This window comes from Thermobia domestica, chromosome 1 (genome assembly GCF_964235325.1).
Source record: "Thermobia domestica chromosome 1, izTheDome1.hap1.1, whole genome shotgun sequence".
NCBI classification, from domain to species: domain Eukaryota; kingdom Metazoa; phylum Arthropoda; class Insecta; order Zygentoma; family Lepismatidae; genus Thermobia; species Thermobia domestica.
In genome coordinates, this window is record NC_137454.1 from 117,323,716 (window position 1) to 117,384,663 (window position 60,948).

A 60,948-nucleotide genomic window follows, 5' to 3' on the forward strand; every position below is an offset into this window, starting at 1 on the left:
GGTGCAATATTACATCCTTGTTTGTTCTGTCGAAGGCGCCCCTATACAATCAGGGGCGACAAAATAAAAAATATATGTCTGCATCGCCCTTAATGCAATATTACATTGTTGTTTGTTCTATCGAAGGCGCCCCTATACAATCATTGGAGACAAAAGGAATAATTAATATATCTACAGCGCCCTTGGTGCAATATTACATCCTTTTTGTTCTATCGAAGGAGCCCCTATACAATCAGGGGCACAAAAATAATTAATATATCTACAGCGCCCTTGGTGCAATATTACATCCTTTTCTGTTCTATCGAAGGCGCCCCTATACAATCAGGGGAGACAAAAGGAATTATTATATCTACATCGCCCTTGGTGCAATATTACAACCTTGTTTGTTCTGTCGAAGGCGCCCCTATACAATCAGGGGCGACAAAATTAATAATATATCTACATCGCCCTTAGTGCAATATTACATCGTTGTTTGTTCTATCGAAGGCGCCCCTATACAATCAGGGTCAACAGAATGAAAAATTAATATATATACAGCGCCCTTGGTGCAATATTACATCCTTGTTTGTTCTGTCGAAGGCGCCCCTATACAATCAGGGGCGACAAAATAAAAAATATATGTCTGCATCGCCCTTAGTGCAATATTACATTGTTGTTTGTTCTATCGAAGGCGCCCCTATACAATCATTGGAGACAAAAGGAATAATTAATATATCTACAGCGCCCTTGGTGCAATATTACATCCTTTTTGTTCTATCGAAGGAGCCCCTATACAATCAGGGCACAAAAATAATTAATATATCTACAGCGCCCTTGGTGCAATATTACATCCTTTTCTGTTCTATCGAAGGCGCCCCTATACAATCAGGGGAGACAAAAGGAATTATTATATCTACAGCGCCCTTGGTGCAATATTACAACCTTGTTTGTTCTGTCGAAGGCGCCCCTATACAATCAGGGGCGACAAAATTAATAATATATCTACATCGCCCTTAGTGCAATATTACATCGTTGTTTGTTCTATCGAAGGCGCCCCTATACAATCAGGGTCAACAGAATGAAAAATTAATATATATACAGCGCCCTTGGTCCAATATTACATCCTTGTTTGTTCTGTCGAAGGCGCCCCTATACAATCAGGGGCGACAAAATAAAAAATATGTCTGCATCGCCCTTAGTGCAATATTACATTGTTGTTTGTTCTATCGAAGGCGCCCCTATACAATCATTGGAGACAAAAGGAATAATTAATATATCTACAGCGCCCTTGGTGCAATATTACATCCTTTTTGTTCTATCGAAGGAGCCCCTATACAATCAGGGGCACAAAAATAATTAATATATCTACAGCGCCCTTGGTGCAATATTACATCCTTTTCTGTTCTATCGAAGGCGCCCCTATACAATCAGGGGAGACAAAAGGAATTATTATATCTACAGCGCCCTTGGTGCAATATTACAACCTTGTTTGTTCTGTCGAAGGCGCCCCTATACAATCAGGGGCGACAAAATTAATAATATATCTACATCGCCCTTAGTGCAATATTACATCGTTGTTTGTTCTATCGAAGGCGCCCCTATACAATCAGGGGAGACAAAAGGAATGATTAATATATCTACAGCGCCCTTGGAGCATACATCCTTTTTGTTCTATCGAAGGAGCCCCTATACAATCAGGGGCAACAAAATGAAAAATTAATATATCTACAGCGCCCTTGGTGCAATATTACATCCTTGTTTGTTCTGTCATCAGGGGCGACAAAATGAATAATATATCTACATCGCCCTTAGTGCAATATTACATCGTTGTTTGTTCTATCGAAGGCGCCCTTATACAATCAGGGGCGACAAAAATATTTAATATATCTACAGCGCCCCTTGGTGCAATATTATTTCTTTTTTATTCTATCGAAGGCGCCCCTATACAGTCAGGGGCGACGAAGGAATAATTAATATATTTACAATGCTCCATCATTGTAACATTATTTCCTTTTTTATTCTATCGAAGGATTGTGTCGCGCGTACATAGGCATAATGAGAGGCGATAAAGAATTAAGAAAATGTTTATATCGCTGCTTGATTGTCATATAGGTAATTTTTATTTCTTTATTTTATTGTAACAAAGGTGCCCTAGAAAATCAACACAAAAGGAACAGAAAAAGTTTCAATTAGTTATAATAATACAAAGCACTGCACTCTATATTTTGTCGAAGATTTGGCCGTGCATACAAAACACTGCTTTGTACATAAACTTTTCATTATTCAATCGGCTTAAAAAAAGGCAAAGTAATCATTAGGTACCTTCGGAGCCCCCAATAACTTCTACCAGAACTTTGGGGGGGGGCAATGCCCCCTTGCCCCCCCGTCTTGTTATGCCATTGGTGTCACGATTTATATATAAAGAGAGAGACATCGGGGAGGAGGATTTCAAGATTCAAGTTCGTAATAGAGACTTTACAAATTTGTAGAACGTTATACCTTCGACATAGAAAGATCCATTCGCACGGGAGAATACGTTTCAGTTTGGACATAAAGGGCTGAATTTGAAATTAAATGGCATCGGAAGTGTCACTGTTCGTCTCAGCGACACCGAAAACTATGGTTTCGACATTGATATCGGTCATTTTGGAAGAGTTATGAAGTCATAAACATTGTCACTTTCAAATAAATATATACATTATATATTCAGTGGCGGAAAGAACTGGGAATTCAACTTTAATATTGGTAATGAAAAGAAATGTTTTTGAACATAATGTCGTCTTCACCCATGAAAGTTTTACGATAATGAGTGTAGAGCAATCTTCCATTCTTTGTTTTTTCAAGTGTGTGTCCTGATTTTAGCTATTGAAATTATGGTCACCCTAGCAGGCACACATCCAATTTCTATAGTATCTGTGCCTACCATGAGCCACATTCCGTATCAGAATTCGCAAACTTGTGGCCGTATTGCAATTCAATAGTTGAAATAAGCAATCATATCACAATCAAATACGTATATTACATTACATTGATCCAAACCTATACGGAAGTTGTAAAACTTTTTAGAGGCTAACATATTCCAGTGCCACTTTCCATAACGATTGTCGTCAACCAATAGCGTTTATAATTGACTGCGATGCCTGTTATCGCAAACTGAAACGTAGATTTATATTGCCTTTTATTTTGCGTTAATTGGTACAGTTAGGCACTGCGTTGTGGTCCGACAATTTTGCGAAGACCTTTTTAAAGTGATCTCCCTTAAATTGATAAATAGATTCTTATTCTGTACCAGCGTTTAGAAAAAAATTGAATCGCATAACTATTATCACAAAGAAAAACGCAATTTTTGCGCTGCGTATAACAAACCATTATGGAATGTGCTTGTTAATTTGATTTTGCTCGTTTTATAGCAACACTGCGGTTGCCTTCGTTTCGATTCGACCGGAAAGGAGGCTGACAGCCTGGTGCTGGTACTCCTGGTCTGGGGCCCTTGTTAGGGAATAAGTGTTACGGGAAAGTATATTTGTTAATTTTATTTCACGTTTTTGTTACTAATTTTCATTATTTCCTGAAATGTCGAAACGAAGAATTGAAGTTTGTGATCCTTATGTTAAAAAGAAAAGGTAAGATAATATGCCTAAAGTATAATTAAAATATTCTTTTCCTTATACTACTGTAAGTATTAGTCCATCGAAATCCTAAAAAGAATTGGGCCAATGGCCTACCAACTCGAGTTTTCTGATTGCTAAATAAGTACATCCGATCAATATTCAAAACAAATTTCTGATACAATATTGAGTTCAAATGCAAAGTTTAAACTATGAATTTAAAAATGTAGATTTGGATTAAAGATAGGAACGAAATAAAATGTTATGTGACGAATTAATTATGCCAGGCAGTTGAATGATGGCTGACAAGCAGGCATTCGGTTCTGTAAATCTACATGTAAATGCACATACTGGGCTGCCAAGACTTTAGTGTCCGTCATGTTAAATATCTTTCTGCGGTAGTCGCGTTTTTATAAACTGGTTTAATACGAATTAAGGGATTTTGAACTTTAGGTTGGAACATTTTTGTCATGTAATATGTGTATACGGTTCCATTTTAATGATCGTAAATAAGATTATGCTTTACAATGGGAGGAAGAAGTATTTCTTTTTTTACCACGTTAGAATTGCCGGCATTACTCGAGCAAACGGTTCCACCAAGTTTTCACACATTTATTGCATTTTTAGGTTTCTTTTTGCAGATCATATGCTAAATGAGGAGCTAGTGCATAACCAACGAATCAACTTGTGCTAGGTGGACACTAAAAAGCACGAATGCTTTCTAACCGAGTCAGAGCAGGAGCGTAGCAGGGAGTCCGTAGGGAGCAGGCGCGTCAGCGCCGGGGGGCAGGCATGAACGAGGATAGCGGAAAAATACCTAAGATATCCACAATTTTCACCCTCAACAAACACTTGAATGATCGTAATAACACCTTCAAAATGGCTTCACTGGTTTCCCGGTTGCAAATGGCCCGCTGCGTGGAGAAAGTCTGTTTTGAATTTTTTACTTTTCCACACTTCGCACAGTTGATTTTACGTTACAACATACCATGACGCTGCAAAGACTATATTATGGCGCTCTTTATCACAGAATTATTTGTAATAAAGTCGTATGTTTGCATTATATCCATCGCAAATGTCCATTGATAACACGAACAGAACATTGCCGCCGTTTATTTTCTCCTCCTTTGCATTCTTGTTTTTTTCCGCTTCAGTAAATACGTTCACTACCATTCAAAATGTATTTTAATGTGATATCTAATGACAAATTATTTATATTCACACCCTACCTCTTTTACGAAAAGTTTCACATCGTATTTTACGTATAAATTTTGTTTTCGGTAGAACCGTCTGTTCGAGTGAACCCGAATTGCCTATATATAGGCTTATCTACGTCGAATGTGTAGCTTTTAAGCAAAGAGAAAGAAGTGTGTTGTGCTGGCTGTTGCAAGATACTTCAGATCGTGTGCGAGATTAAAGCTTTGATGTATTTCTTAAAAAAATAAAATTTCTTTATTACGAAACAAGTAGTAGAGTCACGTGTATACTATGTGAAGAAGTTCGGTTTGTATAGGGTGATATTTTCTCAAACTTGAAATCTGAACTGATGGTAATTTCTGCACTTCCGGTTTGGATTAATTGCCCCAGATATAAAATTTAACGGAGAGATGGGCAGAATTAATACGACCTTTGTTTCACGCACGTGAAATTTTTAGCTTTGTTTTTCTATCCGCTTGTTACATTGTCGAAACAACCCAGAAAAATTAGCGTTATGTCTGCACATGTAAATTCCGTTCGTCTCCTATGTAGCTTCTGTATTATGTAAAATTGTATATGCAATAAATTAAAAGAGATTATAATAACTTGTATTATGGAAAAAAAATCTCAAATAACATTTTTTCGTGATATTTGGACTAAAAACTTAATGGTTTAATTCATTCCGTCTCTAGTATAGTCACCCGTAACTAGCAACCCAGCACCTTAATCTTTCAAAGATAAACAGGTTAGTCCACAACGCTAACTCTAAACAATCTACCCTGTAAATAGTAACAATCAATTACTATATACCCTAATTCTAAATCCCATTGGATAACCAGTAAATCTAGTGAACTTTGCGTCAGGGTTGAGAAAGTCACGATTTAAAAAAAAAAAAAAAATAGTTGATTTTTTGGGGATTTAAATAGATTTTTTTGATTTAAATCACTAGTACTTGACTTTTTTAAGTTATACAGTAAAATTTAAGTGTTCATTTTTATTATTTTGTTTTTGATAAGTTACGAAGGTTTCCCAGTTTCTTTTAGTTAGACTAAAAAGCAAAATTGGGGGTTTCCCGATATTTATGAAGTGTTTTCTGAAAGGTGTTTCTCATACGCGACAATTAGGAGCAGTACATCACTGTTCTCTTAACTTGTACTAGTGAGTGGTCACCTTGATCTCGGGAGTTCAAATCTGAATGATTGAACGAAAAAAAGATAACGTATAGTTTTATTTATTTATTTATTTATTCCGAATTCCAACTGCAAGCGAGAAAGGATTTCATCAAAATGCAAGGTATGAGTATCAAGATAACCTCCGTATTTGAAGATGCCGTGGAACTTATCTTCATGAGGATTATCTGAACGAAAATTTTTATTTATCGCTTATCGAGACTTAAAAGAGTGAACTGTTGCTCTTGTGGGAACAACGATGCCTAGTTGAGCATTAAAAACAAATGCAGAACAGATCGCGCTTTTATTATGCTGCCGACTGATGATGTCAACTCACACAGAAAAGAAATACATAACAATTAATATATAATATATAATGAAATACAGCTTTCTACTCTGAATCAATCTCTATAAGCATGGCCTTATTTGTCTTTTCTCATAAATTCAAGCTCTTTTAAAAGTACGTGGATCTTTTAAAGTTCGACAAATCGGAATCTGAATTTACGTGTTTGAGAACGGAATTAAGTGTCGGTGGCAAACTTAGAAGAACTGACGGACTTTTTGTCTGATCGCACTCCTAACAGATTCATTACATTTTACATATTACTGTTCTTTGCAGTTTTCTTTCTTAATCGCTTCTTGTTATGTGTTACTAAAGATCCACGTGATAACTTGCTTCGAATTTTAAAAACAGTTGTCCTGGAAATTTTCGTGGCTTCAGCTCTTTCACTCGCGACCCAGCTTATACTTTTACCCGGGGTTTTTTGCTTCAAATTATTAAACACGTTCATGACAATAGCCCTTTCTTTGCTCTTCAAAACTTGATCACTCTTACGCTTAAAAGAGGTGCTGACTGTAACGTCGTCCATTTTGATATATTAACACACAATCACGGATCTACAGAAACACAGACACACGCAATTATGTTCCCAGAACAGCACAGTACGTAAATAAGTACAGCCAACAAAATGGCGAATGCCCAGAGACCACACTCCGCCACATTGTGCACAATAGCAAAGACACAACAGAGAATAATTTTGTCTGGAGTCTGACATGAGTCATCTAGCGCGACAATAGGTAATACAGTAGGTAAGCAATTGGTCCCACCCACCGCACTAAACCGTCTCCCTATTCCCTGGTGTAGTTTCTGAAACCCAACAACAATCATAGTCAGTTATGGACTCCCACAGAAATTTCAATACACGAAAGATAAATGAAGAAATATGAAATGTGTCCTACAGTAATTCTCGCTGAAATTTCATTCTCAACGAGGAATATATAATTGTTTCCAAAGCTAAACAACGTTTTCTTATCAGCAGTAAAACTGTCAAATGGTTGTTAGCTTCCACGTGCGGTTTGTCAACCAGTTGGATGTTGCCGGTATTACAAAAGCTTCGCCGCTCTCCCTGTTGCCAGGGTAAACAATGAAGATTGGAACTATTCTCCTTACTGAATATTGCAAATCAATAAGCATTTAAAATAGGAGTAAAATACGTACAAGTAATTCAACAAGCCTATTAATAATAATAGTAATATGTGCATTTTCGGTAATGAGCGGAAAATAGAATCGATCCTGGACCGATATTTTATTTTTACCTGTATAAATAGGGTTGGCCTGATAATTCCGTTTTTATGAAAACAAGCTTAGTCTGTCATGATTGGAAATAGTGTGTTGTTTCACTTTATTATCGTGACACAAATTGTTCTAATTATCATGTAATCGGGTCAAACAGGCCAAACACGGGTCAAACGGGTTTATCAGGTCTAAGGATCGAGTAAACAAAACGCAATGGGTATCAGGCGGGTACTGTTTACCCGAAAAGTTCAAACACTAATTATAGGCTAAAATCATATTTAAGAGCTCTAATTGTTTGCATTCACTTTTTTATTTGTTAGCCGACCAACGAACTTGCGGATACATAAATATGCATGCTTAAATCTAAATTATTGCAATGAGCATGAACGTGATTTACTAGAAGAGTTAGCGTAATGCGCTAATGTTAGTCTTCTATGAATAGCATTATTATTATTATTATTATTATTATTATTATTATTATTATTATTATTTGTTTATACCCTTCGTGCAACTTAGAATCAATCTCACATAAAGCACTATATCAGACCTGATTGAATATTGTTTTGAAAATTTTCATATAAATAGATAAAATAAACAATTCGAACTTGACACTTCAAGAGTTTAAAACATGTCCTCGTTTTCGTTTTCCTCACTTTCTGAGGACGATTGATCTATCTCGATAACAGCATGATCCTTGTCTCCATCAAAAACATTTTGCAAGACACGATAACTTTGTTCATGTCCTGGGAAAATCGACAGGCCATCTGTCTATAATGACAATTTAAATTTTTTTTTCCTTAAAAAAAGGTTAAAGGGTTAAAAAAACATTCTATTAAGTACCTAGATCCTCATATTTATTAATGTATGCAGGTTAATATCATTATTAATTTCCTGTGTGTAGTATCCTAATTTGTAGTTTGTCCAGTTTATGTACACGTGATGAATCACATTAGATCACCTGTCGAACTATATCCTAAAGTTAGAAGTAATGTACTTACTCCGTTTTCATAAGCAGAACAGAAAATGAAATGAAATGAAATCTTTGAGTTTTACGTCCCACGGTTATGCCGGTTAGGCTAAAGGAGACGGTGATGATGAGTAATGAATGAAATGGTGGAATGAAGAAAGTGAGAGGAAACGAGAGAACCCCGAGAAAACCCACGCACACGGTGTTTGACAAGCAGAACAAACAAACAGGCAGAATCTTTATTAAGGCTATTACTAATATTATTATTAGCAATAATAATAATAATGATGGTAACTAAATTCCTGGCGCAACAGCCCGTAGAAGGCCTAGACTTACGGCACTCATTCCCATGGAGTGATGTCTTGTCCGCAGATTGGCTACCCTCGCCGTTAATGCTGGCTTCCTGGACTGCAGTTCGCTACTTTTTTTCTTTCAAGTAGCTTCCAATTGTCCTCACGACGCTCGGTGGACGCCGCAGCGCCAACAGCGTCTTGTGAGTACGAATGGTCACACCTATTTTTCCTCTGACGAGACCCAGGACTGCTTGACTTCGCTAATCTCACAGGGAGTGATATTCCAGTGTTGCTAGGACGTTGGTAATAAAATAAAAAATGCATATTGAAATAGTGAGGAAATTAGCTAGTAAATATAGATAAGTACTAAACTGACTGCGTGGAGTTACAGTCCTTGAGGGGCTGTGCCTGCCCAGTGTCGCAATACAAGAAGCATCAGTTACGCACTGAAACTATTCGAGATAGAAAGATTTCGGTTTTAAACTGTGTTGCTATTCCTTTACGCAGTGCTCAAGTGGAAGATCTAAGGAAGACCCCGCATACCTCCCCCTCCTCTATTTAGAGCATTGCCTGTACATCATTTATGCAAAAAACATAATGCAAAGGCCTGAATCGGGAGTATAGAAGTTTTGCTCTATTCGATAACATTTACTTGCTTCCCGACATAATTTACATCAAAATAATTTGTGTTTTAAGTTGAACAAAGTAGAATAAAATAGCCTTCATATATTGTCACATGGTGTGGGCTGATTGCAAAGCCTAGCTACCGAAATGTATGTTCTTCAATCACGCTGTAAAAGCTACGGATGCCAGACGGAACAAACACTACTATGGAACGAACATGCTACTATGATAACCGTAATAGGATTAGCCATACTGAGAGCTTTATACAGTTCTACCCGAGTTGGAGCGGCAACGCTGGAATCTAGTTACAATGAAGGATTTATGGTAGGAACAAGTAAACCCTTAGATCTTAGACCTTCGAGTTAAAAATTGGTTATGTTCTGTCGCGTACTATATCTAATTAATGATTGAACTCAGATGTACCGAGAAAAATTGCATGAATCATATTAGGCCTAAGAAGTTTTACACTTAGCGTCTATTTTTAATACAAAGCAAGTTAATACAGTAGTTATGGAAAAATATGTAATCACTTTTCTGCTCTCTTTCCGTTCTTGATTAAAACATTTTTCTTTAGTTCAGATAGAAAAAAAAGAAAGAAAAAGAGATGAAAAGAAGTTTTACTTTTTCTAAAAACCAAAGATTTCATACGGTAAAATTTCTCGGCAGTTGGCAACGCTATCTTTGAGCAGACAGTTTTAGTCACGTGCAAATGCAGCGGCAGCGTTCTAGCAACCGGTACGCTAATCATGTCTTCCCCCTTCGAATTTCAAAAACAAAAAGTAGCCTGTAAATCTAATTAAATATTTATAAGGAAAAGAGAAGTTACGAAAATTATTTTTGTATCGTCGATAAATATGTAACATTTTTAAAAGATAAACTACAGTAGTGAAATCTGTTCTATTGAAGGGGGTAAATACACAGAAGTAGTAGCCCAAACTCTGGATAGCCTATTGATGTTCATAGAAATAAACCTGTAAATGTGGCTCGTAGAAAATAAGTCTGAGAGGAAAAGTTGACCCTCTATTTTAAAATATCTTACGAAAGACTCTATGAACAGTACAAAGATGAACGGAACAAAACGTGAGCAAAGGTATAGAGGGAAATACACATATTGTGTAATCGGGAAGCGTTGGGATTTTTTAGTAAACGTGGAGGTTCGAAGGATGGCGAATGTTTTTACCACTATCATGAATTCTGTTCTTCATATACAAGTTCATATCCACAAAAATAAGCTAAAAAAAATGAGATAGGGAAGTGTTTTAGGGTGTATTGAATGAAGAGTATAATTTTTCGCACTGGGGACACTTAAGATTTTTTAAATGGGAAGGTATGTCATTTGATGTATCAATAAAAATATGTAAAGACGACTTTTGTGGAATCTTTTTGATATGTGAGACACCATTTATGAAGTTTCCACCATTCAAATGTGATGTGCTTCACAGTATTTATTTGCATAGCATAGGGGTAAGATTTGCCATCGACATTAGGCTCTTGTCCTCAAGAAATAAAACAAGTACAAAATTCTTCTTCGTTGTTATCCAGTTCGATATTATGACTTGAAGTTAGCACCACAGATATGCAGTCTTTTTGATATTTTGTGACAACAAAAGTGAAAAATATTTCTCTCTCTGTACCTTGATAAAATATTACGAGAATAATCTTTTTGCGTTCTCTTACACAGTTTCGAGAATATAGCGCAATTTTTAACTTTGTCTTGTAAGGATCAAAACATTTTTGATTGTACAGATCACAGCAGTACGCGAATAACCAATCAATCATACAAACTTTCTTACTGTTGAGCAGATATATGACAGCTATTGACCGCGCTGCTCGTCAGGAAACACCGAAGAGTGAACCTCGCGTAAGAATATGGTCCGGTTGGATATTATAATTTCACTTCAACTTTTGGAATGCCACAAGGTGTGGTAAAGACAAATTGTAAATAAGAACACTCTATCTAAAATTATGTTGTAGTTGTTACCGAGGAATCGTATTAACATGTTTGATTCATAGTCGTTTCTGGAAGCAAATCCGAGGTGAAAGATTACAGTGACAAGACGTTGATAGGATAGCACTTGAATTAGCGCCTGCATATTGTATTGTTAAAAAAAAAATAAATAAATAAAAAAAATAAATAAAGAGTATATGTAGAACCACAAAATTAGGGAAGGTTAAAAGAAAGTAATTAATATATTAATATTGTTTTTTTCTTTCTAAAAATATAGAATACGGCCGTCAGATGTATTTGAGTTTTGTATTTTCTGTATGAGTGTTATTATTGCGTGAAGCCCATCTATAAATATTAGTATTAATAATCTAGAGAGAGTAAAAGAATTGTAGCTTTAACCAAGTTTTGAAAATATGATGTTTAAATTATACAAAATGTTATATACGTCATTTTGACCAGATTATAGTTTAGTTACAAACTTAATACTAGAAACTAGGTCGCAGTACGTATTTCGTAATGAGCTGTCACTCGTACTAAAAGAAAGAAAAAGAATACAAAGGAATTGTCATATTATTTATTGATAGCCCAGACGTGACCAAACGCGTTCTATCAATCATTAATCAAATTTTCTTTCAACTGAACAATGATTCAGAATGCATGTCATGTTCTTATGGTACGAGAGATAATTGGGAGCGTTACGTCAAGCTTCTGTCTTGCGTTGTAAGAGTAGCAAGCATTGTTCAAGGGTTCAACATTTTGGTAAAATGGCATAAGATTCTAAATTAAGACTCAACGATATCACTTTTCCTCTTGAACCAATGATCGCAGATTACAAAACCAAATAAAGTGCTCTCTATGACAGAATGCAAGGCAAACGCGTAGCCTATGCGAGTTAGTAAGGATCTAGACTCAGTTTCTGGACTTGAAACTCTAGAAAGCTGTCTAGATTTTTGTGACCAGCAGTGTATGAGATGTAAATAAAAGTTAGATAAGTAACTCGAATTTTTAGATGTACGACTCCTGCTTGTAAGAGAGAGACAATTTTATTGAGCTTCAAAGTCTTATAGCTTACATGTTGGAATGTTTTTGATTGTTTCACTTGGTGTAATTGCTAAATCATCTGGTGAGGTGAGATCAACGATCGATATTAAATTTACGAAAAACAAGGCTTGATATTAATCCTTACTATTACTTGGAATTTTGCAGGGAGAACGAGAAGGACTATGATCAAGATCGTGAAAATGACAGAGATAAATATAAAGATAGGTAGGTACTGTTGACAGAAGTCTGTATTAAATGTGAAGGTAAAAATATGCGGGGTGTGTGTGTGTGTCATAGTGATTTATGAAAAATATTTTTGTGAAAATACTGTCGGAAATTCCTTTCTTTTGTCATATACTACGGTTCATACTAAAGGATACATGAGGGCCGTTCAAGTCAATCGGGGTTTTCTTTTTACTGGTTAAAATTGATCCATGTATTTTATTTATTTATTTATTTTACTAGAACACTACTCATATGTCTCAAATCATTGAACAGTAACTAATTGAGTCGTCCAATTCCAAAACGTATCTTGTCAACTTTTCTGGAATATATATATTTGTGTGTAATTTTTGCTTTGTTAATACTTAATTTCAGCTGATTTATTCCATTTAATGGTTCAGGTATTTATTTTGGAGATTACAAAACTTATTTTACTCGTTCTCAGATATACTAATTAAGATGACAACCAAGAAAATAGATTTCCTGAAAGGTGTGAAAATGGACAAGAGACGTTTTGGAAACGGGCAACACAATTGAATCATCAGTTTTAAGAAGGTAGTGAAGACCAAATAGTAGCAGAATGACTTTCTGTACTCTAAGTTATCTCTCGTAGTATTTACAAGTTTCACTCTACACATGAGTGACATTGTGATAGTTCTCAAGTTCCAGTACAAACTTAATGGTTATTGAATGAAAACTTTACCACTTAAACGTTTTTTTCTTTCTTTTTATTTTCGATATCTTTGTTTTTGGACATAAATTCTTCATAAACCTGATGATTCAATTACATGGAACACTAAACATAAGATATACTCGAAAGCTTTATGTTTATTGTTCTGGTACCGCGAAATTGGAAGTCTCAATTATTGCCATAAAATCCTCCAAAACCACGTAACGAAATAGCCAAAGCAATACTAAAAGAAATTTTCCCAGAGTACTTCCAACCGCCGTATACATTGTGTATGGTATACACAAGATGAATGCTGGAAAGGGACTTCGCCAAGCAATAATCATACACCATAAGTCGACACATCCGGGTTTCAAAATGAATAATACTTAATGCTAAGGACAGGAAGATTTTATCGATAATATCTCTGTTCTCTGATAATGTAGTCATGGTTAGCTAAGTCCTTAAGAAAAACGAAGTTGTTCGTGTGCTATCAACACAAATCACTTGAAATTCTTTTTCCAATGATGATCGAAAGCCACTGTTGTTTCTTCATTACAATAAAGCTAAAAGAGGAGTCGACAACGCTGACAAACCTGCTGACAGAATGAGAACAGAAAGGCTATTACTCACCGCAAAAAATATGTAGCAGAGTTTTCTTCTACATGCAACAGATAGCGCTTTCGGAAGATGCAACTTCCTTCTTCAGCCTGTGGTAGACTTCAAAAAGGATAAAAATTATGAAGAAAGGTTAAAAAAAAATGTTTAAAAAGTTAAATGGGTACAACACAAAATTTCACTTTCTGTAAGATGAACCTGTTTTCCTGTAGAGTTGAAATCACTATACAATTTTCAATTTTATATAGTAATTGATTTAACATGTGTTACATAGTAACTGATTCTACAGACTATGTAGCAATCTATCGTTGTTTGTACAGTATGGAAGAATGAACCATACAATATATGAAAATGTAGCGCTGACATTATTCTTTATACAAGTAGCCCTTCTGTGTATAATAAAGTAAGTATGAAAAATGATCAGAACTTTTATAGTAGTTTTTAAGCTACGCTTATGTTTCGTGTGGTATGTTTTTGACCCACCCTGTACGTATCTTGGAAGTATTTTCTATTTCTGTATCTTGCAAGTAAAAAGGTGAACTATTCATGTGTAGAGGTACAAAAGTTTACAAACGATGGTCGATATTGATACACTACAAATCGTTTAATTCCCTGAGGGTACACTTTCTTGACATAATCTGTATATGTGCACATTTTCTCTAAAAATATCCAAAAAGTGCGAACATGTCCACGATGGATAAGTGTGAGGAGAAATAATCAAACTGTGATTGTCGAAGCTAACGTAAAGTAAACAAAATTATGGGGTCCCTCAGGGACCCTCTTTGGTAAGGAACGTAGATCAAGTTAACTTGGTATGACAAGGGTTAATTTGTTTGGCGTGGCACAACTTCAGTAAACGTTTTATAGGTAATGGTTATGAACTATTTTCTGCTCATATGCGCTTTATTATTATTATTTTCTGGTTTTTAGTGCTTCTTTTAGTCGGTTAATATATATTTTTTTAAGTTTTTATTTTATACATTAAGCGGTATATTCACTGAGATCGACTGCAAGTTCTAAGATCATTTTGTAGTGGTATCAATTTTTGGTGTTCAATTTAGCACTTATTTATCACTTTTAATTTGGTGTGAAATTAAAGATTTTAAAAAAAATATTTTAGGGATAGAGACGACAAGAAGGGAACTACTGCTACCTCTGCGGCTACTCCTGTAGTACCGAAGACAAATCTTCAGCTAAATCCTTTTACCGGTCTCCCATACACACCAAGGTAAGAAATATATAACTTTTTTTTTATGAAATGGTAAACAAGTATCATGCATGGGGTGTGTTTGCTAGCTTTATTTTTTTTTTTTTTCTTAATATTCTTGCAGTCGAATGTTTTAAAATCGGATTATGGGTTTCGACTTTATATCAGATTTTTGTTGTTTATACAACTTCTGAAGCATAGATTACTAGAAGTACATATATTTATGCGATACAATAAACAAGTTTGATCATAATAAGGATGTTGTAGAGAATTTTGTCGATACTTATATTTTTCGTATGAAGGAAGAAGTACTTCATTCAAAAATGTTATAGTTTTTAAACTGTATAATTCCCATTCTAAATATGTACAGTCGCCAGCAAAATTAACGTTGTTACCGTTCAACTTTTATATGGTGGAGGGGGCTAAGTGACTCAGTGTAGAGCGCTCACGTCTGGTGCGAGGGATCCGTTGTTCGATCCAGGCTATGTGAATATATGGTAAACGTCTTTTCCGTAGGTTTTCTTGTGGTTTTCACATTTCTTCCCCCATTCATATTCTGCTAACTCTTTGATAATTATTTTCTTTCATTAATCATCCGTCTCATAGAAATAACAGACGCGGATGGACGATCTTTATGTAATTCATTACTGAGAAATCTGCGACCACATTGGAATGTGGAAGAGTAATTGTGTACAGTCCTGTTGGATGGTATTTCATTCTCAAAAGCTAAATAGAATTGCACGATACATTATTTCGGTGTTGAAATAAAAAATCATTGCCCGAATTTGTTTACGAGAAATATTTATTTCTCACACAAAACTACTACTTCAAACTATTGTGAAAAATAAACGAACAATCATAATGAACGGCTTCAAACTTGAAGAGGTCTGTTCTTCCGAATTTTATAATAGCGGAACACTAGCGCCACTTTTAGTAGTGATTTGCAGAAATTTTCCAGTAGCTCTCATATAATAATGGGGTAACAATATATTTCTCCCTCGTAAAGGATTAACGAGCCACATTAATGAAACTTCTCTGTTTATTATTATTATTATTTGTATATAATCATCATATAGAGCTATTTTTTCCCAAATGATTAGGAACTTTCAGAGATCATTATCAGAGAATGCCCCGCTATGACGTACAATACAAATTGATCTTCTGCCGGTGAACTGTTTACTGTCAGTTGATAAACAACGATCTGTCAATGATCTCTTTATTTTTGGGAATTTGTAGTCCGAATGGGGAATATTCGGTACGGGATATGAAACAGCCGTTTTGAAACATGACTACATGAGAAATGCGATTATTTTGTAGACGCTGTGGTTGAAGGTTAGATAATCTGTCACATTCACACCTTCACAATCGTAAAATACTGATAACATCACCTTTATTGTGGAATTTTGAACACTGATCTGTGTAGCAGTGGATTGGTATTTTCTACTCCATTTCGTCCTTTGCTATCTGGATTATAGTGTTACATCCACCATTGAAATTAAGTCCACTTAATTAAAAGACAAAAAAGAAATACGCATATAATCATAATGCAATTCTCGTTCATTGTCACTTATTGCGCCAGACGAGGATTTACGGCTTAACGTGGAATCCGAACCACATGAGCTTCCGCCGGGAATCGAACCTATGTCTTCTCACTTCAAGCCACGAGAGAACTGAAAAGACATCAGTACCTGGTAATAATTTTTCGGTCTTATAGGAATATTTTCGAGTTTTTTTTCTTTCTTTCTTTACCTATTGCCATCCATAATAGAATAGATTCTTGTTTCGTTAGAATGGAAGGACGACCACATGAGAAATGTAGTTCGTGTTTTCACAATGCTAAAGGATCGACACTCCTCGTAGCCTCTTAATTTCATCACGATAGGTCTTTTTCTACCGCATGGAGGGATTTTATTGCCGTCTGATACCGTGTCTTGCAGAAACCTTGACTGACTACCAGTGTGAACGTCGTGGCTTAGGGATGCTTCAGTTTGGAAATACAAAATGTATGCAGCAATTTCGTCAGTATTTATTTGTACAGCTACCATTAGGACAGAAAACAGATTGATACTCCTCTCACATTAGTTGTTGTGTGTGCAATGTAAATTGTATATTGTTAACCGAAGTTATTAGATGTCTTGATACTATAGACAAGACATCTAAAGTATACTAAGAAATTTGATTGATAATATTGATAATACTTCAAAATCAATTTGACCTGCTTTCTTTGTCTTTTCAAGTTATTCAGTATTAAGGGTAATTAAACAACCTTAATCACGAAATATTGGTGTAAGCGGTTCAGGTTGGATTTCCGGTTTGTAGACTGTCAGAAAGTGTAAAAGCTTTTTCAGGACAACCATCCTGAGTAAGGTTTTTCTTGTTTTCCTCATTCACACTAGGCAAACACCGGGATGATATCTAACATAATGGTTCCAGGCTACTTCCTTTCTTCCTTCCCTTATTCCCCGGGTAGTGTGGACGCAGAGGAAAGTCATCCTTCACACATGACAGACTAAAATGGTCATAAATGCCTAAAGACCACAAATCTGATTCCTTGATCACGAAATAGGTTTTATAAGTTTTGGAGATTGAAGCGGGAAGCTTTAAAACTATCAGATGATGTAAAAATTCCAATGAATGTGTATGTAAAGCACTGTGAGAGGTGGTAATAAATATTCATTATGAGACTAGCAGCAACTTTACTGCAAGAACTTACCTGGAAAGGCTGCTGGTAAGAAGTACAATTATGCATGTTGCCTGGGGACAGTCTCGTGTAACAAAGGCTGTTTTATGTATTTATGTTGGTAAGCCTGTAAACTTTCCGTGAATCAGAATAATCTTTTAGCAGGAAATTATTGTTCGTATTATTTAGGCCTTGTACGTGGAAACAAACTAGAAGCAAGAAAGAAAAAAAAAAGTGGAAAACTGATTTATGACAAATATGGTTGTTGCTATGTTGATTTCCTTTGAAATTTGAATCCGTATTCAGCCTGCTTAAAAATAATTTAAAAAACTGTTTTCTGTAAATACAGTATTGAAATGACATTTCATTTCCTGCCTCTATCGAAGAATGTAGAAACATCCATGACGGGTTCTGAAAGCTGTTACACCGATTGGAAAGTAGCAGCGAACATAGTATTCTATCGGGTAATGGCTTATCAAAAAGTTCTTCTAGTTTGATATACTTTATTGTATTCCCAGTATTTCGAATGCCTTTCTGCTGTTTATCAAGTAGTCTTTCGAATTCATAGACTAGTCGATATTCCTAGACTGAACAGTAGGAGGCGTTTAAAATAGTGTTTTCTTTTTATTTGGAATGTATAAAGCACACTATGATCTGGAAGATTAGTGTATCGGAATGACAAAACGTGACACGAGCACTTAACTCTATGGACATTAGTGACACTTAAGAAAGCATTATTTGTCTATATATATCTGGTTTCCTAAACATTTGAGGACGGCAGATTATAACTTGTATCAGTCAAGATTTTATGTTGCTAAAATAATAATAAAATAGCTCGGCAAGAGAAGCTCTTGAATCAATTTTTAGTTCAACAAACTTCAATCAAAAAAATTTAAATAATAAGTTGTTTTGAACGACTATAATTTACACCAAAAGCAAACCCAATGGTAGTTAACAATCAACAACAGGACGAGACTTAGACATGTGAATTGAATAGCATTTATTTTTGTTTTTGACAGGTATTATGAGTTTTTCCGGAAAAGAATCACATTGCCCGTATGGGAATATAGAGAGAAATTTATGAATTTGTTGGACACAAACCAGTCTATCGTACTTGTTGGCGAAACAGGATCCGGGAAAACGACTCAGATACCACAGTGGTGAGTACAAAATTTTCGTTAATATATCTGATTCCCAAATATTAATATTTCTATTTGTTATCGTAATCATTAGCTAATGCAATTTTAAATCACTGTATTATACAGGGTGCCCCAAAAGTAGGTATACAGTACCGTACTGATCAGCTCATTACATTTTATATCATTTCTTATTGTTATCCATCAGGTAGACTTAGTTTCTTTATTGTTTGTTCTTAATGTGTTTTTACTTACATCTTACGCTCGAAAGAGCCGAAGCAAATAAACCCATAAAATAGAATGTTATACTTGATCAATGCAGGGGTATAGACCCAAAAGTTGATATATACCTACTTTTGGGCCACCTTGTATAAATAATCCTCTGATAAGTTGTAGTATAATTCGTTTTTAGATGTAGTTCATTGAGAAAGAACCAGTCGTCATAATCGTAGTGTATAGCTGTTTGGTTCAGTAGAGGTAAAAGTTCTGTTCTTTTATCTTCTGATACATTCATTTGTAATATTTGTTAACGTCAGTTATTCAAGTTTGGTATATGAGCTGTGTGAAAAACTGGAATATATATATATATATATATATATATTGCATAATGGATGAGTTACGCATGACTTACTTCCGCCAATATTTCCGAAATCTGCTTCCGTGGTTAAAAAAAGTGGAGTTCATATTGAATTTACAATGGTTATGTTTTGCTCAAACTATAAATATTATAAGGAGAGAGAGAACTAGTTTTTAGTCAAGATTATGAAAGACAAAACTTTTAAGAAATAAGTGGACGAAAAATAAGGAAACGCATCTTTAGGAAAATAAATTATACACAGTCTATGCTTTCTTTACTTGGAAGATGTGCGCTGTCTAGAACTGAAGATGTGACTTTTGAAATTTTGCACTTGCGTTGACACTGGAGCTGACGAAATCACTTGACTCATACACACACACACACACACACACACACACACATATATATATATATATATATATATATATATATATATATATATATATATATATATATATATATTCATAGCTTATGAATATGTTAAAACTTATTTCAATTCTGGTCCAAATTGGATAGTGGTGTTTGGTTGGTTTCGATTGATTGTGGGGTTCAGTGGGGGCGAATTCGATATTATTCAGTCAGGAGGCAATGTTGGATCTTCTAGGAGTCCTCGGAAGACGTGGTAATTCTTTGGGAAGTAGTAGTATGTATGAGTTCATATGAACATGGATCCGATTTTGAACGATAACTGCGGAATGAACAAAATAAAAATGCCCTTCATGTTTTGGAAGTAAATAATTTATTGAAGTAGGTAGCGGTAAACCGTCACGTTTCGCGGCAACTACTGAATAGTATTTTCTAGTCACAATGATTGTCGAGTTTGCTAACAGATGGCAGCACAAGTGACAGTTACTCATTGAAGCGTCACACGTACAACGGTGTGAGTGTGTACTTTGAACGCTTGCGCATTTGTGAGTTGATGTTAACTAAGTTGTTTCCGAAGCATTTCATATACACTTACCGTAAAATGGCACCTACATACGAGTGAGGAGTATGCGCACATAGTGCTTTTGTACTGGTTTTGCAATGTAAGTTACCACGCGACTGTTGAAGAATACAGGAGGCGTTTTCCATTACATAGGGCATCAAATAAGTCAGTATTTACTAATTTCTATAATGAGAGAACGTGGAACAGTTCTCAGTGCTAAAATAACTTTCAAACGTAAAACGAAACAGTCTGTGGAAGAACAGGATGAGATAATTTTATTGGTGCAACGTATTCCTACCACAAGTACTAGACGAATATCAACAGGTCTAAGTATTTCACAGACTCGTATGTGGCGGACACTAAATGCAGACAAATTGTATCCATTTAACCACCAACCGGTGCCGATGTGAAAAATAGTCGTAATATACACACTTGGGCTCGGGAAAACTTAACGCAACTCTTGTCGCAGAATACTAAGATTTTCCATGGACGTGTAATGGATCATGGTTGGCGACATGCTTGTTTGCCCTTTTATCCTTCGTGAGCGCATGAATGCACAGCAGTATCTTCATCTGCTACAAAATTATTTGACGAACCAGTTAGACGATGTTTCTTTGCACATAAGGCGGAACCTCATCATGTAACATGACGGAGCACCGGCTCATACCAGTTGGTTGACCATTGAGCATCGGAATGCTTTCTACCCTAATCGATGGATTTATCGTGACGACTCAGGGTATTGAAGGGTGAATACAAGGAACGAACTCATTTCCTTTTGACGTGCACTTCTCACATCTATGAATCAGTCTATACTTACTGTCGGCGGAGTTGAAAGCAAAATAGGTTTCCAGCGCGTTATTGACCATGTCATTATTCGCAAAACTCATGATCCTCAAAGTCTCTTTATATTTGAAAAGAGGAAGTAACCGAACGGAGCTAGATTATGTAAATGTTGTGGGTGGACGAAGGTTTTTAGCCATATTAGCGCACAAAAGTGAGTATCCTGGTGCATTGTCCGCTAGGAGCAATACATCTTTTGAGAGCAAACCCCGTCTTTTTTCTTTTTTATAGAAACCTTTAATTATTGTTGCTGGTTCTTGTGATTGTAGCTCTTTTGTGTAAGTGATCATTCAAGACCACACCTGTATGGTACCGAAGCACGGACAGAATGACTTTGCTGGATGAATACTACTCTTAATCCTTTTTGGAGGTGGAACACGAGATATTTTTTATATATGTACTCATTTCATTGGTTTCAGGGACAAGGAAGCACACCCTGGCTCAGTGGTAGAGCGTTCACCTCCGGTGCTTGGAGTCCCTGGTTCGCTCCCAACTCGCGCCGTGTGGACTTTGTGGTGAACAAACACCGTGCTCGTGGGTTTTCCCGGGGTTCTCCCGTTTCCTCCCACTTTCTTCATTCCACCATTTCATTCATCTCTCATCATCACCGTCTCCTTTAGCCTAACCGGCATAATCGTGGGACGTAAAACTTAGAGAAGGAAGCACACCCAGCAGTCATCCATACTCACTAATATGTTCACAAAAGCATTCTTGTCTAAAATGCTTTGTACATATTACATACGTTGCTGCCACTTTGCTTATATGCGGAATGTCATGTAACATGATGTGAACGGACCCGCTGCTAATATTCACCTCCTTAGCTACTCAGTTAATAGTCACACGTTTGTCTTTAAGCTCTTGGTGCTAAACTTTTGCCACTACACTTAGGTCTGTAATCGTTGAGGGACGACCTTTCCTTGGGTCATCCTGTAGCAATTTGAATTCTCTCTTCATCTATCGTTTATGCTGATTTTCCTTGAAGATCGAGAAATCTAATAACAGCTCGGTATTCGATTTTATCCAACATTTTGCCACAGCCTAGTTGTCTGGTTGTATCATAAATTCAACATGATCTGTAGACACAAATTAGCATGCATATTAATGACAACCTATGATTGTTCAGATTTTTACATTACTAGCACATCTCTGTTATGGTGAGGGTAAGAACTTTCTGGTTCCCCCTCATATTATAGTGAATGTTTGTGATACTGAGGTTTTTGCTTCGGATGTTCTTTTAATGCTAATCAGATTATAGTTAGAAGTTCATAGAATAGTAAAGTAAGGTATATTTCCGTTGTACAATCCGCGGCAAAAAACCTGCAACATGAGGATGTAAGTTTATTGTGAAACCACGCCTAACAGCACAGGGAATAAACATAACGTCTAAGTGGAACGAATCACGCCAGGATAAACCTCGGCCTCCTCCCGTGCACACTTATTTTGGAACAAAAGACTTTGTCGTTTCACAATAAACTTATATGCTCATGTTGCAGGTTTTTTGCCGCAGATTGTACACAAGTTCAGTTAAACAGCTTTAATTCAGTTTTTCTCGTTAATAACCGGAATCTAGAATTTCACGAAATTTAGAAGACTGGAGTCGAACGGGAATTCCCAGTGATCAAATAACATTTTGATTCCAACATTTTATGTGAAATATGTTTCATTGTAAATGGGTTTCGGAATTAGCTTGTTCTTTGTGTTCTTTCTTCCAGTTGAATTGTGTTTGATTATGCAGTTTAAATCAAATTCGGTAAATTATTGGTTCGAAATTAGAGAGAATTTTCACATTGCAGCACTACAAAGTTCTCGTTCTAAATACAACTTTCTTACAAGGCTGTCTATAATCTTTATTATAAATTAACTAGAAATGTTACAGTTTCGGAAGTATATCACTTCCTTCTTCAGGAATAGTAGTCTGAAGAAGGAAGTGATATACTTCCGAAACTGTAACATTTCTAGTTAATTTATAATAAAGATTATCGACAACCTTGTAAGAAAGTTATATTTAGTTTGTGTTTAAGATGGACAGAAGGCCTTTTTATCATAATATCCAAAGTTCTCGTTGTGTAAAAAGTAGTAGCTCTTAAACTGTAAAAAACTCTTACGGCATGATCGATTGTCTTTCAGGTGCGTGGAATATTCTCGAGCTCGAGGTAAGAGAGGCGTTGCTTGTACTCAGCCAAGAAGAGTAGCTGCGATGTCTGTTGCGCAGAGAGTTTCAGAAGAAATGGATGTATGTCTTGGACAGGAAGTTGGTTACAGTATTCGATTTGAAGATTGTTCGTCAGCCAAAACAATTTTGAAGTGAGTACTCAATGAGCGTATAGAACACAATGGAATAACTATACCATTCAACTAATAGTTCCTTTCAATTTTTTCCTCCAATATTTCAAATGCAACCCTCAAGTATTTTTCATCAGGTCCACACAGAGGCTTAAGTCGTTTTTTATAAGCACAGTCTTCACGTTATTCGTATATTACAACAATGGTAAAAATTATGAATATTGCGCAATATTTTCGATCCTAGAAGTCTCTCTCCTATCAAAGTAGATATAAATTAATGTATTTCTCAACTATGTAACAAATTTATGTGTAAATTTTAAGGTTAGTGCAGTAACATAATTTTCAAGGACCTATTAATTTATGCTTTTTTTTTCCCTTGGATCTCTGTTAAATGGACAGGGTGAAGTTCCTGAATATATGGAGCTTACTGGAAACCTTGCTGAAACTAGTTTTCATGGCGCCATCTACCACGAATAGGGAAAAAAAAAAAAGTTTCGAATAAAATTGACTTGTTTTCTCCGTAGAATCCGAATCTGCAATAAGAAATGGGGGTCTCTGTAAGTTTTCAAAGTTGCCCTGGGAATGGGCTAATTTTATCATAGTTGAATTTTCTCCCTTCAAAATAATAATTATATTTCGAACTTTTTTTTTTTTCGTTCGATGCTTATTTCTCTAGATATTTTGCAGTCTCAAGTTTAAAAAGAAACTTATCCTTGGTATATGATCATGCCGAATGCGTACATTGAGTATATCATATGATCTTACCAAATACAGTATGTACAAAAAATAAGAATGTTCTATTCAAAATGGGGTCCGGTAGACTACTTCCTTTTTGAGCTTTCTGAAGACACATTGCAAGTATCTTCGTGTATTCAATTATGTATGTAAGAAATGAAGCCAGAAAAGCTTGTGTAACAAATTATATAGTTGGATGATTCGCAAATAAGGTGGTTTTCTAGTTAAAAATATGAAAGTTCCGTGTATCTTCCGTTTTTCTTCTTAAATCAGCATCTGTATACACGAGGCAAATGAAAAAAAAAAAAAAGTTGGCAACACTAATCAAGTTGAGTATGCGCGGGATTATACCCTGGTATTCTGTGCTTGTAACAAGATTAGAATCGTCCGAATGTTGGAGTTGCGTACGTGCGAGTAACAGTAAGGTGAAATGGCTACCATAATACAAAATACATAAAGTGAGATCTGTCATTACGCTAAAGGACAGAATGCAGCTGACATCTATCGGGAATTATGTGCCATATACGGACCGACAGTAAGGTCATTCAGTGGTGCAGAGTGTTTCTAGAAAGACGTTCAAATGTTCATGTTGATGAGCGTAGCGGACGGAGGGCCTAGTGTTCAGACGTACGATTGAGGATATCTTGGACAAGTGGCTGAGATCGCGAAGAAACAGTATTTCCAGCTCACAGTGAAAGCTCAAACTGAAGGATTTAAGAAACACTTCAATAATTTCATAGGCAAGGACGGAGATGGTATTGGATTTGATTTTTTTTAACTTACTCTTAGGGAATGAGAAGGACCTCGTTGACTTACGAAGCTGTATTTTAACTTCTCTCACAGAAACGCATTTGTTGAAAGTGATTTTTCAATAAACAAAAATCTCATTGTTCAGAATTTACAAGAAGAATCTCTGGTAGCTCAATGGATCATACATGATTCTGTGATGTGAATAGGTGGGTCATTAGGATTAACAATTCTAAGAGTTATGATAAATTCAGTGAGAAGTTCAGTGAGACAGTATCAGGTGTGTTTGGAAAAGAAAAGATAAATGAACTCTGAAGAGAAGAGGAGAGAGAAACTAAAGAAATACATACATACATATATATATATATATATATATATATATATATATATATATATCTTGTGCTCTATATACTGCAAACTTTCGTTTGTAACTTTACCTTTGTGTAATGTGTAATCAATATCGGCCTAATGCATATATTTGTAAATTTACATTCCTTTAATTTAAAGAAAATTGAAAAAGGATAGAAACATAAACGGAGAGAACGAGGCCAACTATGGGGAGGGTAGAGGCTGGGGTTTCTTTCTTTTTTCTATATTTTTAAATTATTCAGTGGTCAGGGAAATCTGGAACTTTCGTCATGGAAAGCCAGGGATTTGTTTTCGCCAAATTGTGTGGACATCCTGTGCACATGACTTTTTGTCCCGCTGGGGAGAGGGTGATCTCTTTTTTCACATAATGGCGGGGGAAACCTAGATATCGTGCACCAGTGGGAAGTCGAGGCAACAGTTCAGTGCAATTGCGGCACTCTGATTCTCCTAAAGCAAAGAAATTCAAACAAAAACAGTCAGTTCACAAAATCATGGCAACCGTGTTTTGGGACCAAAAGGATGTGATTCTTGTGGAATTCTTGGAATCAGGATCAACAATTACAGCAAATGTATATGATCAAACTTTGAATAATCTGAGACGGGCTATCCAAAGTTGGCGGAAAGGAGTGCTACGGTCTGGAATTACTCTGAACCATGGCAACGCCCACTCACACACAGCAGCTCGTACTGTTGAGACAATTCAAAGATTTCTATGGGGACTATTGTCATCTTCCTTACAGCCCCGACCTTGCCCCCAGCGATTTAATTTTCCTCTGAAAAGTTGGGTTGCATCGAAGCGTTTTAACAACAGTGAAGTGCTCAAGATATCAGTTCTAGTCTAACTGCACTCTTAGGTGGCAGATTTTAACACAGAGGGTACATCGAAACTTTGCCATGCTACCAGAAGTGTCTGGAGGTTCATGATGAGGACGTTGAAAAATAGCCAAGGTATATACTTGTATATCAATAAATTTCTTGTCCTATCATTTTCTTCTTATTTAAAACATATCGGCCCATTTTGTTGACATGCGCCTCGTACAATAATTTTTAAAACATAATATATCAAGCTGAGAGTGTAGAGCAGATATGGGAGGATGATAAAACTAACGAGATGGGGTTTTCGGTAGAAATGATAAATTAGATAAATTTATATACTCTACGTATAAACATATATAAAGTAATGGAGAAATTAGTAGAAAGTCGTACATTTTGAACAACAATGAAATATTCAAGGGTAATTGAAAAATAAAAAGTTCTGTTTTAAACAAACAACAAATGATTGATGTGTGCGAAAAGTACAGCCTTTCTCTACATTTCAACATATTTAACATACCTATTCAAGAACTTATAATACTAGATTTTCTATACCATCATTGTATTGTTGCTACCAGTGGATTCAATCAACCATATAGTAACAACGTCTTTTAGATAATCAGCAATGGGAAGATGCTATCCTGGTAAAAGAAACATTCAACTGTAGCACAGAACATACTTAGCGTGCAGTGAGTTTGAGCCAAGCAGCGAGACAGTGCAGACGTACATGAGCGCTGTTGAGGTCTGAGCTCAGAACATGTGCGACAAAATCGAAATTCTTACTAAATGAGGTGCGGAGTAATAAGAATTTTGCATGCGAGATAAGTTCGTGCCAGTGAAATTTGCAAGCCAGTAACGGAAGTATAGGTAGTGACCTAATGAATGCTGCATCTTTGAGAAGGTTGCGTACCAAGTTTAATGCAGGAAGAACAAAAACGCACGATAGCGAACGTTCCGCTTGATCCACCCTTGCGACAGAGGAGATAAAGACAAAAGATAAAGCAATCCGACTTCTCACGTTAGACATTCTTCGAGTATCTTCTGAAATTTGTCAAGTTTTTTTCATGAAATCGTTACAGTACGTCTTTGGTGCAAGAAACCCAGTGCCACATGGTTCCCTCTACTGTTTACAAGGAGCACAAAACTCAATTTATGGTGACTGTGTTGGCATTTCGCACCCACCGTTGTTAGGATAAGTTTCTTGAGCAGATGGTGGTATGCGGTGAGACATGGGTTCCTTATTCAGTACCCAAAACCAAATAATAGTTAATTGAGTGGTACCATACCGGATCGCGTACATAAGTGTAATTTCATTACCATAAATAGTTTGTACTCCTTATATGTCATTTGTTTCATACTTTTTTTTCGTAAAAAGTGTGTAGCGAAAAATCGATTTGTTAAGCTAAGAGGAATTGAACGAAACATGGAGAATGTTCTATATGATGTATACATTGTCGTTTAGGTACATGACAGATGGTATGTTGTTGAGAGAAGCAATGTCTGATCCTATGTTGGAGAATTACCAAGTAATTCTACTTGACGAAGCCCACGAAAGAACCCTGGCCACGGATATTTTGATGGGAGTTCTCAAGGAGGTCATCAAACAAAGACCAGACCTTAAATTGGTTATTATGTCTGCTACGTTGGATGCTGGTAAATTTCAGGTAAAGTTCTTTCATTGATATTATTTTTAATATGCTTAGGTTATCTATATTTCGTAGTTCATTAGTTGACTTAATGTTTGGTCTATGCCTGAGTGTTTTAATGCATGTTCACACACAATATCCTAAAAGATGCACAAATTTCGATGGAGGAGGACACGGTGGTTTAGTGTGATTCTTATCTGGAGCATATCTGGTTTGATCCCCTATGTGAATTGGTAGTAAACAGCATCGTGTCAATGGATTTTCTCGAAGTTCTTTCGTTTGCCCCACTTTAATTCTACCAAATATTTCGTAATTAGTAGCGTGAAATGTAATCCCTTTCCTTGAACCAGCAGGGCGTAACTTTAGTGTGTCAAACTTTATTATTATTATTATTATTATTATTATTATTATTATTATTATTATTATTATTATTATTATTATTATTATTATTATTATTATTATTATTTACTTTGAAATATCAGTTTCGGTAAAACATATTGTTGACTGCGAAGATGACCTTGTACTTTGTTGTAATATTTGACTTGTATTTTGAAGTCCTTAACCTTTAACCATTACCCATTCCTACGCTAGGAATCTCTTCCACGTGAGTGTTTTTTCCGCATTTAGTTAGTAATTGTGTAGTTTTATCACTAACGTCCATGCTATGTCGTACTAATGCGTGATTTTCTCTTTGAATATCAATACCCATTCTTACTCCATTCCTTTGACAGAAATCTAATAACTACTGCCAGTTTTTCATTCTGCGATACCAATGTCCCAACGCGTTTTCATATCCTGACCTTTCCTTTGGTCAGTGAACATGCGCATTCTTGTTGTCTTGTATTATTCCTATGTTCTAATTTTGTCTCTTATCTCTTCTTTAAACAAATTTTTAATATTCTTGTGGACATAATGATTCTCATATCTTTTCGCTTTCTTAATTTATTATTATTATTATTATTATTATTATTATTATTATTATTATTATTATTATTATTATTATTATTATTATTATTTTAGTGTCTTACGGTTATGCTCTTTGAACTCAAGGAGACGGATGATTAATGAGTATGAATGATTATGAAATTAAATTTTTCAACTCTCCCAGTGGCGAACGAACTCAAAACCACGTGCATCGAAGACACGTGCTAGCCACTAGATCAGCGGAGAGAGCTCTTAATCTAATTGTTATGTGTCTGTCTGAATGTATATTTAACTTACCGCGGTTAAATGAGTGCCAGAGATGTATGTCAGAAAACGCTTCGGAAATAGATGTTAAAGAAAATAAAGTTTCTACAGTACAAAGTAAGTTGATATATAGTGACGAGTTATTCAAATATTTTTGTCTGCAAGAAACTATATTTGAAACAATTATTTTTTAATAAAAGAAATATCATTTATTCATTTTACAGCACTACTTCGACAATGCCCCATTAATGAATGTACCTGGTCGAACTCATCCTGTGGAAATTTTCTATACACCAGAGCCAGAAAGAGATTATCTGGAAGCGGCCATTCGAACTGTGATACAGATTCATATGTGTGAAGAAATCTTAGGAGATATTCTTCTGTTTCTTACCGGTCAGGAGGTAAATTACACAATTTTAACTGATGATAAGATTACTACGTAGAATTATTGATAACGCTTACAAATATTGGAATGGTTTGTTTGTGTAATAACAGCGTAAATGCAAAAATCACACATGTCAGATGCAAATGTGATTTTTGCACATTAACAATAATATATATATATATGTTGTGTTCAAGAAGGTAATGAAATAATGCAAGTAGTTACAAATACCCTATACTATGGTAAGAGATTTTCAATTAGATACGGACGTAGTTCTTCAGTCTGCATCTTTGTCAGATGTCCAGTACTTGCGTACCTTTTCGTTTTCATTTAATTTTCAGTGGTATATTAAGTTACTGAATTAATTTCCTTGCAGGAAATAGAAGAGGCATGTAAAAGAATTAAACGAGAAGTTGATAACTTAGGTCCTGAAGTCGGTGAATTGAAGTGCATTCCATTGTATTCGACGTTGCCTCCGAATTTACAACAAAGGATATTTGAACCACCACCACCAACAAAGCCCAATGGCGGTATAGGTCGTAAAGTGGTTGTATCAACTAACATTGCAGAAACGTCACTGACTATTGACGGAGTTGTATTTGTGATAGATCCTGGATTTGCAAAACAGAAGGTTCGTTAAATACTTACTATAGTTCTTGTATATTTGGAGGTAGTATGTAGATTTTAAATTTTTAAGTTGTAAAATTTTAGGTCTTCAATTTATGAACAAAGTAGAGAGCTTTACCTAAACATGATTTCTACTCAACCTATGTAATCCAATGGATTATCTTGCTGTAGAAAGTCGAAATTAAAATACTGGTACATAAATCTCATTGTGTGGGTTTGGGTGATATATCGTTTGTGAGAACTTGAAAATTCAAACATTTCAGTTAAATGTAAATAAATAAATTAAACAAAGAAAGTAAACAAAAATAAAACCTTTTAATATTATTTTGTTAATTTCAAAACGGATTCTGAAGCTGGAAATCAAAGAGCGAATAATTTAGAAGCGTGTATATTCCAGCGAAAACTTGTAAAATTATCAAATATTTTTATTTACCCAAGGATTATAAAATAACACAGTTTTAAAAGACAAATCATCTTTCATCTGAATAGCGTATCTAATTAACAGTACGTTCTTTGCGACTCACTTTGGCACAATAGATAAACTTTGTGATAATTAGAAGCGATTTTTCAGGTGGAAGGTTTCATTTTAATTAATATCCCTAGACAGTGACATTATGTCTGTTAACTAATGAAACTCCTTTTTTCTAACAGGAATTTAATTGATCATCCATAATTATACCAACTAAATATACGAATAATTTGTGTATAGGTGTGTGTGTAAATTATTATTATTTTAATAAATCTTTAAGAGACATAAACGTACAATAAAACTTGTAGTCCGAATCATATGCTCTCCCTTTGGAAATAAGAACCACGAGATCACTCGACAAAGTATTTTTAACCTGGCCTATTCTAAACAAAATTGTTTACGGGGATTGTAGCATTAGAATAATTGCCAGATTAAATAAGAGAAATGTGTTAAATTTCTCTTTGGAAAGAAAAGGAATTAGGCCAATAAAATGCCAGACCTGTGTGATGCTGATTCCTCGTTATCCAGAAGATTCAAATCCACACCTCCGCTATCGATCAATATAAAAGATGTCATCCAGAATTCACAATGCTTGACGATGATTGCACATAGTAATATAAGTGCTTCTAAAAATCTCTAAAATGCTGTTTGAGTTCAATAATTATCGTAATATCCACTGTAAGTCATGGAATATGATGCAATTGACTCCTTAGTTCTAACTAATTCAACTATCAATCTTTTGTCTGAGGTTTTTCTGATGAACTTCTCCAGCGTATTTGCCAACACCTAACTCCAAGTCTCTCTCTTCTTCACAATTTTTAAAGGAATCGTTTTATATGACCGAAAAACGTGAGATTGCAGATTTCTAAGAAGTTTGTGGACAACGCCTGCGTCAGCAAGTACGTGGGACCTCAATTGGGAAAAAGATTCTACTGACCAAAAACCTTTAAAAACTCCAGGAAACCAAGTTCCAGATATTTTAAATTCTGTCAATCTAAGAAAATACTGGAAAGAATGAGTACAATGATTTTACAATATTTCAAACATTTGCTGCGATACATTTTTGAAAAATAGAAGTCTTATTATGTAAATTCTTTTGATGCAATGTATTAGCTTCCAATAGTCTGTTTCATAACAGAAGATAGACATCATAATTAAAGTGAATAAACTTGGTGACAATTTCTTTATAAACTTTTGCAAGATAATAAAATTTAATAAACACAAAAGATGATGTGAAAATGAAAATGAATTACTATTATAATATGACATATCGTAATATTTCATTGTTTCGAACCCAAGTACCTTAACAGTATTCAAGTTAACTTTCCGGTTACTTGGCAGAGAATTGAGCAGTTTGGGGCAGTAAGTGTGAACTCAACAAAGGGCTGTTTCGACAGAAATACATTTTAAACTTCGTTTAGAAAGGGCGAACTCAGCAAAACATTCCTCTTAACAATTTATTATTATTACTACTTTACAGTTAAAAAATAAAATCTATATTGAGTTCGAACCTTACTATCCGGAATACCTGAATTCATACAAAAAGCGAAAAGTCTGAGACTAGACATCTTGAGAAATTCTTTTAATGTATGTATGCATGTTTATGTGTCTTCGATGGTAGGTTTCCCGGTTTCTTTGTTTAAATAAAAGTGGTAGTAATATTTTGATACTATACACGTTAGAAAGTGCGTGAACGGATGTGAGTTGAACTATATATTGTTAAATTGATGGGGCTTACTCTTTCACAATTTTAATTCTCTTGTATTTTAACAGGTGTACAACCCTCGAATTCGAGTAGAATCTCTATTGGTCTCTCCCATTAGTAAAGCATCAGCACAACAAAGGGCCGGACGAGCAGGTCGAACGCGACCAGGGAAGTGTTTCAGGTATGATAATATTCATTAAAAAAAAAAAAAAAAAAGTATTTATAGTATTGTTATTGCTTAAGTTCAAACAATTTTCTTTTCTAGTAGAGTTGACTATAAGTAAAACTATTCGTTCATGGTACATAAAGTCTTATTATTCAGCTTCATTTACACCAGTTCTAGTTTCTACAAAGCTATTCATTTATAGAATTTCTGTAATTGGCAATATGTGGAAAAAGTTTTTCGTTGATCTTTGTCGTTGTGTTCTGACACAATATATTGTAAGCTCTAGAACACGATGTTATGCAACTTATAATGTTGCAAACAAAAGTAGTATCCAGTTTTGATGTTACTGTTAGTTGAAAACAACTTTAGACCCACTTTTTTTTATTACAATCTTGTTTCAGCAAGTGGATTCCAATATAAATATTATTCTTGTACATGAATTGAAGATTCTGGAAAATATGAATTAATGAAGAATGGAGTAACTGTTTGCTGATCTAGACACTCAGATATAACCTCTATTATTGCAAATTAACCATGCTTAATATCTGCTCCCAAGTATCAGTGTTGGTTGACAAATCTTATTTCTATAGTAACTGAAATTTCTGTTCGATTCTTTTTAAATAGTAATTTGTTGCATATTTCAGTGAAATGAAAGAAAGAAAGAAAGAAAAAAGGATTTAAAAATATTGATTATTTTAGTTTTATAGAATTGTTTATTAAATAATTCTATTCGTCTTCCAAACTACCCTTGTTTGAATTTGAAGATGCAGTCTTCGCCCTAATGTAATGTGTTTCAGACATATCTTTCCACAGCTCTCCCAGCTGGTCTAAGTGACTAGGCATGCACCTTTGGTTGGCGTAATTCCAGGTTTGATTCCTGGTTAGAGAGAAAAAAAATTACGCATTATGTGACTCGGATTCCACCTTAAACTGAAGTCCACGTCCCATGTAGCCTCTGCTGAAAAGGGACGCTAAATTTCAAAACAAACGAACCTGTTGAAGATGACTCGTGTAAAATGTTCACATCTTTAATTGTATATGTACCAGTTGGACTAACATTTGTAGTCCTCTTTCAAGAGATCGATGAGGATTAGAGTTTAAGGAAAAATCATTCCACTTTCAATACTACATAAAAAAGGATAGGCTTTAATATAGACTAAATGGAATGATATGATTCAGCTGGAGAAATACTTAACTAGCCTATGCTAAACGTTTCATTGTTCCAAACTTGAGACATTCGGTGAATCTTCAGTCTTCATGTTTTCAGTGTTGGTAGGTACTACTAAATGTTGGTATAGATAATAAATTTACAGATGGTTATTGTGGTTAAAAATTACAAAGTTTGTGATTAAAAGGTATATGTATTGAGTCCTGGATTTTTTGTGCAGATATAGAAAGATTCAAGTACGTTTCATTCCATTTGTGAAACCGACCTATGCAAAATCTGTGAGTACCTAATTTTGTGATTATTATTAAATATATTTTGACAAACCTGGTGTGTATACATTTCCTTCATTTGAATTTCAGATATGTTTCTTTTAGTGTTTATATTACATTTAGGCAGGCCAATACACTTACTATGCATTCACATATGTAAAGTACATGTGAATTCACGGTGTAGGTAGTTGAAGTTATCGACAGGGCAAACTTTAAAATATGGAACACGTAACAAGAATGTTAGTACCTAAGTATAAAAGTAGATTTGAAAATGTGTTGCTTGCAAATAATTTCAGATTCTATCTAGATAATAATTTATGGAAGATAAGCTGTAAAAGACTTTGAGTTTATAATGTTGAAAAAAAAAATAATAATTATATATGAATTCTCTTCAGGTTATATACGGAAAAAGCCTACAAACAAGAGATGCAAGATAATACATATCCTGAAATATTACGTTCAAATCTTGGATCTGTAGTATTACAGCTGAAAAAACTCGGAATTGATGATCTGGTTCATTTTGATTTTATGGATCCACCAGGCAAGTATAAACTTACTAGAAACAAATATTTCAAATCTATATGTTAACTTACAATACCACGCTTCATATTCATTGTTTCAAAACACGTACCGGTACTCTGCAGCATCACAGATGTCCAAATTTTGGAGTCCTCTATAGCAGTAATAGCGCAAGTGAGATGGACGTGGTATAAGCATATCGAAAGTATCTTATTGTTGAATACTGTGACCATGATATGACAAGTTTCTAATAAAAAGAGACACAAGGATTGAAAAATGAACTTAAAAAAAAAAAAAAAAAAGTTTTATGTCTAGAAACTGCTTGGTTAAGTATCGCATCTAATCTCATAGATTGTTATTAATAAATGTGAAAATTATAATACCGTTTATAGCAATTTGGAATCTCAAAACTTTCCTGAGATGTGGTGGATAGTGTAAAAGTTTGCAACATTACTTGTAAAATTATGAAATTGCGATAATCTAACACTGCAATAACCTGTAATTTTAAGTGAAAAAAAAAAAAGAACTATTGCCGTAATGTTAGAAAAACGAAGGAAAACAACAATTATATTTTAAACAATTCACAAATACTCCATTTTAAGGAGTTTTATAACATCTGTCCATGTTTTTTATTCTCCGGAACAGTTTGAGATATCAAATTGCTGTAAACTGCGTTATGATTTTTACGCCTGCTGAAAAATATCTGTGATTGAATTAGATACTTATTTAACCGTAAGTATTTTTTTTTTTTTTTTTCAAAATAAAGTCCTTTGGAAAAAATAGAATTTTCCGTCTACTCTGACTTTCTTCGTATTTACTTGGAATACACAATATCATGACCATAGTATTCGACAGTAAATTACTTCGTATATTGGTGCATTTTCCTATGCATCTCATTTGCGTTATTACTGCCCTAGAAGTCACCAAAGTTTGGGTGTTTGTGATACTGTAGCGCTCTTAGTTTGTAACACTGAATAATTAACGTGGTATTATAAGTTTTCGTTTAAGATGTTGATTTGAAATATGTAATAATATATTGTAGTGCCATTTGAAAAAATATAACTTGGTTGGGTTGGCAATACCATTAATCTTGTGAAATTTCGGAGTATATTAATTTATGCCCCCTACTGATATTTGCATTCTGCATATTTTCAGCAATTTCCATCTATTAGTTTAAAAGTTACATGGGTGTTTCAGGATAAATGGTCCATCCTGTATAAGCAATACAATATACTACTTTCTTATAGTGTAGACAATATAGTCTTTCATTATAATGTAGCCTTTTATTTATTTTTTGTTATATTACTAACATGCACATGCAGGCTATTCGTTTCCTCTGTTTTTCTTCTTTTCTTTCTTTCAACACAATTTTTCCTTGCAACAATTGTGCAGAGCAGAAATTTATGTAGCTTGACGTAACATAATTACAACAGTGTAATTTTCTGTGTACATATTGAGTGAGATTGTATTTTCTGTTTAGTGACTGGTAATAGTGCTAGTGAACATGTGTATTATTAACAAGACGCTAAGAAACTGCGTAAATCATCGAACAGTATCATTATTTTTTCGTGTATGTGTGTGTATGAAGAGTTGACATTTAAATCTCAATGGTAAACGTTCATTTTACTCGTGAAAAATATTATAAAAATCTGGAACGAAGATGAGAATTGAATCCCCCATATCACCTGTTGTACTTATGTGACACGTCTGAGTAAGTGGGTAAATGTTGATCGTACATGATATGCATCATACCTGTGGTCTAGGGAAAGCCTAAATATTATGTATGGCAATACTATTATTTTTGTATGAGAAATATGAAAGAAATAACAAGTAAATCCAAACACACGGACAGCACCCTAGTTTTCCGGGCCATCAGCCAGGCGAAAATTTGCATTCGAATACAATTGAAGTGTAAAGTAAAGAGAAAGATTATCCTATTTACGAAGAAGCACATCTACCTTCGAACTTCATCTTCTGGTAACTGCAGATGGCTTAAGTCTCCTTCGAAATTTGAAATTTTCCAAAATATAGACACAAATTCTTACTTTTAGACTAGAAAGCTTTAACCTGCTACATGGTGGCACAAAGATTTTTTTTTTTTCAATAATTGTACTCCAAACCCTGCCTCTAAGTTCTTCCAAGTCTATCAGAAAGAGATGGAAGGTATAACAAAATCTACCTCCGCCCCATGGTCAAAACAGCTTTTTTTTATTTTTTGTTACTGTTTGATATTTTCCTCAGTTTTTCGTTCTGTAGTTTGTCGTTAGTTTCTAAAAATTATTCTTCTTAAATGTTTGTCAATTTTTTATTGAGCTTTTTGGATGGGCACGGTGGCTCAGTGGTAGGGGCTTACCTCGTGTGCGTGGGGTTCCTGGTTGGATCCCCGGCCAAGTAAGTTTGTGGTGGACAACATCATGTCCCGTTTTCTCCTCTCCTCATTCCACCACTACTTCGAGCTCCTTCGTGGCTAAGCGTTTAGCGCACGCACCTTTGGCGTGAGAGAGCCAGTTTCGATTCCAAGCGGGAGCTCATATGCTTCAGATTCCACGTTAATCAGTAGATCCTGTCTAATATAGCCTCGCTGCTGGAAGGGACGTTAAACTCCAAATCAACTCAACTCCACTACTTCTATAATCATTCACTTGCTTTAATCGTCGTCTCCCTTAGCCTAAAGGGCATAATCGTGGGACGTTAAACTCAGATTTCATTTTTTGTGGATTTTTTTCTTTTCGTCAGTATTCTCTCATTATTGTCATTACTTTTTAATATTTTCATGTATGTATAATTATCAATTCTGTATTCTTCAATTCCTATATTAACTGTTCCCACTGATCTAGTGGCTATCATGCGCACCTTTGTTGCACGTGGTTTCAGGTTCTGTTCTCAGTGAGAATATTAAAATTTGAACACATTACGGTGGATCGGATTCAACCTTAAAACTGGTCTACTCTACTGATCTGGTCTACAGCATATTAACTTCGTGCTGAAATGGGACAGTAAATTTCGAAAAATAAACAAACAGTTCGTGTATTTTTATTATTTTAAAATTATTTTTTCTATAATTATACGTCCACAATTTGTCGTTCCATTTATTTCTTCTCCCAGTAGTATTGTTATCGACCAAGCAATCCAATTAGCTTTTCTTGTCCTTCATTAAAGTCTCTCTAGTTTTGACCTGGTAACCTGCAACTGCATTCTGATGTGGCGCCGACCTGGATGTTTAAAATTTCTGTTCTGTATTTTTTCTTCTTTCTTTCTTTTCCGTATTTTTTCTTTCTTTCTTCATACTTATCCTCTATTTCTGATAAAGCATTTAGCGAATGCTGTTATCAGGCACCATTTTTAGTGTTGTGTGATATTGTATTCTCCATGTTGTGGTAAGTAATTAACTTTTCAGGCCCACTTCGGGGTTATTTCCTGACGACCGTGTATAAAAACTGGAAGCAATTTTATGGTAATTGTATTGTGTGTGCATAATAAGTATTCGCGTTTTCTTTATTCTCTGACAGAATTTATAAAATTTAGTACAATTTTTTTCAGCTCCAGAAACATTGATGAGGGCGTTGGAGCTTCTCAACTACTTGGCAGCGTTAGACGATGACGGTAATTTAACTGATCTTGGTGCTGTGATGGCGGAATTTCCATTGGATCCTCAGCTGGCGAAGATGCTGATAGCAAGTTGCAATTACAACTGTTCAAACGAAATTCTCTCCATAACAGCTATGTTGTCAGGTAACTTTAAAACTACGACAGATGAACCCTAGATAACACATGCTTCTATTAAAGGGAAAGCTTGCACCCCTTATTATTGCTTAGAAACTTAGTTTAAATGTAGAAAGACATGCATGCAGTTAGCATTATCAGTTTTCCACAAAAGCTCTTTTGTGGCTATATGGCTAGCGTACGCGCCTTTGGCGCAGGAGACCCGGAGTCGATTCCAGGTGGTAGCTAATGTGGTTCGATTCCACGCTAAGGTGCAGGTCTGCGTCTCATATGGCCTCATTGCTGGAAGAATTTTAATTCCTATCCCACCAACCAACGATCAATGGAAATTTTACTTATGAAAAATAATAGTATCTCTGATTTTATTATTTAATCAAGGGGGATTGGGTATTTATCACAAGGTCAAAAGTCTGTATTTTTCGTACTACAAAAACTTACCCTGTGCTAAGGATCTATCTTCTTAATTGCTATAAAGGCAGTGCCGATATCCTGGTAACTGTTGTGTGCAAGTTAATATCTATGTAATGAAGTCATAATTACTCAGTTCTTACATATAGGGTATTTCTAAATTGATGATGATCTAAATTCTCATCCTAATTATGTACTCGTAGTTTCTTAATTTGTGGTTCTTCCATATACCGTTTGGAACTATAGGGAAAAGCAATGTCCATACTACCCTCCTGTTAGTGACATAACATAAGCTAGGGTAAATGACCTAGGACCTGGGTTAGGGTAGAATGCCCAGGCAGAACTTTTCGGAGCTTACAAGATTCTTTATTGGGGTGTGTTTGGAAAGAGTGGGTTAAAAAAAAAATAATAAAAAAAAAAAAAAAAACCTTTGATACTTCAGCCATCTTGTACTTTACTTGAACTGACATGAACAGAATTTATTGCAGTTGTGATGATAAAGGCATTAATTTGTCCTTGAAAGTCAGTTCTAATAAAACACGGATGGAACATCATAAATTTTTATTTATTTAATTCTCCGTGAAAATTATTTGGAATATGTAAATAAGAAACTGGCTAAATTTGTAAAGAAATATTTTTACTTCTCGTAAGTGGTGGTAAAGATAAGTGAAACGGACATAATCGTTTGAAGATGACTTCGGTGAAGGTGTTAAATATTCTGTGAGGAAGACTTCCCGGGAAATGTCTACCAGGCTCTGAAATTCTGTTACTCTCTTTTTTGTCCAGAACATAGACCAAGGGAATTTAAACAAATCCCCGTTCAGCGCGTTACAAATAAGTCCAACAAAAATAGCAGTAATAACTTCAGTTTGTTCAGTCTAATAGCTAGATACGTGTAATACCTTCAGATGATACCTCCGGATACGAGAAGTGAAAAATTCTCTATTTCGATCTCCATGTTGTTTCTCATTTATTCATTGTTTAGAGGTCCGAGGTTTAGAGGTTCAATTTCAGTGATACAAGCCACAAATGGGAGGCTAAACGTAATTGAGAGGTGTGTCCTTCAAGACACTTGTGCAAAGAAATTGTTAAAGCGTAACGTTACGTAGTAGAAGTGATCGTAGAAGAAAACGAGATGTTTCGAGTTCGAAACCGCGGGTCAGAAGATGGGTCGAAATGGCTCCTATAGTTCGTAACGGGAGAAGGTTAAGCAAAACAGAGCAAGATAAAACGGCCATAAGTCGACTAGGCCATACTTCTTTATGAGAAGTGGCATACAAGGGTGTAATAAGCCAAACAACGTAACAAAAGGTTTCTCCACATTCAAGGGAGTTCGTATGTCTTCGCTGGAATCACTTGCGATTTAATTAAACAATAAATAAATAGGAAAGGAATATTGGTAGAGTTTAAATAGCGTAACTGAAAGAGACAAAGAATTACATTTTATCTAACATGATTCTGAGCTAAAGGAAGGCAGCGTGTGAATACAAAGTGAGCGAAGTAAAGAGGCAACGATTGTTTGGTCTCTGTAATCAACTCTGTCTTTAAGATGCAGCACGGTTCTGAATTCGTGTTTGTGATTGTTGATGGTGGAGTAAGACGCTAATAGACACGAAGCACTAAAGTCACACTTCGAGTCCTTATTCTTCCTCCTGAAGGATATAACTGTGGATGATAAACCATCAACAGATTAATTGCTAATGAATGATTGGCTTACATATGAAATATTCAAGGCTAGTTCCTTTTCCCGAGATTGAAAAGAAACCTCTGATCTATAATGGTGTGATTTAAATCATGTTCCTGTGATTCTGAATGCAGAAACACTTGATTGTTTTATCAAGTTGATTAATATGGTATTGATCGCTGACTTTCATAATTTTCATAGTCGTATGTGGGGCAATCCAAATGAAATCGACCAATTCCCAGGTCAAAAGGTGGCTGACAATTTATTTTTTAATTTTTTATCTAAGATTGTACAGTGAAACCTGTCAACTTGGCCACCTCTCTAAGTTGGCCACCTGCTTATCTTGGCCTAGTTTGTCTTAAACCTGCATATTCCCATAAGACATTCGTTACTTGCTACTCTATAAGTTGGCCACCTGTCTATCTTGGAAGTTGGCCACACTGAAGCAATGTTTACCCTATGATGATAATGATAAATTTACCTGCGTATCCTGGCCACGAAAAATACAGTTTTGTTATTTTTCTTAACTCTTTCGAATTCCCATATGAGAGGCAGATGTTCTGTATTTGTGACTGGACACAAAGAAGCATAGATTCGCACGATTTGTTCTTGGAGGTCAATGGTCAGAATACTACCCTCATAAAAGGGTGGTGAAGGAAGATGTGAATAAGAAAAAGCACGTACAGGAATTCAGGAAATGGTTGTATGTATTTGTTTACCCTGTCTGTTTCGGTAAAACCAGTAGCTATATCGGCTCCTTTCATCAGTGGGAAGCTTTAGTAATTCCGGAAAATTCTCAAGGTTAAAGCTCAATTGTCATTTATTGGCACCTGACTGCATGTCAAAAGGTAGCGGAGGTTTTGAGATATGAATTCCCTCAAGATTTTCTCAAAACATCTTTTGCTCCGAGGGAAACACTTTTAGCTCATTAACAAGAGGTAGTTAACTACAATATTAGAATGTGCATATCTGCCCAAAAGAATAAAGCAAATATGTCTACAATGAACCACCATTCAGTAACAACTGAAAAGAAGTCATATAAATTGCATATGAATTTCTCAATTTATAACTTTGCTTTTCTTCTTTTCAATCTGAATAATTCAGTGTGCTATAATATCATTTTCAATAAACTGCGTACATACACTTCTATTTCATGGTTGTTTGTGTTATTGTGTTTTCAATCCGAATAATCCAATGTACCAGACTAGTTTTCAGGAAGAGAAAGGTATGCATATATATTAAACATACTATCAAAAGCGCCGATCCTGGGGGGACCGAGGGGGCCCGGGCACCCCAAAGCTCATGTGGCCCCTATTTTATTTATGAGTATACAATATTTGGTATAATTCGAGTGCAATTTGTCCTAAAATCTTCATATATATACCTTCTGCATCTAAATGCCCCTTCCCCCCCAAATTTACAGAGAAATCGGCGCTCTTGCATACTATAGTAATATTTTCTAGAACTGTATATTTTTATGATTACTCTATATACATTATTTATAAGTAGCTGTCGTGGCACTGCTTATTAAAATTTTACAATCAAGTAATACTAGAAATCCTATTCTAAAAATACACAAATCACACTTATTTTCTGTAAGTTGGCCACCTGACTAAGTTGGCCACTTTTCGATGGAACCGATGGTGGCCAACATAGACAGGTTTCACTGTACCACATTCAATGAGTTGAAAACGGGTATTCATTTATTTTTTAGCCGCGCAAGTTTGTTTATAGCGGCCATTTTGTATAGGGGAGTATGCGTATTTTGCACTTTTAAGAGGATTCCGTTAAACGCTGTAACCTTTTAAGTTTTAAAGATAATGAGTTCAAGCCAAAACGGAATGAAAGGTAATGGAATAAACAACATTCTGTGTGCTGTGCACATTGAGACGTACTTTAGAACGTCGAGAAAAGAAGCTCTGAACATTGAGGTTGGAAATCTAGAAATGGCCATTTTGGAATGTACATTTTGAAACGAAATTTTTTTTTTTGTCTACATAGAGACTAGATAGTAAACAACGTTCAAACAAGTTTTAGATCTGAGAACCATATACTTGATTTTTTGGAAATTTTTAAACATTGCGAATTTTCGAAAATCGTGTATTTTCACCAATCTCAGGAAGGACGCAAGTGAAAAATCTCAAATTTGCACAAAATAGACTATAGTGCAGTAACAAGTGACTAAAATTGCATTACTGAGACTTGAGTACTGTGTGAGTTGTTGCAGTGATGTGCAATTCGCGATTTTAAGAGATGAACAGATGTACAGGTTTTGTGTTGAAATAGTACCTCAGGCATATGATTTATCTATGTTTCATCAGAAGGAGTGCAGTAAAACAGCAAGAAATTCGAGATTTGCTACTTGTAGAAGAATTATCATCAGATCATATCATAGATTTGTACCTCTGACGCAAACAAATCAGATGTGTTATGAATACTCACAATCAGATGAATTTACTGATTATAGTCCTTCAATACTTCCAGAACATCGCATGTTGTCATTTCCACCTAATGGCACCGTAGCCTGTATTTCTGATGAGAAATGATGGATTAGGGGAATTGAAGACATCAGTTAGGAAAATAACTCTTTTTGGTCACTTTTTCCATCCCCATGGCCCCAGAACCTCTTTTAACTATCTACGAATGGCAAAGTATGGGTGCCAATCACAAAGGTTCTCCGGAAACTCAAACCCACAGAGTACACAACTCCTACAGCTCGTACTTTCCATATCAGTGCCAAACTTTGTGCACAAATTAGTCAGTTATTTACCTAACTGATGTCTTAACAGCAGCACTATAGGCAGAAAAGAAATAACAGATGCGTTTCGTTTTTTTTTGTACAAGATATGATTCATAAATTATGCACACTTCACCCATTTAACATTACTGTCGTGTTATTTTGACTTCTGCTACAAAATTTATATCCACGCCACATGGCGCTTCATAATATTAAGTCCCACTAAATAAAAACCTTATAACTCTGAAACTACTCAAGTCACAGTGATGCAATTTTACCCACTTGTTACTGCACAACTATTGTCTGTTTTGTGCAAATTTGGGATTTTTCACTTGTGTCCTTCCTGAGATATTTGATGGTGAAAATACGATTTTCGAAAATTCGCAATGTTTGAAAATTTCCAAAAATTCAAGTATATGGTTCTCAGATCTGAAACTTGTTTGAGACGTTGTCTATTATCTAATCTCTGCGTAGACGAAACGTTACAGGTAAGTCCCATTTATTACGTTTTAAAATGTACATTCTAAAATGGCAATTCCTAGGTTTCCAATCTCAATGTCCAGAGCTTCTTTCTTCGACGTTCTAAAGTACGTCTCAATGTACACAGAACACAGAATGTTGTCCATTCCATTATCTTTCACATGATTTTGGTTTGAACTCATTATTTTGAAAACCTAAAAAGTTCAAAATACGATCAGGCGCTTATACAAAATGGCCGCTACGACAAAACCTACACGGCTAAAAAGTAAATGAATAAATACCCGTTTTCAACTGCCTGAATGTGGTACAAACTAATGTAAAAAAATTAGTAATAATAATAATAATAATAAAAAAAAAACTAAATTTTGTTAGCAAGCATCATTGGTCGATTTCATTTGGATTGTCCCATGTCTGAAGTCCAAATATCGAAGCATAGGTATTAGCATCAAATCAGATTCAAAATAATAATGGATTCGATTTTGAATTAGCAGTTAACTCCTGTGAAGTACGAAGATGCAGAACCGTTGTATCTGTGAAAATTCAGCTCTGAAGTCCATACTAGATTTATTTTAAAAATAATAAAAATAAAATAAAAAAGAAAAACTTGCTTTTATTCCTGTTTAATAAAATGAATGCTTAATAAATGTAAGATTCATTGGTAGTCCTTAAAAAAAAACTGATAAAGGATCTTATATAATCCTTATAAAATTTTCGTCAAAGGATTCACATAAAATGATAAACTTAGTAGAAGTATCTAACATGTCAGATCCAGTGTTTTTCCGTTTTCGAGATCGTTTTAGATATCTGACATACTTATAAATTAATTGCTACTAATAGGTTAACTTACGCAACTTCCTTAACGAAAACAACAGAGAGTATCGAAATTTCAAGCTTTGCATAGTCGTTTCCTATTAGGACAGATGTATTCTTTATATCGATCACTAATGAAGACTCATTCTTGGTGTGACGAAAGGTCATATGTCTTACCTATGTGTTTACTATTCCGTACTTTACACATATACCCGCAGTCCCACCCTAAGAATGTACTTACGTCAAGAATAGGGAGACATTTTACGTAAGTGAATTTTGAGGTTACGTTTGCTACAATAGTTACTTTTGTTTAAGAAATTGGAAATTACTGAAGTATACGCTAATTTACATAATTCAAATTACTTCCTGTACTTAATATTTTTGTAATCCAAAACGTTTAAAATATTTTATATTTGCAAAGTAACTTTAAAAAAAAAGTAAAGTAAACATATGTATTCAGACTACATTGCATGTACTTTCAGTGGTGGTAAATTGGATTCTCTTTCTTACTATGTAAACTTTTTTTCCTGCATCCTCTGTTTACAAGCTCTAGGTAATTCCAAATAATGAATTAAAAAGCTATTGCAGTGCATTATAACAGTAACCCACTTAGGCTCAGTATGCATGCATAATTCAAACCTAGTTCATACTTCATTCCTGACATACGTGTTTCATTCTTTTTTTTTTTTTTCATTTTAAAACCAAACTACACTTAGACATTACTCTTTTTTTTTTTTTTTTTTTTTTTTTTTTTTTTTTTTTATAAATAAAAGAGAATTTGTTGTCTTTTGAACTAAGGTTCTCATAAAGTACTGTATAATGCTCAGGTTCTGTTGGAGAGTAAATTTTCCTTTTGTAAACTGTCGAGAGGTAAAGGAATTAGCGGTATAATGTGAATTCTTATATACTGAATGAAAAATACTTTACGTATTTAATTAAATAAAAGTAGAAAACACACAAAAGAGCTACCTTACTTGAAGAAAGGAAGAAAAAAGTAGTTTCCGTTTTAAATAAGGCTGCAGATTTTAGAGTTTGTTTTTTGCCGACAAATGTTTCTTCGTTTCCAAGAAATATAGATTATATGTACGTGAATTTTGAATATGATTTACTTGGTTTTATATTATAAATTAGATATTTAATTCTAATTATATTATTGTGTGCATTTATTTAAATAATTTATAACGGCATATTATTTTTCCTTCCTTTTTTTTTAAACGAATACAATACCCAGGAACCTGTGATGAAGAACTGCGGAAGAGGCAGTTGATTGGTGTCAGTCTCAATGCAGGATATTGTTTCATTCTTTTGATTGATTTAGGAAGAACAAGCTGTTGTTGGATATTTACTGGTGGAGATAAATTGTATTTTTTGTTATTGTTTTATTCTACTAGTTCCTACTGTTGGTGTGTTTTTATGTATATATAAGCATGTATGAAGTGACGCTTCGACAAGTTAGAATCTTAGTTTTGGTACCTTTTTAAAATTTCAGTTTCAAGTGCTTTGAATACTTTGTTTACTTAATAAACAAAATTAAGAAAAATTGTAGTGATTCTTTTTAAATTGGGTATACTGTGCATGATGATGAAAGTGTTCGGAATTTTAAAAAGTTGTGAATCGAAATTAATAAATACCAGTAGGGAGATAAATTTCTTGATAATCTCCCGAAAGACCCTTTGAAAACGATAAAGGGCTTTGATAAATTGTTATGCGCTGCTTGTAAGGTTCTAACTTGTTGTAGCTCTCTTAGGTGACTCCTAGCCTCTCGTGGGCTCTACTAAATTGGTTGGATGCGGGCCTCGTATGGGGCTCCCCTCCTTCACTGTTTAGTCCCACAGTGTTTCGTCCGACCCAATGAAGCAAAGAAGGCTGCCGATGACGCCAAGATGCGATTTGCCCACATCGACGGGGACCATCTTACGCTGTTGAATGTCTATCACGCTTTCAAACAAAGTAAGTCTTACTCATTATTTCAAAATTGGATTGGAGTTTTCTTGTAGATTAAAAAAATAATAATAATTAAGTTTTATGGAAGAAAAGTAACATTTCGAAATTAAAAATTAATTAAATAATTATGTTTCTAATTTATGCTTGAAATATTTCCTACTTGACCGAGTGTGTAAACAAGTAGGGGTATTGGTGATGAGTAATCCTTTATCACGTATTCTTTCGAATTGTATTTTAAGTCACTTTGAAGAATGAATTTTAAAACCTGAGAACTATGTATGATACTATCGTTGCAGTAATACATTATTATTGTGTTGGGTTGATACGATTGAAATACTCGTTTTTATGTGTGTGTGTGGGAGGGGAGGGGGGTAAACCACCTTTATGGACCGAAATCATACATACGACGTCACAAACTCCGTGCATGTTTAGAAATCGCTGTGGGTTGCCCAGTAGAAAGCAGTGTGTTGAAGACGGTTGTCTGAAAGTACATCATAGAGAACACACAGGACTGATTTCCTTTTACGAGTTCAAACTGGAACATCCTACACATCTAGAGACACCGACATTGTATTTAAGGGCCAGGAGTGGTGAATGAACACATCATAAGCTGTTGGTTTCAGACATTTTGTGCCGGTGACATTAAAAAAGAAAGAGAAAAAACCTCCGAAAAACGGACCCTCGAAAAAGTGTTCGTATTTACAGTTACGCCAGTACGAGTTAGGGATACGCCATACTACTGCAGGCTTGCCAGCGACTTGAAAAACCTGAAAAACCTGGAAATGTCGAATTTTGTATACAAATGACATTAATTTTTTAAAAAGAACTTCAAAAATGATTGAAAATGCCCATTAAAACACAAAATAGTGCGAAATCTGTTATGTCTTATTCTAAATAAAATTTGTCCTAACCAAAGAGTAAGCGAAGGGACCATGTATAATGTCCTTGAGTAACTCCATAACAAGAATATAGTTGTAGCTGCCAAAGCTGAAAAAATAAAACATCAATTTTCCAAATTACGTGTTTCAGCAATAGAAGAGAAGGAATTCGAATCATTTAATGTATACACAGGTAGGTTAAATGTCTTTTATTGCAATCTACTTGATAATTGTGAATTCGTTTATTTGTGGGACATAATTACAATGTTACTTGTCCTTTCCCATGGAAATACTTCCGTTGAGGATTTCTCAGTTAACAATGACATGCTGGTAGAAAATATGTATGAAGAATCTTTGGTGAGTTTACGAGTTGTTCATGATACTACACAATATGCTGGAGGGTCCCTTGGTATTTATATTGACAAAAATGCTTCAGTACGTACGTGGATCATTTGCACGTTATGGAGAAGCCATGCAAAGGAGGAGGACGAAAACCACTGCAAACGAATTAAAGAAAAAAAGAAAATAAGCGCATAACTGATCAGATTACCATTTTAGATAAAAAGGAAGCAAAACTTTTATTAGAGACTTCCATTGAATGCAAAATTTGGAACAGGAAATTGAGACCTTGAAAGCATCTCTAAGGTAGAGATCTGTGGAAACAAAAGAAACATGCAATAGTAATTTGTCTAGTGTGAAGTTCCATATTATTTATCTAATTCGACAAAAAATTATTTATGTAAACTGTAATTATACGTACGGTACTGTAATTTTATTGTAATGAAAGAGATCAAAGATTTAAATCTTGTTAATTATGTATTTACAAAAGGAAGGGGGGAGTGAATGGAAGGTAGTGGGTGGATGTTGTGGAGAGCTTTCCATTCATTCATTCTGTGGAGGAAGGAATTATGTGTGGGGAAAAAATAGATCTTGCCTGGAAAACCTGGAATTGTTAGGGAAAATTGATTTGAAAAATCCCCGGTAACCCTATACTGTTGTTTGGCGGCTCCGAGCAATTGTTGCCACGTGAGTGACCCTGACCAACAAGAATTGCAGTCTGAAGATGTGCAGTTGTGTACAGGTTTCCTGCATCGGATTTTCATTTCTGATGAAAATAGATCTGCTTCAATCGTAAACTGTCAGAACAGTGGTTGCATCATGATCAACTTTCAGACGATTTCCAACACCAACCATTCAGCCACAAAATGTGTTGTTGCTGAATTATGGTGTATGGTTGGAGTGATCCATCATGTCTTTCTCCGTCTAGACAGAACCATCACACAATGTCATCCCAGTCACCCTGGAATTCTGTCAAATTTTTTTTTTTTTTTTTTTTTGCTAGTTTCAGTGTACTGATGAAATATTTTCTGACTCATTACTTGTAATACGAGATAAAAACCACAATGAGGTTCTTATAAGTGAATAAACACTCATAAGAGATACATACCTCTTTAAATTAATCACTTTCAACACTCTCAGGTACAGAGATAGATCACAGTGTTTGGGTGGGTTGCTGGATTTAGATGATCATTCATCTGGAGTTGGTGCCATACTGAGGAAATCACAGGATCTGATGTTTCTAATAGTCGGTGCATGATGTCAATATTTGTTGCCTCTCTGCAAGTTTTCCGGGAGTGAAACTGCCTATATTCTTTAAAATTTTTGTTCCTGGCATCTTCTGCTTCCTCTGAAATCTGTCCCATAGGGAGCACTGCTGCAGAAACAATAGCTGCACCATGAACTTGAACTTTGTGGAGAGAGGCAAGCATATAATACCAAGGATATACAGTAACTCGGGATTTTTTTTACTGTAATTGTTAAAACCATCAGCTTTGATGGAAAAGCCACTTAATAATGTGCAGAATATAAAACCGAACCTGTGAATAAGTTCACGATCTAATTCAGTAATTTCAGTTGAAACAGCTATTTTTTGAGTCCTGGTGGTATTAACATAATTTGAAGAACCACTTCCTCCAGGTTTTGGTTGGTCAACAATATATTCTACTATTTACAATATCATCTAAACCCACATGCGACCGAATTTGTTTTGTAGGAGATAAATACAGAATAATTACATAACATATTACAGTAGATTTTAGCTGTGGAAATCGCCCGGTAAATTTTGCAGCTTTTGCATATTTACATTTGCAGCTTTTGCATATTTACAATTATGGGGCTTAAAAGTAAACGAGTCACATTGCTATGTATTAACCCCCATAGCAGAACATGCCGCGATCTGCGATGTAATCGCAGAAAATTTGCCGCACCTGTGCAGAAAAATTGCCCGAGGAGAAAAAATATAAAAACATGCGTGCTATGTGTAGATGTCTTAAATGGACGGACTACTCGCATAAATATAGTTTGAACTGGCTTTTACGTCACGTAAAGTGTATTTTTAAGAATCACAAGTGTTTCTTCTGCAGAAAATTTTTGCAGAATTCCTGCAGAAAACTTTTGACTTACAAAAGCTCATCGCAGAAAGACAAAGAAAGTTCTGCCATCAGGGTATTAACTCATCAGGAGCCAACTGTATGCCATAAAATGTATTACTTTATGGATTTAACTTCAAAAAATAACTATATGTATCTATTCACGTAAGACGTTACTGACCAGAAATAATCACCGACGAGGACAGAATCTTGTTTGAAACAGAGTGCGTTACTACAATAACGCTGCAAAACAAACTCCTGTAATATATATATATATATCACACACATACACAACCTACCACTTCAAGCTGTCATCGCCCTCTGGCGAGAGGAGATTTCGTAATTTTAATTTTACAATTTGTCCGGGTTTCAGGCCTGTTGGAACTACCGTGCAGACTGCGAATCGTTACATTTTTAAACTTCCATGAAATACAGTGCAAACTTGTTCGCAAGGACCCAGCAATTGTCAGCAATCATGGTGTCCTCATGTTGCACAACAATGTATGCTCAAAAGACGCTGCACGCATTCCATGAGTTGCAATATGAGACCTCCTTACCTATTGTATTCTTCTAACATTTTTTTGACAGCATCAGCTCTTCTGGTAATGTTGGCCACTCCTTGGCACAGAAATTCCCTCATAAAATCAAATTATTGAACGAACGATAGTAAAAATTTATGGCTGCAGCTGGGGACTACTTTGACTAACCAGACATTGTAGTTTTAATTTTTTATCCTTAGAAAGTGACACACATTAGTGGGCATTTCAGTCGCACCAACCCAATACATAAGTGAACAGTAATTAATGCTTTTATCGTAGTTCTTAAATGCCCCATAGCGTAGAATTAAAGTGGATCAAGCTATGTAAGCTACAGTATTACTTGAGGTCCAAATCGTATGTATTCCTACAGAGATCAAACCCGCATTTAGGTAACTTTGGAATTTATTTTACAGAAAGAAATAAAATAAAAGAACAAATATGTATAACTTCATCCATATGTAAGTAAAAAGATAACAGAACATGCTGTTTGTAAAATGAAAAGATTAAATGAGGTATCAGGTAAACTCAATACAATCAATGTACACTCATATCCAAAAATTATTGTCGCATGTCAATAAATATGTTTTTGTAGAAGTATAAGTTGATAACGAATTTGACCGGTATTTCTTACAATGTTAGTATGTGTACAATCGTCAAAGACATGTATGTGGAAAATTCCATGTCAAAAGAGCAGTAAATAAGAACAATAAAACGAAAATAAAACTGTCTTGTCCATTTGGCAACATTTTGTTTTACTCATTCTAATTTTCGTATTTATAATTCTTTTCCTATGAAATTTAACACAAATATACATTTCCCGATTATACACACAGTATCAGTATTAAAAGTACCCTGCAAATCAATATCAGATTATATTCTTACAAGAAGACGGTTATAGATATGCGACAATCATTTTGGACATAAGTGTACCTATTGTGAAAATGTCATGTTATCTTCATAACACACCTGACTCAGTTTAGCCCAAAATCGAGAGTGATTTTCTTAACTGGTTTCTAATTTCGTATTCACAGATAACAGTTCGTGTTGATGTACTTGAAAATTTGACGGGAGGTTTAGACTTTTGGATAAGAAAGGAAGTAGGGTATCGATAGTTAATGCGCGTCAATATGTTTGTGTATGTATATATATATATATATATATATATATAGTAGTACAGTAGGTGGAGTGCAGGTTCTTACGCTTGAACTCTATTGCGCTATTTGGACTTAGGGGGCCAGAGAAAACCTATGCACTATCTTTCTTCACTACTATTAATAATTTTTGTGATGAAATGTCTGTTGATAAAAGCTAAGGTTGTGTTATTGATTTTTAGTTGTATATTTGGAATGCAGTAGATTAAATAATTTGTACTGTTGATAAACAAAATTTGTCTTGCTACAGATATGGAGGATCCCCAGTGGTGCTACGACAACTTCGTAAACTATCGATCCCTTAAATCAGGAGATAATGTTAGGCAACAGCTATCGCGGATTATGGACCGGTTCAATCTGAAACGGACTTCGACTGATTTCACTTCGAAAGATTATTATATCAACATCAGAAAAGCTTTGGTAGCAGGGTTTTTCATGCAGGTAATTAATGTTCATATAATGTATTACTACATATTACGAGGGCCATGCGGAAAGTGGTACCCGTTTGCGCCGCATGAAGCGCTGACGACTCGGGGAGCCGCTGGGCAAGGTCTGACCGCGTGAATGGCTTGTCTGCCTGCTCTGTGCGAGATTGCGTGACACTAGCAGGGTCTGTGTTGTGTCTGTGCTCGTTTATAATGATTAAACGAATTGAGAACCCCGCAAGTTGTGAAGTGAGAGCCGTGATTAAATTTCTTAATGCACGAAACGTTCGACCTTGTGAAATTCATCGCCAATTAAAGGAGGTGTATGGAGACAATGTGATGGACGAGTCGTCTGTTCGGCGCTGGTGTCGCAACTTCCACCTGGGGAGGGGGAGTACACACAACGAGGAGCGTTCAGGGAGACCATCTGTCATTACAGACGAACTGCTGGGGTCAGTAGACAAATGCGTGAGGAACGATCGGCGCGTCACAATTGATGAACTCTGTGAACATTTTCCTAATGTGTCTCGAACGATTGATTTTCTCGAACTGGCAAAAGATTTGACAGCGATGAAGAACTTAAACGAGGCGTGACAACATATCTTAATACGCTGGCGGCGGAGGACTATGACGCTGGAATACAAAAACTCGTCACACGGTATGACAAATGCCTCAATTTGCTTGGTGATTATGTGGAGAAGTAGTGTAAAGTATGCTCTTTCCAATAAAAATGTGTATATTTGTTAATATGTACTACTGTGTCTTTATTGCACAAACGGGTACCACTTTCCGGATGGCCCTCGTATTGTAGAATTTAGCCCAAATTGTTTTCCTCCTTTTCCGTAATTTTTATGGTAGGTTGATTTGGATCCTCTTTTCAGCACCGAGGATATATAAGATGTAGCTTAACGTGGGACTCAAACCGCATGAGCTCTCGCTAGGAATCTAATCCGGATATCTTGAGCTGAAAGCACAAATGCTAACCATTTAGCGACGAGATATTCTTATAAGATCTGTGTGTAAACGGAAGGTAAAGCAAGAAAGTTTTTAGTTAAAAGATAAGATAATGATATTCATGTTATTGGCTGAGATTTGATAAGAACTTTTACGGGTGAAATGGAGTAAATTATTAATTTTGTAGATTGACATGATTCCTCTTGCGTTAGTGGAGATATTTTTTCTTTCTTTCTTTTTTTTTTTTTTCCCCAGCAACTATCATAAAATGTTTTAATGTAAGTTCTGGGCATAAGATAGAAGTAAAAGCAGAACTTGTTGCCCATTCTACTAAGTACCCATTTCAGTCAGGCATGTTACACCTGATTATTAATAATAATGTAAATATGAAGATAATATTTAAACAGTTACACGAAATTTTTGCTCATATTAGCTTTTCGTCTTTATTTCGGCTTTCTTTTTGCAGGTGGCACATTTGGAGAGGACAGGCCACTATTTGACAATTAAGGACAACCAAGTAGTGCAGCTTCATCCGTCTACATGTTTGGATCACAAACCTGAATGGGTCATTTACAATGAATTCGTGTTAACTACGAAAAACTATATCAGGACAGTTACGGACATTAAACGTAAGCTATATAATATACTACTGTGTTCTAATAGTGTTTTTTGCTTATTTTAAAAGTCACGATTACAAAGAGCAGTAATGATTATGTAATGTTGATACGATATTTGCCTGAAAGATTTTGGGGATGAAATGATGGAACAAAATAATTTAAGAAACATTGATATACTCAAAAGTGGAAATATGCACGATGGTGCTCAGCCACTCAGACCACTGGTGTTCTAAGGTCCAGTTGTGCATTTTTTTTTCATTCATTCTTTAAGTATCATTGAATTCGCACTTACAGAGAAATTCGTGTCAAATAAAATCGTTATTTCCTCTATCATGCGTAACTTAAGAAACACTTTAAACTACTTACATTACAAGTGTTTTAACAATAATGTGACAAAGAATGAACATACTGTATTCGAAACAATTGACATTTATGAAGCTTTCAACATTCAGGAAACACTGGTAAGTAGTTTAAATGTAAAACAATGTGTTCCCTGGATACAGTTCTAACTTAAGCAAGTTTGAAGTTTCTAGTCCATGGACTATGAAGGCTAGCTGTAGTTCTTACCACGAGTGGTAATGAATTTTTCCCGGCCTAATGAATTGAATCACGTTTCTGTTTCCTATAGAGCGTTCTCCACACTAAACACATGATGAATATTTTTCGTTCAGTTCAGTGATACAGAAATGCACTTTTCTCTCTCTAATGGTTTTTGTTTCTTTCTAAATGCCTTTTTTTCTTCTTTCTTCCTAAAGGCTTCTTTCCCATTCCGTTCCTTGCTTTTATTCCAGTTCACATCATTTAAAGTACTTACTAAATAAGAGTACCAGGTATCGAAAACTAGGCACTGTTCTACCTTCCTGCCCCTTAAGCTTTTATAATTTATCACAGCTTTTTTTTTATTTTTATTTTTTTATTTTTACTGTCCTCATATTCCCTTATTATTTAAGTTCTTTAATATCACGTTCACTTTTGATACATATTTCGCTGTAAGAGTCACATAATCTGCAAAGCGAGCACATAATTTCTTACACCTCTTCCGAGATACTTATTAAAAAAATGTTCAAAATAATTACTTAATAAAATGTAAAATAAAAAATATACTAAAAGCCACTCTTTGTGAGTAAAACGATAATTTGCTACGTATATTGCCTGATTCTGAAATTAAATATTTGTGGAATTCCTTTGTTGAAAACTTTTTATTACCCATTAATTTTGCTTAATTTTATATATGTGTATATTCACAGATCTTATAACAGTGAGGTGTGTTTTATATATATATATATATATATATATATATATATATAAAATTTCTTCTTTTTTTTACTATATTCGAGCTAGTGCTGATTCTAAGCACTTCTAGCCCGTTACCGTTGTATATGGCAATTGAACAATAGGGAATTATATAAATTGTATGTGTAGACTTTCTCAGTACAATTATATAAAGAACTTTTGGGGCTTATAATAACAATGATAAAGATTGAAAATTTGGAATTTACCTCTACAAAAATAGCCTACTATAGACATTAGCTTGCAGGATCATATGCAATACATGTAAACATAATATGTTTGAAGGGTAAGGGAAAAAAAGAAGGAATGTCACAAAACTGCATTTTCGAGAAAACTGCGATTTAATATTGAAAACCGCGTAAGAAGAATAGGGCTAGTTACATCTTTTGCCCCTTTTTACATGGACATTTTTACATCTACGTATGCATATACAGCCAAATAGTACTAAGAGTCACCAACAGATAGGACAAAGCACCCGAAAAAGCACATACATGGACATTCCTTGTTTTTCCCCTTACCCTTCATTTGTTCTTTTAATTAAGCTTTGATAAATATTAATTTTCCTTGTTTTTAATATATCATTAATTCTCTATTCTTTTATTAAATTAATAAGTTCTTAACATAAGCATCCAACGAACATATACGTTATTCGAGATTTCACAAAGAAACGTTCATTAGGTTTAACTGTAACAATTATTTTTAAGTAAAATTGCCTTAGTTGTACAGCAAATAAAGTCAAGAAAGACGATAAGTACTTAAAAACTAAGATGATGTGATTATTAAAACCTTAATTATTTGTTGTTAAATATTTTACCATTAAGGTAAAATTAAACAAATACATTCTAAAGAAACACATGCTAAATTCTTGACTGCAATTGATGAATTATTCATCGTGCATCCAATTGTAAGCTTCACACAGAATATTCGTATTCAGAAACACATTCTGTTCTGCAATAATATTTTTAACAATTTGCATCCATCTGTTTCTTGTATCTTTCGAAGGAGACCATTTCTTCAGTTCATCAATGTTACGCAACCCGAGGGATTTACCAGAATGTACGTCGTTATCATTTTTCACACTTTTAGTTATATCTTGTTTATTACCTTCCTCATTGTGTGAATTAATTAACGTTTTATTTCTTTCCCTCTTTTGATTTCTTTTACTTTCGTGATTCTTTTGTTTGTCAGCTGCTGGTTTCATAATGTGTCTGTTTCATCCTTAAGTGCACCTACTTTTGAAAGGTTGGTTTTAGCGCGTGAACTATGTAACAATGGAAGTTCTACATTAGAATATGCACTGCTCGATGCTTAAACTATATTTTTTGTTTGTGTTGGCTTAATCTTTAAGAATTAAATCCAGAATTATCTTTCGTGTTTTTATTATTGTTCTCTAGATTATGTAAATCATTTGGTTCATTGTAGATTTACTTCCGTGATATTGGATCCCTTGTTTAGTTTGTAAATTCAATAAATTTGTACTTTCTTTATTAGCACTTACATTTTCTTCATCTTCTTGAATGGCTACCTCCTTGTGATAAGATTTTCGCGCAATATTTTTGTAATCGCTCTTATGCTTAGTGCCTGAACCTCTAGGGAGTTCTTTGGTAATCGTGTCTGGTTTTGAAAGCTTTGACTGTTTATTACTTGAGGACATTCCCATATTACCTGTTTCTTTTGGATATAATTTTTTTGAGATAATGGATTCGATCCACTAATTTGAGATTTTCCACTTTTCGTTCTTTTTTCTTCATATTTCCCATATGACATACGATTAGCTTCTGCTTTATTATTTTTTCCATTCTTCTCATATGTTTTCCAATTAGTCGTTCCTGCAGCAATTGAATCATAATAAGAAAACCGTTTTGATAGTTCATTGAAAGAAGTATTTTTCTGAGAACTTGTACATCTTTTACACCGTTTCAGATTAGGTATTGATTTATTTCATCAGGAAACTTACTTCATACGTCTTTAGCTGGCATGATTTTTACCCGATTCCACCCGGCTGAATCTAGTTTAAAGAGACATCTCGGCTTAAATCTGAAGAATTACATGGGACAGCACATTCGCGAGTAGCATTAGGACAGTAGTTGGTTTTTGTATTTCTTCTTGAACCGTTGATGTAACTCATGACATCTGTGCTACGACCGTGGTTATAATTTACGAGAACTCAAGTTTCTACGGAAACGGTTATTTCGTACATTGTAATCATTATTATCTATATTTGTACAACCATCCCGACTACCATTGCTTCTAAAACTGGAATTATTCCTATCTTGCCGGTTATTAGTGCCACTAATACTGATGTTCCGTATAGGGAAGACACGTATTCTCTTAGCTATGGGGTTGCCTTGAAAATTCCGATTTGTAGTACTTTGAGTCTTCGAATTGTCTCATAACTTGAACTATTAATAATATATGACTAAAATTAATACACTGAGCTGAAAGTAGCGTTGCTGCAATTTATATGGCAATAAAATGCGTATGGACACAATGATTCTAGCATCTGATTGCTGAGTATGTAACATTTGAAAATTATTGTAGGCAGCACCGACGGGTATCCCGATTGGTATGCATAAAGTCGTTTTCAATATTTTCTAAGAGAGCACGTTTGAAATCTTCATATTTGTGCAAGGAACTCTTTATTGCATTGAACCATCCCGAACAAGGTGGTTCTAAAATATGTGATAAAATTTTCAAATATTTAGTTTTATTTATGCCTACTAATTCACACTCTTCTTCGAACTTTTGTAAAAGCATATTTGCCGGTATGTCATCTATTCGACCACTATATTTTGTTAAGGATCTTACTTCACTAAGGTTTACATATTCTGGATTCGGTTGGCTTCACTTTGCCTTCCTGCTCGCTTTCAGAACTAGAACCAACATGTAAAATCCCGGATGGATGATACAACATTTGTTTTGCATTTGTCATCACATCGTTCGACCATGTTCATTGCATCGGATTCGTTTTCATTTTCATTTCCAATATACATTAATTTCCTTCTTGCCTTTCCTCTATTGGGTCATTGGTATGCGTCAGAGTAGTTTGGGTAACTGCACTGTTCTGTAACTTGCTCTTCATATTTTCCACTTCCTGTCTCAATTCCATTATTTGACTCTGATTATTATTTATCCTTTGGTCTAACACATTCAATACATCTTTCATGGATTTCACGTCCTTGTAAAACGCCTTTTTCATATCAGCCATTTCTGTATATACAGTTTGCATTTTGCTGTCCATGCTTTGAAATCTGATTCTCATCTCCATAAAGGATTGAAGCAGAGTCTTTTCGGTGACGTTCTCTGTTTCAACGGTAGTTGTTTGACTACTTTATACATCTTCCGTAGGTTCGGAAACTCTTGTTAATTGATCTGATGTATACTTACTGTAATAAATCACTTTTCCGTTACGTAGTAATTTGTTCTCCGTTTTTCTTTTTCTTTTTTAATTGAACAAAAGCTTTATAATGTACTTTGCTTGTTTCAGTGTGTGTGATTTTTACCCCCTATTTTGTAGTAACTAATTCATTCTCCATTCTCGCTTCGGAAATCCTATTTTCCAACCATATACGGGGGCTGATTAATAAAGAATGATCATAAATAAATAAAACATAATTACCTATACTTATCCTCCAAATGTTGATGTTTTTTTTTTTTTTTTCAAAATAGTCCCTATTACATGCAATGCACTTGTCCCAGAGTTTTTGACAGTCATCAAAGACATATTGGAAGCCATTTTTGGACAGATTCTTCAAAATCGCCTCCGCAGCTTTCACCATTGCCCCTGAAGATGCAAAACGCCCTCTCCGGTGGTGTTTCTTTATAAAATTGGAAAGAAATCACAAGGGGTTAAATCAGGGTTGTATGGAGGATGGGGTACACAGGAACGTTGATCTTTGCAAGATAGTCAATAACAACATTGGCAGTATGGGACTTGGCGTTATCATGGTGTAGCATCCATCTTTTTTTTTCCCAAGTGTGGTTGTTTCCGATGAATGTGACCTTGGAAGGTTTGCAATACACCCTTATAATACACTCCCGTGATAGTTATATGTAGTTGGACAACACGTTGGTACACCATGCTTCGAATATCGAAAATTGAGATGACCATAACTTTGTTAGCAAAAGCAACCACTCTCACTTTCTTGGGTGTTGGTGATCAAGGAGACTTCCACACAGAACTTAGCTGCCTGGACTCAGGGTCATAATAATGAAGCCAACTTTCATCGGCAGTGATGATTTTCGACAGAAACATGGGATCTTTTGCTCATACATCTCGATATTAAATTGAGCAATTGAGTAAATGAGAAATGAATCGAAGCAAGACTTCATTAATGCGAATAATGTACTGATTTGAGGATTAAAGCTGTTTGTAGAATCCATTCGTATAATAGCCGACGTAAAATTGTCATGTAAAGCGTAAAACCTGTTAGCTACGAAATTGCTTGGTTTTACGAACGTCAGCTAGAGTTTAGTTTTAGTAAATTGTATTTTAATAGAAAATACAAAATCCAACTTTTAAAATATTAAGCTTTTAATCTATTCTCTTGATTATAGCGGAATGGTTGCTGAAAATAGCTCCACAGTATTACGACATGGGGAACTTCCCACAGTGTGAAGCGAAAAGACAATTGGAACTTCTGCAGGCTAAACTGGAAACCCGTCAGTACAAAGAAGGGTTCTGATGTGGTTAGAAATGTAGCTGGAATCAGTTTGATGAACACATTTTCTCTCCTGCTGTGTTAGCGAAGCAGATTATATTGGGAAAGAGATGCAGGGATGGCGTATATTGCGGGATGTGTGTATGTTACGTATGTGTGTTAGAAATGAATACATCATGGTGTCTCGTAATTTGTTTCTTGGACACAAGATTTTTTAGAAAAGGAAATGCTTTACAACTATGTGATCTTCAGTTTTTCATTATCAACAAAGTAAAGAAAAGTGTAACAGTGGGAAATTTGCCAAAGAGATTTCTCTAATTTTCCGTATTGCAATCTGTATGCGATAAAGTAAATATTCATGTATACTGGAACTTCAGTTTCATTGATTGGGGATTATGGACCCATTATTGCTCAAGGATTAGACAGGCATTCTTATGCACGATGAATGAAAATAATGTTTATTATTTGCATGAAAGAAAAATATGTAATACAACCACTTGAAATTAATTTCTCATTCACAAGATAGTGTCTACTTTTTGTGTTTAATATGCAAATCAGTGTTTAGATTTCTTGCCACCGTATCTTGTCCATTTAATGTAAAAGTATAATCATGAGTATCCTTGTAATACAAATATAGGTATTGCGTAACCGCATAAACTGGTTAATTGTTTGTGAAACGTTACATTTCACATTTATCATACTGCAAATAAGTTGATAAGCTTGGTTGAATGTGTTTAAAAACGTTAATTTAAAAAAGGAAAAAGAAGTAAGACTTGTATGTAGTAAACCACAAGATCATTTTTCTTTATTTTTCATAATGTAGAATAGTATGCAGTCTAGGGTTAAACAGTCAAAAGTTTTGAGTTTGTCTTATTTCATAGTATACCGAATATTGATGAAAATAATTCACAACAGTTCATGAATTCAAAATTCTGTAAATCAAGATACGTGTATGTGCGGATTACAAGTCAATAATTTTGTCAGTTTGTGCTTAAAATCGTACATTTTTTTTTTTCTGATGTGATAACTTAAGATATATATATTTTCTAGTTCCAGTTATTTTTTAAGTGAATGTGAAAGTATTTATACAAAGAAGAAAGGACGTATTTGAAACTAGAAATAATAAAAGTTTAAAACACATTTTTATTGACTTCAGTTAATACCTTAAACTACCAGCTATGAATTTTATAAATTTTAAGTTCTGTCATAAATAAATTAATACATCTAGGGAAGTTATATTTTTCGTTATGTTTCAATGAAATAAGTTGGCGTAATCTGTAGATCAATTTTTGTATGAATTTGTTTTGAAAATTGACAGAAATCAAATCTTTTTTATTAGTATCTGTGAATTGTAAGTCTTGATTTACATTTATAGAAATAGAAAATACCAAATCTACGAATACGGATTACAATGTACAAAATAATATTAACATTCTTCATTGTGGGGATTGCCAATAATGGATTGTCGGACCTTCCAGTGTTAATTTTTTTTTAAAAAACCTTTTTTGTTACGAAGTCGTTAGATTGTCAAGTCGATATAATATTGGTTAGATTGTAATAAAAAAAAGTGCAAATGATCTCAATGGAATTTGGGCTTTTTTTTCTACCTTTACTAACATTGATTAGAAAGCTTAACTTGCTTGTTCTGTTATTATAAACAGGACGAGCATTCAAAGATTTATGAAATATTCACTCAGGCCCAAAACATATTTTTATTATTTACTTTAATGTGAAAATATATTCAAAAGACACCCAGTGTAATTTTCAGTGTCCCGTCTGAGAAATGCAGATACAAAGGAATCATTATTATTATTTGCTAAAAATTCACTATTTAAAGTAATATTCAAAAACTTCA

General features: G+C 34.8%; 1 protein-coding gene across 1 annotated transcript; it reads left to right on the forward strand.

Moving 5' to 3' along the window:
- The first annotated feature begins 3,416 nt into the window (after nt 1-3,416).
- On the forward strand, nt 3,417-60,681 carry Dhx15 (DEAH-box helicase 15). The gene is made up of 15 exons (XM_081762306.1): nt 3,417-3,602; nt 12,568-12,627; nt 15,030-15,137; nt 18,816-18,956; nt 23,405-23,581; nt 27,687-27,888; nt 29,283-29,459; nt 29,817-30,071; nt 32,310-32,422; nt 34,240-34,385; nt 37,904-38,095; nt 46,033-46,155; nt 51,397-51,587; nt 52,992-53,154; nt 58,990-60,681. Exons 1-15 carry the CDS (start codon nt 3,553-3,555, stop codon nt 59,115-59,117), a joined length of 2,226 nt encoding a protein of 741 aa, XP_081618432.1. The 5' UTR covers nt 3,417-3,552; the 3' UTR covers nt 59,118-60,681.
- The last annotated feature ends 267 nt before the right edge of the window (nt 60,682-60,948 follow it).

Coding starts and splice junctions, on each gene's coding strand:
- Dhx15 (XM_081762306.1), top strand. CDS start 3,553: ATGTCGAAACGAAGAATTGAAGTTTGTGATCCTTATGTTAAAAAGAAA. Junction 23,582..27,686: donor TCAGCCAAAACAATTTTGAA/GTGAGTACTCAA, acceptor ATTGTCGTTTAG/GTACATGACAGATGGTATGT. Junction 30,072..32,309: donor CTGGATTTGCAAAACAGAAG/GTTCGTTAAATA, acceptor GTATTTTAACAG/GTGTACAACCCTCGAATTCG.